The sequence below is a fragment of the Triticum urartu genome, chromosome 2A (assembly GCF_056163025.1).
Source record: "Triticum urartu cultivar PI428250 chromosome 2A, HENAU_Tu73, whole genome shotgun sequence".
NCBI classification, from domain to species: domain Eukaryota; kingdom Viridiplantae; phylum Streptophyta; class Magnoliopsida; order Poales; family Poaceae; genus Triticum; species Triticum urartu.
The window spans coordinates 199,508,006-199,579,443 of NC_141874.1; the positions used below are offsets into that span (position 1 = coordinate 199,508,006).

General features: G+C 46.9%; 3 protein-coding genes, 1 long non-coding RNA gene and 1 pseudogene across 11 annotated transcripts; 1 reads left to right on the forward strand and 4 right to left on the reverse strand.

Annotated features, from left to right (window-relative positions):
• Nucleotides 1-4,590: 4,590 nt before the first annotated feature.
• On the reverse strand, nt 4,591-8,147 carry LOC147984527 (uncharacterized; annotated as a pseudogene).
• Nucleotides 8,148-22,976: 14,829 nt separating this feature from the next.
• On the reverse strand, nt 22,977-34,973 carry LOC125536673 (uncharacterized). The gene is made up of 3 exons (XR_007295166.2): nt 34,619-34,973; nt 28,341-28,429; nt 22,977-23,551 (listed from the first exon to the last, which is right to left on the reverse strand). It is a non-coding gene; the product is annotated as an uncharacterized LOC125536673 (long non-coding RNA).
• On the forward strand, nt 29,345-32,071 carry LOC147984528 (S-locus lectin protein kinase family protein). Its single transcript, XM_087543604.1, has one exon. It carries the CDS (start codon nt 29,413-29,415, stop codon nt 31,882-31,884), a length of 2,472 nt encoding a protein of 823 aa, XP_087399730.1. The 5' UTR covers nt 29,345-29,412; the 3' UTR covers nt 31,885-32,071.
• An 838-nt stretch (nt 34,974-35,811) lies between the features above and the next one.
• LOC125536674 (uncharacterized) lies at nt 35,812-43,535 on the reverse strand. 8 transcript variants are annotated; one of them, XR_015616093.1, is made up of 9 exons: nt 42,736-43,535; nt 40,340-42,589; nt 40,025-40,224; nt 39,044-39,072; nt 38,767-38,921; nt 38,092-38,260; nt 37,269-37,564; nt 36,688-36,863; nt 35,812-36,127 (listed from the first exon to the last, which is right to left on the reverse strand). XR_015616093.1 is itself a non-coding variant. In XM_087543605.1 (9 exons), the coding sequence occupies exons 4-7, from the start codon at nt 40,077-40,079 to the stop codon at nt 37,329-37,331; spliced, it is 489 nt and encodes a 162-aa protein (XP_087399731.1). In that variant the 5' UTR covers nt 40,080-40,224; nt 40,340-42,589; nt 42,736-42,870; nt 42,989-43,535; the 3' UTR covers nt 35,812-36,127; nt 36,688-36,863; nt 37,269-37,328. The 8 variants fall into 8 exon arrangements, 7 of the variants coding, with proteins under 7 accessions (XP_087399731.1, XP_087399735.1, XP_087399738.1 ...); XM_087543605.1 differs by lacking the exon at nt 38,767-38,921 and having other exon boundaries at nt 42,736-42,870; nt 42,989-43,535; XM_087543609.1 differs by lacking the exon at nt 38,767-38,921 and having other exon boundaries at nt 40,340-40,539; nt 42,415-42,589.
• A 316-nt stretch (nt 43,536-43,851) lies between these two features.
• On the reverse strand, nt 43,852-48,554 carry LOC125536675 (putative mixed-linked glucan synthase 8). The gene is made up of 3 exons (XM_048699923.2): nt 48,060-48,554; nt 45,841-46,585; nt 43,852-45,766 (listed from the first exon to the last, which is right to left on the reverse strand). Exons 1-3 carry the CDS (start codon nt 48,293-48,295, stop codon nt 44,111-44,113), a joined length of 2,637 nt encoding a protein of 878 aa, XP_048555880.2. The 5' UTR covers nt 48,296-48,554; the 3' UTR covers nt 43,852-44,110.
• Between the last annotated feature and the right edge of the window lie 22,884 nt (nt 48,555-71,438).

The following is a 71,438-nucleotide window of genomic DNA, read 5'->3' on the forward strand; positions in this document are numbered from 1 at the left end:
ATAAATCACCACTTAGGTACTGTTGTGAACTTATTCTAAATTCATATTGGTTTAATATATACTGTATTCAAACTTCTCTATTGTTCATACCCTCCAATACTACTCATAGATTCATCAAAATAAGCAAACAACACATAGAAAACAGAATCTGTCAAAAACAGAACAGTCTATAGTAATCTGTATCAAACGTATACTTTTGGAACTCATAAAATTCTCAAATAAATTGATGGACCTGAGGAATTTATCTGTAATCATCTGCAAAAATAATTAACTAATTATCACTCTCCAAATAAAAATGGCAGCAATTCTCGTGAGCGCTAAAGTTTCTGTTTTTTACAGCATGATCAACAAGACTTTCCCCAAGTCTTCCCAAAGGTTCTACTTGGCACAAACACTAATTAAAAGCATAAAACCACATATAAACAGAGGCTAGATAAATTATTTATTACTAAACAGGAGCAAAAAGCATGGAATAAAAATAAAATTGGGTTGCCTCCCAACAAGCGCTATCGTTTAACGCCCCTAGCTAGGCATGATGATTTCAACGATGCTCACATAAAAGATAAGAATAGAAACATGAAGAGAGCATCATGAAGAATATGACTAACACATTTAAGTCTAACCCAATTCCTATGCATAGGGATTTTGTGAGCAAACAACTTATGGGAATAATAATCAACTAGCATAGGAAGGCAAAACAAGCATAACTTTGAAACTTTAAGCACATAGAGAGGAAACTTAATATTATTGCCATTCCTACAAGCATATGTTCCTCCCTCATAATAATTTTCAGTAGCATCATGAATGAATTCAACAATATAACCCACACCTAAAGCATTCTTTTCATGATCTACAAGCATAGAAATTTTATTACTCTCCACATAAGCAAATTTCTTCTCTTGAATAGTAGTGGGAGCAAACTCAACAAAATAATTATCATGTGAGGCATAATCCAAATGAAAACTAAAATCATGATGACAAGTTTCATGGATATCATTATTCTTTATAGCATACAAGTCATCACAATAATCATCATAGATAGCAACTTTGTTCTCATAATCAATTGGAACCTCTTCCGGAATAGTGGATTCATCACAAAATAAAGTCATGACCTCTCCAAATCCACTTTCATCAATATAATCATCATAAACAGGAGGCATGCTTTTATCATAATAAATTTTCTCATCAAAACTTGGGGGACAAAAAATATCATCTTCATCGAACATAGCTTCCCCAAGCTTGTGGCTTTGCATATCATTAGCATCATGGATATTCAAGGAATTCATACTAACAACATTGCAATCATGCTCATCATTCAAATATTTAGTGCCAAACATTTTAATGCATTCTTCTTCTAACACTTTGGCACAATTTTCCTTTCCATCATACTCACGAATGATATTAAAAAGATGAAGCGTATGAGGCAAACTTAATTCTATTTTTTGCAATTTTCTTTTATAAACTAAAGTAGTTATAAAGCAAGAAACTAAAAGACTCGATTGCAAGATCTAAAGATATACCTTCAAACGCTCACCTCAGCGGAAACGGCGCCAGAAAAGAGCTTGATGTCTACTACACAACCTTCTTCTTGTAGACGTTGTTGGGCCTCCAAGTGCAGAGGTTTGTAGGACAGTAGCAAATTTCCCTCAAGTGGATGACCTAAGGTTTATCAATCCGTAGGAGGGGTAGGATGAAGATGGTCTCTCTCAAGCAACCCTGCAACCAAATAACAAAGAGTCTCTTGTGTCCCCAACACACCCAATACAATGGTAAATTGTATAGGTGCACTAGTTCGGCGAAGAGATGATGATACAAGTGGTATATGGATGGTAGATAAAGGTTTTTGTAATCTGAAAATATAAAAACAGAAAGGTAACTAATGATAAAAGTGAGCACAAACGGTATTGCAATGCGTTGAAATAAGGCCTAGGGTTCATACTTTCACTAGTGCAAGTTCCCTCAACAATAATAACATAATTGGATCATATAACTATCCCTCAACATGCAACAAAGAGTCACTCCAAAGTCACTAATAGTGGAGAACAAACGAAGAGATTATGGTAGGGTACGAAATCACCTCAAAGTTATTCTTTCCAATCAATCCGTTGGGCTATTCCTATAAGTGTCACATACAGCCCTAGAGTTCGTACTAGATAACACCTTAAGACACAAATCAACCAAAACCCTAATGTCACCTAGATACTCCAATGCCACCTCAAGTATCCGTGGGTATGATTATATGATATGCATCACACAATCTCAGATTCATCTATTCAACCAACACATAGAACCTCAAAGAGTGCCCCAAAGTTTCTACTGAAGAATCACGACGAAAACGTGTGCCAACCCCTATGCATAGGTTCATGGGAGGAACCCGCAAGTTGATCACCAAAACATACATCAAGTGAATCACGTGATATCCCATTATCACCACAGATACGCACGGCAAGACATACATCAAGTGTTCTCAAATCTTTAAAGACTCAATCCGATAAGATAACTTCAAAGGGGAAACTCAATCCATTACAAGAGAGTAGAGGGGGAAGAAACATCATAGGATCCAAATATAATAGCAAAGCTCACGATACATCAAGATCGTGCCAAATCAAGAACACGAGAGAGAGAGAGAGAGATCAAACACATAGCTACTGGTACATACCCTTAGCCCCGAGGGAGAACTACTCCCTCCTCGTCATGGAGAGCACCGGGATGATGAAGATGGCCACCGGAGAGGGATGCCCCCTCCGGCAGGGTGCCGGAACGGGTCTAGATTGGCTTTCGGTGGCTACGGAGGCTTCTGGCGGCGGAACTCCCGATCTATTGTGCTCCCGGATCGTTTTAGGGTATATGGAGATATATAGGCGGTAGAAGTACGTCAGGGGACCCACGAGGGTGGAGGGCGTGCCCAGGGGGTGGGCATGCCCCCCTACCTCGTGGCTTCCTCGAAGCTTCCTTGACATGGACTCCAAGTCTCCCGAGTTGCTTTCCTTCCAGAAGTAAGTTCCGTGAAGTTTCAGGTCAATTGGACTCCGTTTGATTTTCCTTTTCGACGATACTCTAAAACAAGGAAAAACAGAAACTGGCACTGGGCTCTGGGTTAATAGGTTAGTCCCAAAAATAATATAAAAGTGTATAATAAAGCCCATAAACATCCAAAACAGAAGATAATATAGCATGGAGCAATAAAAAATTACAGATACGTTGGAGACGTATCACGGCGTGTCTTTCCCTTGTGCCTTCCTTTCTTGTCGATTTTATCTCAGCTGTTCTGCTTTATTTCCTTGACTTAGGGCTCCGCTCTCTCTCTTGAGAAGTCGGTCGCCGTCTCCGTCATCGGGTCGGGGGAGAGTTCTACCACCACCCGGCGAATCGATCCTGTAGCCGATCTCCGGGAGGCACAGGAACGAAACGCGCGGGAGGTGCGCGAGGAGAGGGAAGCCGCCCGTAGGGAGCAAGCGGAGGTGGACAAGGCGGAGGCCGCCGCGCTGAAGAAGCTGGCAGAGGCTGAGGCCGATGCCGCGGCGAAGAAGCGGGCCGAATAAGTTGCATACCGCCAAGCGCCGTTGTTCGTCATCCCCCTGAACTCTGCGCCGCCGCCTTCAGAGTTCACGGTGCCGACTGGGGGAGCCGGCAACGAACAACTGGTCATGGAGAGAGGAGCTGGCGACGTCGTCATGTCGGAGGTAGCCGTGCCTTCGGTGTCTCTAGTTAACAGATCGCGGGACAAGCATCCGGCCGCCTCGCCGGCACCACCAGCCGGAAATGAGGTGGTGACGGACCCGACTCCTGAGGTCCGCACACCATGGCGCCGCCGAGGCGTGAAGGCGACTTCGGCGCCACGACCGCTGGAAGCCGGTGTTGCGAGCTCGTCAGCCCCAGATGCCGAAGCAACCAGCGCCGCTCTCGCTGAATGGGTGCGTGGAGGCGGGACGAGCGCTTCGAATCAAGCGATCCTGGACGTCCAGGCCAAACTTCGAGCTGAGGCCACCGCTCTTCAGCAGTGCAACAGGGCGTTCCTAGATTCGCGAGCGGCCATTCGGGTATGTTTCTCACTTCTTCGTCTTTGATTCTTGTACTTCTCTGTGGGAGCGCGCCGGCGCACCCACTGGGTGTAGCCCCCGAGTTTCAGGTCGGCTGCTCAGCAGGCGGACCGGAACTTTACTTGGCGGGCTCCGAGTGCTAACTTTTCTTCTATCTTCATTGCAGGACTATCATAATCTTCGTGTGGCCACCTTTAACTCCAACGTCCGAGATCTGGACCGACGGACAGCCAACTTGGTGGAAAGCCGGAGTAAGTCACTGTTTTTATCTCTTTGCGGGGGCGCGATAGCGCACCCGCGGACTGTAGTCCCCGAGATTCGGGACGACTACTGAGCAGTCGGGCCGGATCTCCCCGGCAACTATACTTCTTCTTTGTTGGTTATTGACATCTTTTTTTTCTTTCTCCACTCTTGCCGAGGCCAATGCCGCCTTGCAGCGGCAGCTGGGTGAAGCCAACACCGTGTTGCGTGCCAAGGAGGCAGAGTGCAAAGAGCTGGCCCAGGAGCACGATCGACTGGCCACGCAACTGGCGGAGCAGGCGAAGCTTCTCTAGACGGCCCGGAAGGAGGCAGAGGTGAAGGAGTCCAATCTCCTCGTCGAGTTTGAGACCGAACGCTCCACCTGGACCGACAAGGAGGTGCTGCTGAAGTCCGGCTTCAGCAGGATTGAAGACATGGTTGATGGTAAGTTTTCTTCTTTTTCTTTCTTTGGGTTGCCGGCTGCTGATCGAGCCGGCTTCCAGCTTTTGGTTTCTGACTTCTGATCTGGGCTTCTGAGCATCGATCAGGTAGTAGGAGTCGTTGCCCAAAACTTTCCTAATGATGAATGGGCCTTCCCAAGGTGCCGAGAGCTTGTGCTGGCCGGCTGTTCGCTGGATCAGTCGGACCACAAGGTCTCCCTCCGGAAAGATCTTGGCTTGACATTCCTGTTGTAGTAGCGGCGTAGACTCTGCTAGTAGATGGCGTACCGGCTAAGTGCTAACAGCCGGCCCTCCTCCAATAAATCGACGTCGTCTTCTCGCGCTTCTTTTGCTTCCGCCTTGGTGTACATGGTGATGCGAGGTGAGTCGAACTCAATGTCCGTCGGGATGACGGTTTCAGCACCATAGACGAGGAAGAAAAGCGTGAAGCCGGTTGACTTGTTTGGAGTTGTGCGCAGGCTCCAGAGGACGGCTGGCAGCTCATCAATCCAGCATCCGGCCGACCGCTCCAGGGGCTCGAGCAGTCGGGGCTTGACGCCGGAAAGGATGAGGCCATTTGCTCGCTCAACTTGGCCGTTTGACTGTGGATGGGCAACGGACGCTAGGTCCAGTCCGATGCCCTACGTCGCGCGGAAACGTGCCAAGGCTCCTTTGGCAAAATTTGTGCCATTATCCGTGATGATGCTATGTGGTACTCCGTACCGAGTGGTGATATCTGCAATGAAAGTCACGGCAGTCGGACCATTCAACTTCTTGATTGACTCTGCTTCTATCCACTTGGTGAATTTGTCCACGGCGACAAGCAGATGGGTCATGCCGCCGCGTGCTGTCTTGAATGGTCCCACCATATCCAAGCCCTAAACGGCAAAAGGCCATGCCAAGGGAATGGTATTGAATGCAGAAGCCGGCAGATGTTGCTGCGTGCTGAACTTCTGACACCCCTTGCAATGCTTGACTAGATCCTTGGCATCCTCCAAGGTAGTCGGCCAGAAGAAACCATGGCAGAAAGGGCCACGAGTGATCTGGAAGCCGCGTGGTGGCCGCACTCGCATTGGTGGATGTCTTTGAGGATTGCTTGGCCTTTCTCTGGTTCTACGCAACGCTGGTACACACCAGTGACACTGCGCCTCACAAGTTCTCTGTTGACAATGGTGTATGCTGCTGCCCGACGTTGCACTTGTCGGGCTGAGATCTCATCAGTCGGCAGCTCTTTGTTCACCAGAAAGTTGAGGATGGGCTGCGCCCATGAAGTTGCTGCTATTTCTTTGACTGCCAGAACTGTGACTTGCATGAGGGTGGTTGGGCTGGGAGGCGGCGGGTGATAACCCACAGGTATAGGGGATCACAACAGTTTTCGATAAGTAAGAGTGTCGAACCCCACGAGGAGCTAAAGGTAGAACAAATATTCCCTCAAGTTCTATCAACCACCGATACAACTCTACGCACGCTTGACGTTCGCTTTACCTAGAACAAGTATGAAACTAGAAGTACTTTGTAGGTGTTTTTGGATAGGTTTGCAAGATAATAAAGAGTACGTAAATAAAAAGTAGGGGCTGTTTAGATAAAGAAACAATAAAGTAAATATAGCGAGTGTGGAAAAGTGGTGGTAGGAGTTGCGAAATTGCCCCTAAGCAATTGACTACTTTACTAGACCGATAGCAAGTATTATGTGGGAGAGGCCACTGCTAGCATGTCATCCCTGACTTGGAATTCTATGCACTTATGATTGGAACTATTAGCAAGCATCCACAACTACTAATGTTCATTAAGGTAAAACCCAACCATAGAATTAAGATATATTGGTCCCCCTTCAATCCCGTATGCATCAATTTCTATGCTAGGTTGAAGCTTCTGTCACTCTTGCCCTCCAATACATAGTCCTATCAACATACAACTAACCCTAGGGTGTGATCCACGCGCGCAATCATATAATGGGCACCAAAGGACAGCAACATAACCACAAGCAAATTAAATCAATCATAGCAATTCATCAACCACCGATAGGACAACGAAAATCTACTCAGACATCATAGGATGGCAACACATCATTGGATAATAATATGAAGCATAAAGCACCATGTTCAAGTAGAGGGTATAGCGGGTTGCAGGAGAGTGGACCGTTGTAGATAGAGGGTGGAAGGTGATGGAGATGTTGGTGAAGATGGCGGAGGTGTTGGTGTAGATCGCGGTGATGATGATGGCCCCCGGTGGTACTCCGGTGCCACCGGAAGCGAGGGGGAGAGAGCCCCCCTCCTTCTTCTTCTTCCTTGACCTTCTCCCTAGATGGGAGAAGGGTTTCCCCTCTGGTCCATGGTCTCCATCGCGTGGGAGGGGCGAGAGCCCCTCCGAGATTGGATCTGTCTCTCTGTCTCTCTCTGTTTCTGCGTTCTCAGATTCTTCCCTTTCACCGTTTCTTATATTCCCGGAGATCCATAACTCCGATTGGGCTGAAATTTCAACACGATCTCTATCCGGATATTAGCTTTCTTGCGGCGAAAGAAGGGCACCAACCACCTTACGGGTGGCCCATGAGGGTCAGGGGCGCGCCCCCCTGCCTCATGGCCACCTCGGGCACCGTCTCGCGTGGATTTTTCTTCCCAAAAATCATATATATTCCAAAAAATCTCTGTCAATTTTTATCCCGTTTGGACTCCATTTGATATGGATATTCTGCGAAACAAAAAACATGCAACAAACAGGAACTGGCACTGGGCACTGGATCAATATGTTAGTCCCAAAAATAGTATAAAAAGTTGCCAAAAGTATATGCAAGTTGTAGAATATTGGCATGGAACAATCAAAAATTATAGATACGACGGAGACGTATCAGCGGGTTGGAGTCAGATGCCTCTTGCTGTCTCGATGAAGTCCCCGGGCCGACTGTTGCAGTCCCCGCGCCAACTGCCGAGGTCCGCGAGCCGGCTACCGCAGCCCTAGAGTCGGATTCGTTGGCCTCGGGAGGAGCCGGCACAAAGATGGACTCAGACTCCGGAGAGGGCTTGATCGACGGCTTGAGGAGGCGCTGAAGGGAGACACCAGCTGGTATTGCTTGCCGGGTGGAGCCGATTCGTGCCAAGGCATCTGCTTGCTCATTGTCGGCTCTTGGCACATGAAGGAACTCGCACCCCTCGAAGTATCCACTGAGTTGCTGGATGAAAAAATGGTAGCTTGCCATATTTGCATCCTTGGCGTCCCAGTTACCAGAAGACTGCTGGACTACCAAGTCAGAGTCGACGTAGCATAGGATCCGGCGGATGCCGATTTCCTTGGCCAACCGGAGGCCGTGTATTAGTGCTTCATACTCGGCCACATTGTTGGAGGCAGCAAAATGGATTTGCAACATGTACTTGAGCTTGTCGCCTTTGGGAGAGGTGAGGATGATGCCGGCTCCCAAACCAGTGCGCATCTTTGAAGCATCAAAATGCATCCGCCAATGGGTGGAGTCCGGCGCTGGCGGCAGGTACTGGGTCTCGGCCTAGTCGACGAGGAAATCGGCCAGTGCTTGGGACTTGATGGAAGTGCGAAGCTGGTAGTAGATGGTGTAGGGGGGCAACTCGATGGCCCATTTGGCCACTCGGCCAAAAGCATCTCTGTTGCCAATGATCTCAGCGAGTGAAGCGGTGCAGACAACAGTGATTGGGTGCTCCTGAAAGTATGGCTTCAGCTTCTTGGCGGCGAAATGCATGCCGTAGCACATCTTCTCATAGTGGGGGTAGTTCTGCTTGGAGGCGGACAACACTTCACTTAGGTAATACACCGACTTCTAGACTGGTAATGCCTTGTCGTCTTCCTTGAGCTCCACAACTATGACTGTGCGGACCACCCGGCTGGTGGCGGCGATGTAAAGGTACATGGGCTCTTTAGCAGTCGAAGCCGCCAGGACAGGCGGCGTGGTCAACATCTTCTTCAGCTAGAGAAAAGCGTCATCCGCCTGGTCGTTCCACTCGAAATGAGTGGTCTTCTTCATGAGCTGGTATAGGGGAAGAGCCTTCTTACCCAGCCAACTGATGAGCCGGCTGATGGACGCCAAGCAGTTGGTGAATTTCTGGACGTCTCGCAGTCGGGTGAGCTTCTCCATCCTCTCGATGGCTTTGATTTTCACAGGGTTGCACTCAATGCCGTGTTCTGAGACCAGGAAGCCAAGGAGCTGGCCGGCTGGTACTCTGAACACGCACTTTTCTGGGTTGAGCTTGATTTAAAATCGGCGCAAATTTTCAAAGGTTTCCTTAAGATCTTCGAGGAGTGTGTTGTGCTTCTCCGTCTTCACCATGATATCGTCTACGTAGACGTGGGAATTTCTGCCGAGTTGCTTGAGGAGGCACTTCTGCATGCAACGCTAAAAAGTGGCACCGTCATTTCTTAGGCCGAATGTCATAGTTAGGTAGCAGAAGGCTCCAAATGGTGTGATGAATGCGGTCTTTAGACAGTCTGCCGGGTTCAACTTGATCTGGTGATATCCTGAGTAGGCATCCAAAAAACTCAACAGCTCGCATCCGGCTGTGGAGTCTATCACTTGGTCTATCCGTGGCATAGCAAACAGATCCTTTGGGCGGGCCTTGATGAGGCTGGTGTAGTCAATGCACATGCGCCATTTGTTATTCTCCTTCAGTACAAGGACTGGGTTGGCAAGCCATTCTGGGAAGAAAACTTCCATGATGAAGTCGGCTGCCAACAGACGGGCGATCTCTTCCCCAACGATTCTTCTCTTCTCCTCCGACAGCCGGCGGAGGGGTTGCTTGACTAGCTTGGCATCTTCTCTGACGTGTAGCTTGTGCTCGGCAAAATCCGTCGGAACACCCGGCATGTCTTTGGGAGACCATGCGAAGATGTCCCGATTCTCACAGAGGAAATCAACGAGCTCGCTTTCCTATTTGCTATCAAGGTTTGCGCCAGATGGGCTCTCGGCGGAAATGGTCTTTATCCCCGAAGAGGACATATATCTGGATCTTGCCGGTTGGTGAGTGAGAAAGGCCAGGAACTATGCCGTGGAAGACAGTCCGACTGGGCAGGAGATGCTTGGGTTTGATCTTCAACTTCTCCATGGTGTCACGGTACAGGATGTTGATGCTGCTGCCGCCATCTATCAAGATTCGGGAGAAACGAGTAGCTCGCCTCTCCGTGGCAAAGGTGGCCTCCAACACCAAAGCGTAAGAGCCCGGAGAAGTCATTACTTCTGGGTGATCAGCCCGGCTCCAACTGATTGGCCTCTCTGACCAGTGCATGAACTCTGGAGCTTCAATGGCCACGGCATTCACCTCACGAGACTGTCGGCGTCGGCTGCGCCTGTCATCGGCCACACTGGTGAAAACAACATATGCTCCATGTTCTTCAGGGAATTGATCTTGAACGGCGTCGACTACTGGATGGGCCGCCGGCTACTGAGGAGGCAGAGGCGGCTGGCCAGCAGGCGGTGGTGGTTGCAGCCCTTCGCCCTTGGAGATTAATGTGAGTCAATGACACTTCCGGGTGGTGTGGTTGGACGGCTTTGCGCCGTTGTGGAACTTGCAGGGAGCATCAAGAGTCTGCTCATAGGAGAAGGCCGGTAACCAGTTTGGCTTGCCGCCCTTCTGGCGCTTGGGAAGAGGCTGCCCTTCTGGCTGCCGGTCTTCGACTGAAGCCACCTGTCGGCTGGTGGAAGCCAGCATTGGGGCTTTTCGCTTGTTGTCGCTTTGCTGCTGGCACCAAATGGTATCGCCAGCAGGGGTCCGAGGAGCCTGAGGAGCTACCTTGCCAGATTCATCAACTTGAATCTCCATCTTCATGAAGGAATCGGCCGTGGCGTACTTGTCTGCTATGATTAGCAGCTCATCGAGGGTCGTCGGCTCGTCGCAGAGGAGCCGGTGTTTGAGCAAAGTGCCTTCTCTGCACCCGGCCGTGAAATACTCGATGGCCTGCACCTCGTGCATGCCCTCGCAAGAGTTGCGCAGCTCGGCCCAACGCGTGAGGTAGTCGCGAGTCGATTCGTTGGGGCCTTGGACGCAAAAGGAGAGCTGGCGAGGCTTGGGCGGCCGCTTGTACGTGCTGGTGAAGTTGCGGACGAAGGCCTCAGTGAAATCTACCCAGCTGTTGATGCTGCGGGGCTTCAGGCTATTCAACCATGTCCGGGCGGTGCCCTGGAGCATGAGTGGAACGTACTTCACGGCAACACGCTTGTTGCCATTTGCATTGCTGACGACTGTGGAGTAGTCGACCAGCCAGTCCTCCGGCTTCACGGATCCGATATACTTGGGTCTATCTCTTGGGAGCGTGAACCCTTTGGGGAAGGGCTCATTTCTGATGCGGGGGCCAAAGCAAGGTGGGCCCAGCGCGTCTTCTTCTTATAGCGCCAGGGATCGGTTGAGACGATTGATCCGGTGGCGGGCATCATTCTCTCCGATTCCTTCTCGGGGGCCAAGCCGGCCTCCAAGACTAGGATGATCGACAGGCAGCGGAGACACGCGCTTTTCTCTGTGTTGGGGAGGCTAGTAGCCGCCTGGTCGTTCCACCGCACGAGGACGGCCGTCTTGGTCGCGCTCGATGGTGATGTGCGTCCGGCTGCAGCTGGCAGCCGGCTCCTTGTCTCGTCGCCCGTGGTTGCCATTAGTCGGTGTCTGGGACGTCGTGCCATGCTCCTGGCAGGGAGGCGGTTCATCATTCCGCCGGTTGAGGTCTCCGACGCGGCAGTCAGCTTCTTGCTGCTCGGCAGCCACATCGATGAATTGCTGGATGCGCTCCGTCATGTGGCGACGCTCGTCGCCCTCAAGGTTGTCCAGCTCATCCGTTGTCGCTTGGGCACCTCGTATATTCTCCATAGGCGTGGCGTAGACGGGGCGATCGGCCCCGAACATGCTGGCAATGGCCGCGCCGCGCTGCCAGACCGTACCGATGTGGCTGGGCCCGCCAAGAGCCGGCATGCCACCAACGGCACGGTCCATCTCGCGCTGATAAGCCTCCGAAAGGCGTCTCATGCTGGCTAGCTTCTTGGCGCTCTCGACAAGCTGGACGCGGCGGGCTTCCAGCGTCTCGGCATCGGCGCCTTCTGCGATGGGTGCAGACAGGTCTTGCAGCGTTGCCTGGAGCGGGTCTCGGGCACCGTCACCGGAAACTCCATTGTGGCTGATCACGAGCACCTCTATGACTGTGTTGCCGCCACTGTCGGCGCGGGGGAGGGGATCATCAACGATCACCGCGATGGTAGGGAACGTGTCGAGCAACGCCGTGTCGGAGTCGACGAGCATCGGGTCAGTGGAGCCGACCGACTCCAAGTTGACGGCCGGCTCGTCGGCGACGTGGAGCTGGTCGAGGAAGCTGACGAGGCGGCTCTCGGGGCCGTCGTTGCCCGGGTTAGATGCAGGCTCGTCGGAGAGGAAGATCTCGCCAACAAGGTCGGCGAGGCAGCTCGCCGCACAGGCGACCTCCGCGCCATGCAACGCGTCGGCGCAAACGCCATCCGGCGTGCCTGGCTGGTTGCGCTCAGCAGGGAGGAAGAGGGCTCCCGTTCAGAACAGATCTTCGGATGACGGTGCACCTAGCCCCACGGTGGGCGCCAAATGTCGGGGGTTTGGTGTGACATATATATGCCAAAGGATGGCTAATCATGATGGGGGCTAGTAGGACGTCGCCGGTGCCAAGAAACGGGATGAGGTGTAGACATGCACGCCGGCGAATCTTACCCAGGTTCGGGGCTCTCCTAGGAGATAACACCCCTAATCCTGCTCTGCGGGGTCTCTGCATGATCACTAAGGTGCTAGCAAGTACAATGGTGCTTCTTGAGCTGTATGCTGGAGGTAGAAGAAAGCGGGGCTGGCTCTCCTCTCCCTCTATGGGTGTCTAGGTCTAACAGGTTGGGAACCCTTTGCATGGGTGCCCTAGGGGGTTTATATAGGCCTACCCCGAGGGGTACAATGGTAATCTTGCCGGGTGCAGGACCCAGCTGTTAGTGTCTTCTGTCACCGGCTCCTTCGCCAGCCGCCGGGGCCTGCCGCCTGGTGGGCCCTACCGGCTTATCTGGTACGGAGCCGACACGCCACCTCCGCCGCTTGCAGGTCTGGCTGGCTGCTTGTTAATGTAGCTGTAATGCTAATGGCGCATGCTTGGCGGGGGGCGTGGCTACAGTCCCGCCGTCTGGTGGGAGATCACAGTAGCCACACCGTGTCTCCTCTGGTTGATGGCGCGTGGACTCCGAGGGAAAATGGGCCGCCTGCTGGAGGCCAACCTCCCTCGGGTCCGACTGGTCAGGTGCTGCCGCTCTCTAGGTTCACGCTGCCTGGTAGGGCCCGCCGCTTGCAGGCTGTAACGACAGGCCGTCGTGGGAACAGGGGTCCGCCTGACAGGGGTGACGTCAAGGGTGAGATGGCAACAGTGTCGCGTCGTATGGAGATCTCGGCCGGTACGGGACACTGTGGCCGCGCCCCGCCCTGGATGCGGGGGTGATGGGCCATACTGTAGCCACATCCTGTCTTGTCTTCTTTATGGGGGCGCAGACTTTGAGGGCGTCGTGGGCCGCCTGCCAGGAGCCGGCCTCTCTGGAGGCCGCCTACTGGGAGTCGGCCCATCTTGGAGCCGTCTTCCGGCGCTTTGCCGTCCTCTGACAGCCAGCTACTTGAGACAGCTGGCCGCCAGTAGGCGGCGCTTTATCCTTGACGCTTGTGGGGCGCACCGGCCCCAATGTCTTGAAATACTCAGGGACCCGAGTTAGGCTACCCGTGGCCCATTACTCCGACACTTGGCACAAACACTAATTAAACACAAAACCACATCTAACCAAAGGCTAGATGAAAAATTGATTGCAAAACAGGACCTAAAAAGTAAGAACAAAAATAAAATTGGGTTGCCTCCCAACAAGCGCTATTGTTTAACGCCCCTAGCTAGGCATAAAAAAAAGAATAGATCTAAGTGCTATCATCCTTGGCATGCAATTTTTTAATTACACACTTATGATTATAAATTATCAAACTCATAGGCAATAAATCAAGAAATTCAATCGTGATAGTAGGTTCATTCATAATATCGAGAAAATTGGGCCCAACACTAATTGATTTGAGATCTTCATTGTTTTTACTAGAAGGTTCACCCTTATTTTTAGGAACATAAGCAAGCTTAGCAATCTTAGGAGGAAGATTTGGAGTAGTTTTAACAGAGGAAAAAGTGAGCCCAAGTTTGTAATAATATCTTCTAGTTTGCCAATTCTAGTAGAATCTTGATCTATCTTTTCATTAACTATGGGTTCCTTTTCCTTAAGGTTCTTTAGAGTGTCTCCTACCTTAGATCCATATTGATTAGTCTGATTATGAATCTTTTTATCCAAATTTTCAATCAACTCTACGGTAGCAATTTTATTTTTAATAATATCCAATCTTTGCATTACATGTTCCAAGGTTAAAACAGTTCCATTAACCAAAAGAGCTGGTGGGCCTAGCAAATCTATCATGGCATTGTAAGAGTCGAAAGTATGGCTCCCCAAGAAATTTCCCCCCAGTAATGGTATCTAGAACATCTCTATTCCAAGGAGTAACGCCTACATAATTTTTTTGAAGAAGAACAGAAGTAGATTGCTTTCGATTAGATCTATTTTGAGCATTGCAAATTCTATACCAAGCATCTTTTAAATTCTCTCCTTCCCTTTGTTTCATAACCTCATTATCGGGAGTGCTAACAAGGATGGGAGGACTAGCCATAGAAGCGAGAAAGGTAGAAGAAGAAGAAGACGAACGGAAGAAGGGCAAAGAAAAGGCGAATCTTTTCGAGAATCGTTTTAGAAGTGGGGGAGAGGAAAACAAGAGGCGGCGAATAATGTAATGCGAGGGATGAGAGTTTATGATGGGTACTTGGTATGTCTTGGCTTGGCGTAGATCTCCCCGGCAATGGCGCCAGAAAGCCTTCTTTCTACCTCTTGAGCTTGCGTTGGTTTTTCCCTTGAAGAGGAAAGGGTGGTGCAGCAAAGTAGCGTAAGTATTATCCTCAGTTTTGAGAACTAAGGTATCAATCCAGTAGGAGACAATGCGCAAGCCACCGAATACCTGTACAAACAAACACCAACCTTGCACCCAACGCAATAAAGGGGTTGTCAATCCCTTCACGGTTATTTGCAATGTGAGATCTGATAGAGATGGATAAAGGGTAAAGTAATGTTTTTGGTTTATGGAACGGAAAGTAAAAGATTGCAAAAGAAAGTAAATAGGAAATTAGAATTGTAGATCGGAAACTTATATGATGGAAAATAGACCCGGGGGCCATAGGTTTCATAGAGGCTTCTCTCAAGATAGAAATTATTACAGTGGGTGAACAAATTACTGCCGAGCAATTGATAGAAAAGCGCAAGGTTATGATGACATCTAAGGAAATCATAATGAATATAGGCATCACGTCCGTGTCAAGTATACATAAACGATTCTGCATCTACTACTATTACTCCACACATCGACCGACTCCTGCCTGCATCTAGAGCATTAAGTTCATAATAACAAAGCAACGCATTAAGTAAGATGACATGATGTAGCGGGATTAACTCAAGCAATATGATGAAAACCCCATCTTGTTATCCTCGATGGCAACAATACAATACGTGTCGGTTCCCCTTCTTCACTAGTTTCGAGCACCGCAAGATTGAACCCAAAGCTAAGAACTTCTCCCGTTGCAAGAAAAACCAATCTAGTTGGCCAAACCAAATAGATAGTTCGAAGAGACTTGCAAAGATATCAAATCATGCATAAAATAATTCAGAGGAGATTCAAATAATATTCATATATAAGCTGATCATAAATCCACAATTCATCGGATCTCGGCAAACACACCGCAAAAGAGTATTACATCGAATAGATCTCCAAGAACATCGAAGAGAACATGGTATTGAGAATCAAAGAGAGAGAAGAAGCCATCTAGCTACTAGCTATGGACCCGTAGGTCTGAGGTAAACTGCTCACGCTTCATCAGAGAGGCAATGGTGTTGATGTAGAAGCCCTCCATGATCGAATCCCCCTCCGGCAGGATGCCGGAAAAGGCCCCAAGATGGGATCTCACGGGTACAGAAGGTTGCGGAGGTGGAATAGTGGTTTCGTGGCTCCCCGAAAGTTTTCAGGGTATAAGAGTATATATAGGAGGAAAATCTAGGTCAGGGGGTCACCGAAGGAACCACAAGGTCGGGGGCGCGCCCTCCACCCTTGTGACCGCCTCGTGGCTCTTCTGACTTGCACTGCAAGTCTCCTGGGTGTCTTCTGGTCCAAGAAAAATCATCACGAAAGTTTTATTCCGTTTGGACTCCATTTGGTATTCCTTTTCTACGAAATTCTAAAACAAGGAAAAAACTGAAACTCGCAACCCGACGTGTTAAAGGGGTTGTCAATCCCTTTCAGGTAACGACGCCAGAAATTGGCAAACAGACGTGATAAAAATATGATAGATGGGATAAATATATCTCGAATAAAATAAATTGCAGCAAGGTATTTTTGTATTTTTTGTTTAATAGATCTAAAAATAAAATCAAAGGAAAATAGACCGCAAAGGCAAATATAATGAAGAAGGGACCCGGGGGCTATAGGTTTCACTAGTGGCTTCTCTCGAGAAAAATAGCAAATGGTGGGTAAACAAATTACTGTTGGGCAATTGATAGATGTTCAAATAATCATGACGATATCCATGCAATGATCATTATATAGGCATCACGTCCAAGATTAGTAGACCGACTCCTGCCTGCATCTATTACTATTATTCCACACATCGACCTCTATCCAGCATGCATCTAGTGTATTAAGTTCATGGAGAAATGAAGTAATGCAATAAGAACGATGCCATGATGTAGACAAGAAATCTATTTATATAGAAATAGACCCCATCTTATTATCTTTAATGGCAACGATACATACGTGTCGGTTTCCCTTCTGTCACTAGGATCAAGCACCGTAAGATCGAACCCATCACAAAGCACCTCTTCTCATTGCAAGATAAATAGATCAAGTTGGCCAAACGAAACCCAAATATCGAAGAAGAAATATGAGGCTATAAGAAATCATGCATATAAGAGATCAAAGAAGACTCGGATAACTTTCATGGATAAAAACATAGATCTGATCATAAACTCAAAGTTCGTCGGATCCCAACAAACACACAGCAAAAGAATTACATATTATGGATCTCCAAGAGACCATTGTATTGAGAATCAAAAGAGAGAGAGGAAGCCATCTAGCTACTAACTACGGACCCGTAGGTCTACAAAGAACTACTCACGCATCATCGAAGAGGCACCAATGGGCATGATGAACCCCTCTGTGATGGTGTCTAGATTGGAGTTGATTTTCGTCGACTCCCCTAGGATTTCTGGAATATTGGGGTATTTAGAAAGCAAAGAGTCGGTTCGGGAGGCACCTGAGGTGGGCACTCCAGGCATTCCCTAGTGGGTTGTGCTCCCCTCGGAGCACCTCGCACACGCTTCTCCGGCCCATTGGATGTCTTCTGGTCCAAAAGAATCCACAAAAAGTTTCGCTACGTTTAGACTCCGTTTGGTATTGATTTCCTGCGATGTAAAAAACATGCAGAAAACAGCAACTGGCACTTGGCACTATGTCAATAGGTTAGTATCAAAAAATGATATAAAATGATTATAAAACATCCAAGAATGATAATATAACAGCATGGAACAATAAAAAATTATAAATACATTGGAGACGTATCAACATCCTCAAACTTAATTCATGCTCGTCCTCGAGTAGGTAAATGATAAAAACAAAATTTTTGGTGTGGAATGATGCCTAACATGTCATCTCATATTCTTTTCTTTATAGCATGGACATTTGAACTTTTATATGGTTCAAAGCAATAGTCTAGTTTTGACATTAGACTTGAATACTCAAGCATATCAACAAGCAACCATGTCTTTCAAAATATCAACACTAAAATAAGTTATCCCTAGCCCATCATGCTCAATCATTGATCCATTCATAAAACACACTCGTATATTAGCTACACCCAATGCTCAAGTACGATCATAGTGCCCCCTAATTGGTGTTTTATAAAAAAAGATGGAGACTCAAGTAAAAATAAAAATTACATACAGTAAAAGAAAGGCCCTTTGTAGAGGGAAGTAGGGATTTGTAGAGGTGACAGAGCTCAAAGAGAAAATTGAGAGATAAAGACATTTTGAGAGGCATACTTTTCCCACCAACGAAAACGACTTAGAGCTCCCAACACTTTCCATGCTAAATATATCATATGCGGTTCCCAAACAGAAAATAAAGTTTATTCCTTTTTCCACCATACTTTCACTTTCCATGGCTAACCGTATCCATTGGTGCCCTCCATACCAACACTTTCCAAGGAATTTATTATTTGACAATATAAAGTAAATTCATTTTTCATTTTGGGACTGGGCATCCCTAATACATATGCCTTACTCTCGTGCAATCACAAGTGAATAAAAATTTATCATGAGAATAATACATCTAGTATGGAAGATATTGCCCACCCCCACCGCCTCACAAGCGGTATGAGCACACAGAAGAGAAAATTATTTTGAAAATTAGAGATGGCACATATAAATTTGCTTAGAACGGCAAAAGAATACCGCATATAGGTAGGTACGGTGGACTCATGTGGCAAAACTGGTTTTAAGGATTTTGGATGCACAAGTAGTGATCATACTTAGTGCAAAATGAAGGCTAGCAAAAGATTGAGAAACGACCAACCAAGAAACGAATAATCTCATAAGCGAGCATTGAGCATAATTAACACCGAATAATGCACCACAAGTAGGATGTAATTTCATTGCATGACTATTGACTTTCATGCTTGCATAGGGAATAACAAATCTTAACACCAATATTCTTACTAAAGCATAATTACTCATCAACATGACTCACATATCATATCATGATATCTCAAAACTATTACAAAGAATCAAGTTTATTTTGTCCAGTGATCTTCATGAAAGTTTTTATTATATCCTTCTTGGATATCTATCACTTTGGGACTAATTTTCATGTGTTGCTTTTCATAAGCTCAAACAAATAAAAGTGAAGATCATGAGCATAATTTTTCTTTCTCTCAAATTAATTTAAGTGAAGCGAGAGAGAATTTATTCAAAAAAAATTACTAACTCTCAAATAAATCTAAGTGAAGCAAGAGAGCATTTCTTCAAAAAATACTAAAGCACACCGTGATCAAAAAGATATAAGTGAAGCACTAGAGCAATTCCATAGCTCATAAAAATTAAGTGAAACATAAAGAGTAATTCTAACAAGTCATGACATAATTTTGGCTCTCTCAAATAGGTGTGTCCAGCAAAGATTCAAGACTTAAAACAAAAGGCAAAACAAGCAAAGACTCATATCATACAAGACGCTCCAAGCAAAACTCAAAATATGTGACAAATAAAAATATAGCTTCGAGTAAAATACTGATAGTCGTTAGAAGAAAGAGGGGATGCAACTCGAGGCATCGCCAAGCTTAGTTGCTTGCTTCTCTTTGGATAATAGCTTGGGATTCCATGGGCATCCCCAAGCTTAGGCTCTTCTTACTCCTTATTCCTTCATCCATCGTAACATCACCCAAAACTTGAAAACTTCAATCACACAAAACTCAACAAAACCTTCGTGAGATCCGTTAGTACTAGAAAACAAATCACTACTATAAGTGTTGTTGCAAACCAATTCATATTTTATTCTTGAACTATATCTACTGTATTCCAACATTTCTATTGCAAAAACTCTTCAAAGAAACCATAGAATTATCAAAACAAGCACACAACACAAAGAAAATAGAATCTGTCAAAAACAGAACAGTCTGTAGCAATTTGGGTATTTCGAATACTTATGTAACTCCAAAAATTCTGGAAACTTAGGACGACATGAGTAATTTGTATATTAATATTCTGCAAAAAGAATTGGTATTTTATCACGCTTCTTTTAAAAATGATAATTATTTTCATGCGCGCGAAATTTTCTCTTTTTCAGCAAGATCAAACAACTATCACCCAAAAAGATCCTAGATGCTTTACTTGGCACAAATACTAATTAAAACACAAAAAAAACACAACCATAACAGTAGCATAATTGTGCAAACACTCAAGAACATAAAGCAAAAAGCAAAAATAATTTTTATTTATTGGGTTGCCTCCCAACAATCACTATTGTTTCACGCCCCTAGCTAGGCATAAAGCAAGAATCTAAGTTTTGTCATCTTTGTTCCTAGATCCATAAGATGCCCTAATGATTGATTCATATGGTGGCCTAATTCTTGTTCTAGGGAAGTGTTCCATTCTCTTCTTTAGTGGAAATTGGAATTTAATATTGTCTTCTTTCATATCAATCACGGCATCAATAGTGCGTAAAAACGGTCTAACAAGAATAATTGGACAAGACGGATTGCAATCAATATCAAGAACAATAAAATCTATGGGCACATAATTCCTATTTGCAAGAATAAGAACATAATTAATTCTTCCCATAGGCTTTTTAATAGTAGAATCCGCCAAGTGCAAATTTAAAGAACACTCTTCAATATCGGTAAGACCAAGCACATCACATAAAGATTTCGGAATTGTAGAAACACTAGCACCCAAGTCACATAAAGCAAAGCATTCATAATTTTTAATCTTGACTTTGATAGTAGGTTCTCATTCATGTAATTGTCTAGGAATTGAAACTCTAATTCCAACTTTTCTTCTAAAGCTTTCATCATAGCATCAACAATATGTTTAGTAAAAGCTTTACTTTGTTCATAAGCATGGGGTGAGTTTATCATGGATTGCAACAAAGAAATACAATCGATAAAAAAGCAACTATCATAATTAAAGTCTTTGTAATCCAAAAGAGTGGGCACGTCACTAGTTAAAGTTTTGACCTCTTCAATCCCACTTTTATCAATTTTCTCAATAAGATTTCCACCCTCAAAACTATCGGGACGCCTTCTAGCTAAAGTTGACTCTTCTTCAATCCCTTTTTCATCAATCTTAATTTTACTAAACAAGGAATCAATAGAAGAAATATCAATCATTTTAAAATCTTCATCGCTTTTATGAAAGCAATCACTAGAAAACGTTTTTTCTAAAAATTCTCTTCTAGTTCTAAGCATAGCAGTTCTTTTCTTACTTTCATCCATAGAAACATAAATAGCTTTAATTGATTCCTCAACCTTGGGCACAAAAAATTTCATCTTGAGATTTCCTACACCATGAGAAATTCTATCAACACTTCTAGACAAATCATCAATCTTATTCAACTTTTCTTCCATTGTGGCATTGAACACTTTTTGAGTGTTGATAAATTCTTTAATATTATTCTCAAGATCAGAGGTGTTCCTATTATTATTATAAGAAGGATTTCCATAGGAATTACCATAATTATTAGAGGAATTACTAGTAAAAGGCCTAGGATTAAAATTACCTCTATAAGCATTATTATTGAAATTGTTTCGCGAGATAAAATTCACATCTACAGCATCACTATTTTGCTCAACCAAAGTAGACAAAGGTATATCATTGAAATCAATAGGAGCACTTTTACTAGTAGCTAATTTCATAAGAGCATCAACTTTTTCACTCAAAGAAAAAATTTCTTCAACCGAATTAATTTTTCTACTAGTAGGAGCTCTTTCGGTATGTCATTGTGCATAATTTGCCATAATATTATCAAGCAATTTGGTAGCTTCACCCAAAGTAATTTTCATAAAATTACGACCCGCGGCGGAATCTAAAAGATTACGAGAAATAAAATTCAACCCCGCATAAAAATTTTGTATGATCATCCAAAGATTTAACCCATGAGTTGAGTAATTCCTTAGCATCATTTTCATCCTTTTCCAAGATTGTGCAAAATACTCATGTTCAAGTTGCTTGAAATTTAGGTTCTAAGGGGAATAATTTTTATGGACGGAAAATACTTAATGATAAAAGCATATTTGCACTTATTCCAAGAATCAATACTATTGCGAGGCAAAGAAGAAAACCATTTTTTTGCAGAATCATGCAAAGAAAACGGAAATAATTTCATATTCACAACATCATTGTCCACATCTTTTTTATTTTGCATATTGCATAATTCTACGAATGTGTTAAGATGGGATGCGACATCCTCATTAGGAGTACCAGAAAATTGATTTTTCATAACAAGATTCAGCAAAGCAGTATTAATATCACAAAACTCCGCATTAGTGGCGGGAGGAGCAATCGGAGTGCCAATAAAATCATTATTGTTGGTATTGAAGAAATCACACAACTTGGTGTTCTCATGAGTCATTGTGACTACGCAACAAGATTGCACTCAAAAACAGATCCGGCAAAAAAACGGTGAACGAAAAAAAGGGCAAATAAACGACAAATTTTGTGAAGGTGGGGAGAGAAAAACAAGAGGCAAATGGCAAATAATGTAAATTGCGAGGAGATGGGATTTGTGATTAGGAACCTGGTGGATGTTGATGATCTTCCCCAGCAACGGCGCCCGAAATTCCTTTTGATGTCTGCTAAAACTACGTCGGTATTTCCCCAAAGAGGAAGGGATGATGCAGCACATCGACGGTAGGTATTTTCCTCAGTGATGAGACCAAGGTTATCGAACTAGTAGGAAAACCAAGCAACACTATGTAAACACCACCTGCACACACATAACAAAAACACGCAACCTGACGTGTTAAAGGGGTTGTCAATCCCTTTCAGGCAACGACACTAGAAATTAGCAAACGGACATGATAAAAATATGATAGATGGGATAAATAGACCTCGAATAAAATAAGTTGCAGCAAGATATTTTTGTATTTTTAGTTTAATGGATCTAAAAATAAAAGCAAAGGAAAATAGATCGCAAAGGCAAATATAATGAAGAAGAGACCCGGAGGGCGTAGGTTTCACTAGTGGTCTCTCTCTAGAAAAATAGCAAACGGTGGGTAAACAAATTACTGTTGGGAAATTGATAGAACTTCAAATAATCATGACGATATCCAGGCAATTATCATTATATAGGCATCACGTCCAAGATTAGTAGACCGACTCCTGCATGCATCTACTACTATTACTCCACACATCGACCGCTATCCACCATGCATCTAGTGTATTAAGTTCATGGAGAAACGAAATAATACAACAAGAACGATGACATGATATAGACAAAATCTATTTATGTAGAAATAGACCCCATCTTTTTATCCTTAATGGCAACGATACATACGTGTCGGTTCCCCTTCTGTCACTGGGATCAAGCACCGTAAGATCGAACCCATCACAAAGCACCTCTTCCCATTGCAAGATAACTAGATCCAGTTGGCTAAACAAAACCCAAATATCAGAGAAGAAATATGAGGCTATAAGAAATCATTCATATAAGAGATCAAAGAAGACTCAAATAAGTTTCATGGATAAAAACATAGATCTGATCATAAACTCAAAGTTCGTCAGATCCCAACAAATACCGCAAAAGAATTACATCTTATGGATCTCCAAGAGACCATTGTATTGAGAGTCAAAAGAGAGAGAGGAAACCATCTAGCTACTAACTACGAACCCGTAGGTCTACAAAGAACTACTCACGCATCATCGGAGAAGCATCAATGGGCATGATGAACCCCTCTGTGATGATGTCTAGATTGGATTAGGTGGTTCTGGACTCTGCGACGGCTGGAATTGATTTTCGTCGACTCCCATAGAGTTTCTGGAATATTGGGTATTTATAGAGCAAAGAGTCGGTTCGGGAGGCACCCGAGGTGGGCACTCCAAGCGCGCCCTGGTGGGTTGTGCTCCCCTCGGAGCACCCCCTCCCCCCCAGGCGCTTCTCCGGCCCATTAGATGTCTTCTGGTCCAAAAAAATCTACAAAAAATTTCGCTGCGTTTGGACTCTGTTTGATATTGATTTTCTGCGGTGTAAAAAACATACAGAAAACAGCAACTGGCACTTAGCACTATGTCAATAGATTAGTACCAAAAAATGATACTCCCTCTGTTCCATAATGTAGTGCCTATAGATTTTTTGAGAAGTCAAACTTTACAAACTTTGACCAAGTTTGTAGAGAAAAATATTTATATTTACAATACCAAAAATATATAATGTGAAACTACATCTTATGATGAATCTAGTGATATATGTTTCGCACTCTAGATGTAAATATTTTTCTCCACAAACTTGGTCAAAGTTTGTGAGGTTTGACTTTTTAAAAAATCTATAGGCACTACATTATGGAACGGAGGGAGTATAAAATGATTATAAAACATTCAAGAATGATAATATAACAGCATGGAACAATAAAAAAATATAGATATGTTGGAGACGTATCAGGCTTCAACAACATCTTCAACAGGGGCAGCCGGAGCTGCCCTAGGGTTCTCTCTCCTCCACGGACGGGACAACGTCCACGTCATGGGTCGGGGGGGTCTATCACTCTAGTCGCCAACTCCCCCAGGTGCAACAATGTTAGCAGCCCGTGAGGCTGGGGGAGCAGCCCACACAGTCGGCCCAACAAATGGGGTCGGTTGGGCGGAAGGCGGGCCCTGCTGGTGGACTTGCCAAAACTCGGTCTCTGCTTCCCGCGTAGTCTCACATCCCTCGGCCGCATGCCTAGAGGGGATGGATCCACCGACTCACCCACGCGATCACAATGTCCTAGTTGGAGAGCCCGACAGCCAACAGAGTGGCCACCCATTTCTCCAACATCATGGCTTGCACGACCTCTGCTCGGGTGAACTTCATGCCCTGAGAGGGGTTCCACACGACCGGGTTAGAGGAGTACGATGGGAGGGCCACATCGCCGACTGGAGTTGATGGCTCCTCGTAGTAGAACCATGTGGAGGTCCACCCGTTCAGCGAGTCGGGCCACCTCATCTCGAAGTAGCTCGACATCCGCTTGGCTTGGATGCCGAGTGCCCCGCATGTCTGGTAGATGTCCTTCGACACCGTCTACGGCTTGATGTAGAAGAAGTGCTTGAACAGGGCCCACTCTGGCGAAATGTCAAGAAAGGCCTCGCACAACGTCCCGAAGCTAGAGAGGTGGGCGATGGTGTTCGACAGAATGGTGGAGCTGCACGTGGAAGAAATCCAACACCTCCCGGAGGAAGGGGTGGATCGGGAGGCCCAATCCCCGGTCCAGATAGGACGTGAGGATCACCCGCTCGTTCCCACAGGGGGGACGGCTCCTGCTCGCGCGTGTCTGGCACTCACAAGCCGGTCTCCGGCAGCCGATGGTCTCATGTGTTCACTCAGAGAACACCCTCCGTCACGATTGAGGGAAGCCAATCCTTGCGCTCCTTGTCCTCGGCAGTAGCTGCGTCGGTCGCGAAGAGCTCTCCGCCCGCAGAGAAAGATGCACTGCCTGCGGCCTTGGCCTTCTCGAGCTTTTGGGTGGAGGAAGACATGGCGATCCAAGGGTTCAAGAGGAGGAAGAAGGAGAAACTGCCCTGGTGGTTGCGGAAGATGTGGGGGACGGGAAAAAACCCTCCCACATACGGTTGGGTATTTATACCCAAGTCGGTGATGAACCACTGCGAGAAAACCACGCGACACGCGTATAAAAAGGAGGCCGATGCGTCAATTCGGCGTGGAAATCCAGATGGTCAACATTTAAAACCCACTACACCGCGAGGCGTCACTCAGGCATTCTGTCAGTCGAAGAATGGAACCCAAAGAGTCTTCCCACGCGAGTGGTCAGACGAAGGTTTGTCAGACATGCAAAAGATCCCGATGTGATAATTCGTGAAGACCCACAATGATGACTGCTGACCATTGACCTACCAGCCGGCTAACGATCTACCTTCCAATCGGCTGAGAAATGCAAACCAACTCGACCAACAGGATCCATCCCAGGTCGAACGACCTGTGCCCAAGGCACGATGACTATCCGAGTGCCCACCACCCGAAGGAAACCGAATGAATCAACACTCGTTTCAGATCCGTTCTGTGTAAGAGCAAGGGGCGCCCGTGATATCCTCTGAGGCACAAGTCGGCTTCCCTTCCGAGGGAACCGAATATCTGGCTGCACAGACTTGGTTTTGCAAAAAAGGCTTTCGACGGGCATTCTTCTTGTAGGATATTTACTGGTGACACTTGACCCGATCAAGCCTAGATTCCTCGGACAGCCACTTGGAATTTGATGATACGCCCGCAAGCGGGCCCATAGTCGGGCCACGAGTTGTCCTCTCCAGAAGAGATCAAAAAATGGGTATCACTGAGTCTTCTCCCCAATTGTTCACTTCTTCGCCCTTCCTAGGCATGAACAAACTGAGTCCGCACCAAGTCCCAACAGTCGAATACCAGCACTCGGCCAAAGACGAAAGGAGCAGTCAGCAGCCTACCTAGGATACCTCTCGACCACGTGACAGTTACCCAACAATGGTATAATCTAGTAAACATGACAGTTACCAGTAGTAAATACCATGAAACAGTCGCCAGACCTGAATAGCATTAATATCAGTCCATTATGTACCCCTACCTGGTGCACTCTATATAAGCTAGGAGGAAAGCCACATCTTGAGGGTTGAAGATCCACACTTTGTACCTTACGCCAAGAGCTAAGAGCACCACATGAGTAGAGTATTACCTCCACCGCAGAGGGCCTGAACCTGTATAATTCCTTGAGCGTACTCCCAACCACACTGTTCGCTAGATACGATTGCCTCTACATTCATACCCCCTAGTATTGTCAGGATTATATCCACGACAACCCCTATATGTCCTTTGCGGGAGTCCAGACACCTTTTGCCATCCAATGCTATCCCTCGAAACGTCCGCAAGCTGGTCCGAACTTCTAAATTCCGGCGAACTAGAAGCAGACTGGGAGGAGGGGGGGTGGTCCGGCCATCCGTCTATTCCAACCAAAAGCCATCATATTCAACATCATCCCTCCTCTCTCTCCTCAATTGTGACATGTACATGCATAGTGTTCACAGACTGATCCGGAACAATCCACAGACAGATAGTGTGTCCATTTAGGGACAGCATCGGAGATGCCCTTAGTTTGTTTTGTTTTGATTGTGGACTTAGTGGTCTACGCTGAAGCGGGACTGCGGGTGGCCAATGAGCCCATGGCTTTAGCGGCTCGTGCTCAGTGTGCTCCGTCACTACTAGGATATTGCGCCTTGCATTCATGCTTTAGTGGACACGCGAACGATCAATCGCCGCACGGTCGAGGAAGGGTTAGAGGATGGGCGATGGTTGCTTGACATCAGCAGCGAGGTAAACTTTGGAGGCCACATGCAGCTTTTGCATCTCAACCTTGCGATCATCACGATCAATCGCGATCCCACCAGAGACGATTCTTTCTCATGGCCGGCAGACCCGTCCGGATCTTATACCGCCAAGTCCACCTATTTTCGGCTCTGCCAAGGTGCCGAGAGGGCTCCATACGCCACTTGCATTTGGAAAAGTTGGGCACTTTTGAAGTGCAAATTTTTTGCGTGATTGGCAGTGCAACACCGGATCTGGACATATGACAGAAGAGCAAGGCACGACCTTCAGGATGCTCTGTCACGTGCCTTCAAGAGGAGGACAATGCGGAGCACATTCTCATTCAGTGTGGCTATGCCAGGGAGGCGTGGCACTACATATTCGAGACGCTGAGCTTGCAGGGTAATATCCCGGTGCCGGAGGACACCTTACTAGATTGGTGGTTGACTACGAGAACTAACTTCAGGAAAGGTTTCAAGCGCGGCTTCGACACAGTGACTATTGCGACCACCTGGGCTCTATGAAAGCAACGCAACGCCAGAGTATTTCACCGGATCAATCAACAAAAGACGGCGTCAGACCTGGCCCTCGCCATCATTGCAGAGCTTAAAGAATGGAGGTTGGCGGGATTGGATGGAGGAGGTTATGGCATGTTTTGTGAGAGTGTAGACATAGGCTAGCTAGTGGGTGTGCTAGGGTGTGCGTTCTCTTTGGAAGCTAGCTTCCATTCATGTAATTCTTGTAAATTGACGTTTGCTCTCTTCTTCTATAAAATTAAGGTACGCCTTTGACATACTCTAAAAAAAAATACTCGTAACGTATTCCTCTTGTCACCCCTATATACGGCTGTAGTCTCAACTCAGAAGTCGGAAAATATCACGAATGCCCTGGCTCCTCTCCTCTCCCTCGCGTGCTGATGTCTCCTCCATTTCGTTTCTATCCGTCTGCCACCTTTAGTCGCTACTTAATGCTGGGCCCGTATCATAAAAGCTCTTGAATGGCCGAGCAGAACAGGACACTACCTAAAACATGATTTACCCAGGAATCAGGCAAAAAAGAGAGGCTATATCTAGCCTTGTTATTACCAGTCAAACACGGCCATCACGTTCCTTTCCCCGACAGGTCATTTTGCCCCGAGTTCGGGCGCCATGTAACCAAAAAATACTCCCTTCTTTCCGGTTTATAAAGCTTAATTTAAAAATCTCACTAACCAAGATAGATGATGAGTGGTGGAATATTTTTTATAGTTTACAAAAGCACCTAATTAATGCTCTTGTTTTTTTTAAAAAATTATGTTTACGAATGCATTAATTGCAATGCATGCATTCATAAAGTGCATGCATTGGTCAGTTTTCTCTTAATACTTGCATGCAATGATTTAATGCACCTTGAAGTTTGAACATGTAATGGGGAACAACCAAATTAAGCCTTATAAAATGGAAAAACTAAAATCTTGAGATAAACCCTATAAACCGGAAAGGAGGGAGTACCTCTCGAGTCTCGACACATATGCGGACTGGGTCTGCGCATATCCGTCTCTGCGCTCCAGTTACCGAGGTGCGTGTATAAACCCTACAAGCTGGAAAGAAGGAAAAGGTGATCAGAGACGTATCAGTGGACGCCATTTACGCCTTCAGTGGAGACCGCGATCACGATGATTATTAACATGACTTTGAAAAATCGCAACCTTGAACTGACTGCACTGTAAATCGAACAGACCAGAGACAATTCAAAATTCTGGTATTCACCCCGACCAGGTAGATACCCGTTCTAGAAGAGAGACAGAGATAGAAGAACAGCAGCAAAGCTGCAAACATCTGCCTGGCCATCTGGAACCAGAGGAGAAGTCCATTAGAGGTTGAATTCTGGAAGTAAACTTTGAGTATTCGCAAGATGACAAGTCAGTCTTAAAATATTTGCGGCCAAAGATCGGCCATCGTTTAAATATTCCAAGTCAAAGCCGGAAAACCACTTTCCTGGCTTCACACCATTTTTCTCCCTTTTTTTAGTCGTCGACAGTCAGCATCACGGCAAGAGTCAGATATTGGCATTTTCTGTTCACTAATATTAATCAATGAAGAGAAAATAGTACTCTATGACACAATAAGCCCTATGGCACAAAACAGTACTTCATCCAGTGGAATAACATAACAATAATTAAAGAAGCGAAAGTGACATGACATCACTAACATCATAGCTATGCTACATCGGATTGCAACTGCAACTGAAGTGAGGTGACACAACATAAATCAAGCAAGGAAAAGAAAACACCATTAACCATTTGTCATAAATTTCAACACCAGATTTTAGTACTCCTACTATTCTGTTAATTCATCTATACTATTCAGCAGCATCAGCAGGGCGTTGGGCGTGTGGCTCTCAATCAGCCTTTGCTGCTGCTGTACCAGGTCAAAGAGGGCTGCTTATTTAATCAACCCTGTAGCTCACCAGGCTGAGAAACCTCTGTGTCCAACTCCAACCACAGCCACGAGTGACTCCAAAGTTCAGGCTCCCATCCTCGCTCAAGCCCCTGCTATTCTTCCAAGCTCCCATCCATGATCCATGGATCCCTTCTTCCTCCTCCTCCTCCTATTCGGTCAAATCCTGCTCTGCACAGCCGGCGACACCATCAACTCCGCCACACCCTTGTCCGGGTCACAGAAGATCGTATCCCAGGGCAACAAGTTCGCCGTGGGCTTCTACTCCCCATCGCAGAGTAACACCACCTCTTCCACCTCCAGCAATTACTACATAGCCATATGGTACAACAACATACGACTGCTGACCACAGTGTGGAACACCAACATGACGGTGTCTGACCCGGCCACCGCCTCCTTGGAAATCGCCAGCGACGGCAACCTTGTCCTCCTTGATCAAGCCAAGAACCGGCAGCTATGGTCAACTGATGTAAGTATAGCCTCCAACTCCACCATGGCCATCATCAGGGACAGCGGTAGCCTCGATCTTATCGATGTCTCCAATTCATCGATAGTTTACTGGCGAAGCATAGACCATCCCACAAACACCTGGCTTCCGGGGGGCAAGCTCGGGCTGAACAAGACCACGGGTCTGAGCCAGAGGCTTATTCCTTGGAAGAACAACGCAGACCCATCTCCTGGGTTGTTCTCTCTGGAGCTAGATCCCAATGGCACAAAACAGTACTTCATCCAGTGGAATGAATCCATAAACTACTGGACCAGTGGCCCCTGGAATGGCAATATCTTCAGCCTCGTGCCAGAGATGACGGCTAATTTCAGATACGACTTCCAATTCGTCGACAATGCCACAGAAAGCTATTTCTACTACTCGATGAAGGATGATGCAGTCATCTCGCGGTTCATCATGGACGTGACCGGACAGATCAAGCAGCTGACATGGGTGGAATTCTCACAGCAGTGGATCTTGTTCTGGTCACAGCCGCGAACACAGTGTGAGGTGTATGCACTCTGTGGGGCATATGGCAGCTGCAGTGAGGCTGCGCTGCCATACTGCAACTGCGTCAAGGGGTTCAGCCAGAAGGTCCAGAGTGATTGGGATCTTCAGGATTACAGTGGCGGGTGCAGGAGGAACGTACCATTGCAGTGCCAGATCAACTCGAGCTCCGGACAGACCAAGCCTGATAAGTTCTTTCCCATGGCAAGCGTGAGGCTACCTGACAATGCTCGGGGTGCAGTGGGCGCCAGCTTGAAAGAATGTGAGCAGGTTTGTCTGAAAAGCTGTTCATGCGATGCTTACACTTACAATACAACTGGCTGTTTTATTTGGTCTGGGGACCTGGTGAACCTCCAAGAACAGTACAGTGGAAATGGAGTTGGCACACTCTTCCTCAGACTTGCAGCATCCGAGCTGCAAGACCCAAAAAAGAGCAAGGCTGTGATCATTGGTGCAGTTGCTGGCGGGGTTGCTGCAATTCTGATAATCCTTGCGATTGTGTTTTTCTTCCTATATCAGAAATTTCGGCGAGAAAGGACTCTTCGGATATCAAAGACTGGTGGGGGCACATTGATTGCTTTCAGGTACAGTGATCTGCAGCATGTCACCAGAAACTTCTCAGAGAAGCTGGGGGGAGGTGCCTTCGGTTCGGTGTTCAAGGGGAAGCTCCCAGATTCAACGCCCATTGCTGTGAAGAGGCTCGATGGTTTTCATCAAGGGGAGAAGCAATTCCGTGCTGAGGTAAGCACAATTGGGACAACCCAGCATGTTAATTTGGTCCGCCTTCTTGGGTTCTGTTCTGAAGGGTCAAGGAGGCTGCTTGTGTATGAGTACATGCAAAAGGGCTCCCTGGAAGTGCAACTCTTCCCTGGTGAGACAACTGCATTGAGCTGGGCCATTAGGTACCAAATTGCACTTGGAACAGCAAGGGGCCTAAACTACCTGCATGAAAAATGTAGGGATTGCATCATACACTGTGATGTCAAGCCAGATAACATTCTCTTGGATGATTCCTTTGTACCAAAAGTATCCGACTTTGGCCTAGCAAAGCTCTTAGGCCGGGACTTCAGCCGTGTTTTAACGACGATGAGAGGAACAAGGGGTTACCTTGCACCTGAATGGATCAGTGGCGTGCCCATAACCGCGAAGGCAGATGTATTCAGCTATGGCATGATGCTCCTTGAAATCATATCAGGCAGGAGGAATTCTGACCATGGAGAGGAGGGCAGGTCCACTTTCTTCCCAACCTTGGCTGCAAGCAAGCTCCATGAAGGGGATGTGCAGACCTTGTTGGACCCTAGGCTGAAAGGAGATGCAAATCCTGACGAGCTCACAAGAGCTTGTAAGGTTGCTTGTTGGTGCATCCAAGATGATGAAAGCACTAGACCCACGACGGGTCAGATCGTCCAAATCCTAGAGGGGTTTCTGGATGTGAATATGCCTCCCGTTCCCAGGTCACTGAGAGCTCTTGGTGAAAGCCCTGATGTCATAAACTTCTTCTCAGATCTGTCTTCAAGCCAGACTTCCCTGACGCAAAACAGCACAACAACTTCTCAGACACACAGTGCTACTTCAGGCAATTCACATTTCCAAAGTTCGTAATCAGGGAACCCTGCAATTTATGAGGGCAAGGCCTTTATATGTTTGAAAAGTGCCATGAGTAACTGGAGTTGTATATATATGTAGAAACTAGTAAACTCAGATTATTTATGTCGTCCTATGTATCAATAAACACTGTAGGCTCACAGCAGAATTGAATAGCCAAAATAAAAACGAGATTTCTGTTGCATGCTATCTTGCGGAATGGAAACTACTTTACTATTTAGACAAAAACAAACAACATTTTTTTCATGGCAAGTGTCTGCCTTTTCACAAACGCGTGTCTTGGAAAAAGGCGGTCATGGCATAATTTTGCTTGTGCTATTTGGCAGAAGCACAGCCATAATTTCATAAAGGAAAGTCCAGTCAACTGAGGAAGTTAGCAACAGATACAACTGTTGTCTGGGAAGTGGGAAGACAAGTCAATTCAAATGATAAAACTGGTAATATGGACGGAAGAAATCAATGGCCGTGTTGCCTCTCCCGGGGATATTTTTTGAACTAACCCTCTCCAGGAGGTAACGCCCTTGAGTATAAACTTGCAGAATACCACATGGCACTGGCTTGGCTGGATTGACATGAACCTCTATTAGGACAGCAACTGGCTCGTTTGGAGCCCAAGAAAGTAAACTGGCTAACCCTCTATTGCTTTCAGTTAATAAAGAACAAGAGACTACTTTTTTAGAGCTTCCACTGAGCCAGGTACAGATACCAGAAAGGTCAGGATTGATATTCGCTTTACTGCCTATAATCTCACTAAACAATCAAATCTCATTCCGTTCCATTTTTAGTCAAATAGTGAAAGATATTACATAGCAGTTCTGTGCCAAAGGATGGCCCTTTCGCAAGATACGTTCATCAGTTTCTGCTCATATATTACTTATTTCCACTTCCACAATTAAATCTGCTGTGACTAATACAATCTCCGGACTCCAGCCCCTTTCTGATCATACAACTGTTACATCAAATGGCAGAATTCGATCAGGATTTCTTCTATCCAGGTAAGTTATCCTGGTATTTGGTTCAGAACCACTTAATAGAATACTTTGGTGTGTATTCAACCCAAAAATCTATTGGTTTGGGTGGTCAATTGAGACAATCCTGTACTAAGTGCCTTATCTCCAGAGCTCAAATTGTTGGATTTGGTCTCTCAGGTCAAAACAGACCAACAGAAAAGGGGTAGTTGCAACTGGTTTCGATCCCTAGCCCATCAACGTCTCATATATAACGAAAAGTTTTAAATAACAGACTATGGCAAATAGCGGCAGCCTCAATAGCGCACAAAGCCGCTAAATTGCACAAGATGCCGTTTAGCATGATGCCCCTCCAAATGCTATAGTGTCGAGCTAGCACACTGTTTAAAACTTTGATCTAAAACTGAGTACATGAGGTGCGGTTTCAGTACTACTAGGCGCGAGGAGGAGGAGGAGGTTAGCCTTGATGGGCAGGTGGTGCCTCAGAAGGACACCTTTCGATATTTGGGGTCAGTGCTGCAGAAGGATGAGGGTATTGATGAAGATGTGAACCATCGCATCAAAGCCGGATAGATGAAGTGGCGCCAAGCTTCTGGCATTCTCTGTGACAAGAGAGTGCCACAAAAGCTAAAAGGCAAGTTCTACAGGACAACGGTTCGACCCGCAATGTTGTATGGCGCTAAGTGTTGGCCGACTAAAAGGCGACATGTTCAACAGTTAGGTGTGGCGGAGATGCGCATGTTGAGATGAATGTGTGGCCACACGAGGAAGGATCGAATCCGGAATGATGATATACGAGATAGAGTTGGGGTAGCACCAATTGAAGAGAAGCTTGTCCAACATCGTCTGAGATGGTTTCTTCATATTCAGCGCAGGCCTTCAGAAGCTCCAGTGCATAGCGGACGGCTAAAGTGTGCGGATAATGTCAAGAGAGGTCGAGATAGACCGAATTTGACATGGGAGGAGTCCGTAAGAAAAGATATGAAGAATTGGAGTATCATCAAAGAACTAGCTATGGACAGGGGTGCGTGGAAGCTTGCTATCCATGTGCTAGAACCATAAGTTGGTCGCGAGATCTTATGGGTTTCACCTCTAGCCTACCCCAACTTGTTTGGGACTAAAGGCTTTGTTGTTTTTGTTGTTGTTGTTGTATGAGGGGTGTCGGTCAGCCCAGACGTTTAAGGCCGGTTTGAGATGCCCATCTGGGTCGGCTACTTTTGACCAGCCAGTGACCGAGCCGTTAGACCAGGCGTTTGGAGGGCTACAGTTATATTCCTAGAAACAGTGACATAACTACAATTGTTGTAAGGACAACTGCACAAGTAGAATTAGGGTGGCACTCGAGCCTCAAACATCAGAGAACTAATGCACTCTGTGCACTAACGACCACCTAAAAATAAAACAAAATTACTAAATTGCAATATACAGTTAATGACTTTGTGAGGCATCTATTTTAATTTTGCTTGGTGCAGTCACCCCTAATTCATATGGTAAAAAAGAAAACAGCTAATTTGCGACCCCTCATTCAGTTCCTAGATCCGCTAGATCAACTCACCTTGGCACTTGCAAAGTTGCAATTCATCAGATGCAAGCAGATTGCACTGCAATTTGGGATGGACATGCCCACATCCGTACACACGTTCCCAATCCCATTGCCCCACACCAAATCGAACACGAGGAGGTCACCAGTCAATACAGGGTAGGCAAAGGCAACGTCTACGCGACATAGAACGGGAGTATGGGACTGACGGAGGATGGCGAACCTGGGGCTGGAGCCGCGAGAGGAAGACGGCGGAGGAGGCGACGAACTGGCAAGCCCCGCAATCCAAGGTGCGCTAATGCTGCCCTGGGCGGCGCGAATGCCGCCACCCCTCTGAATTCGATCATCTGATCTGATGTGGGTAAAACTGCTGGGACAAATTGGCAGGGTAGCATCGGAGGCGCGACGGGAGAGGACGGCGGAGAGCCGGAGACCGTCGCCGTCGCCGTGGCTCGTGGAGGCCGTGCAGTTGAAACAAACCTGGGCCGTCCTTTAATGCCGGCCCGTGGGCATGGATCTGTCACGGAAAAATCAAGTCGGTTCGGCGTAGCCCTTTTATTCGCGGGCCGACCCGGCACGATCCAGGCTCGGCTCGGCACAGCCCGATACGTGGCCCAAGTCAGCCCTGCTAGCACTATTTGAGGTAACTGGCAAAAGAGATCGTGCGTTCCAAACGGAAGAAAAAGAATAACTTTGTCTATGTGCCTAGCTCAATAATGTGAATTAAAAGAATAAATTATTTGAATGGTGAAAAAAATGTTGAATAATGTATGAAAATGCACGGAATAAACATTAATACAAGCATTTGATTTTATGAAAAAAAGGAAAATGTATCTGTTTGCCTCCAATCGGTAGGGCTGTCAACAATGCTCGGGCTCAATGAACTGTTTCGTGTTCGATTAACTATATGCTCAAGTTTGGGTTCAACCTGCTTGCGTCGTTCGGTGGCTTGGCCAAAAATCACACTTTCAAGGTCAATGCAAGATGGCCACTTTGACTGGTTGATATGTTAAATAGGGAACATGTAATTCCCAATAGATCATGATGCATTGTGCTCGAAATTTGTACTATTGCTTCATTGGTTGCCTATTTGTGACTAGTAGAGTGCCCGTGCGTTGCCACGGGCCTTAAAAAATCAAAAACGTTTTGTCAATATTATTATCAGTATTCGATATTGGGTTATTCATTACATTACTATGCCTTCCTACTCATTGCAGGTTAGTTGTTACTAATTGCATATCGAATTTCACATGTATAGAAAAGATAGCTGATAACATACAAAAATATTGAGATCCACTTTACTTACAATGTAATTCGGTAACATATAGGATCAGATCTAATGCACAAAACACAAAAACATAGAACTCTTTATTATGCATTACAAATGATAGGTGGCACATGGATGCCCTTCTATGCTTAAGATTAATCATCTCATGAAAGCATGTCTGTTGTTATTATCCATTAATTAAATATATGACACATGTAGGATTTTGTTCCCTTATTCCAAGATTCTACAATCAGAATTCCCTAGCAAACTTTTACACATGAAATTTGGCACTTGAAACCGTACAGGTTACTACATATACCTCCTACCATTTACAAACCATGGAAACACAAAATATTTCAACACTTTCCCATCTACTATTCATAGCTTGGACATGCCCCATCTACTTTTCTTGGCTCAAAAGGACTGAGGCCCCTCCAACTGCACTCAACTTCTAGGATATCTCTTCTTTGAAGGCCATGAAAACAATCATCCGGTAAGATCGTTTGTGATCATAAATGGCATTTATAATTACTTGATATTTTCATATGCATTATCTAAATAGTAAAGTTTATAAATGCAGTACTTTAAAAGAACTAATGCTACTGGTATCCATAGCTAGAATACATAAATACAAATAATTAGAGGCATGAAACTCTAACATTAGATAGACCCATGTAAATTGCATACATGTAACCCTTACAAACTCCGTGTCTAATATATTTTGTAGTAGGCTTTTAACCTATTCAGCAAGTCAAACTCTGGGAATGAAATTATGTCTTGGGTCTCGCTTAACCTATTCAGCAAGCTACCATCGACCATATTGCAGTCCATATGAAAAAGAGACAAACATCATATTCTGCTGAAAAACAACAATGTGAAGTTTATGGATATATGATATTCTCATTGCCATTAATGTCACTAAATTTATTGATCCATAAAAACCATGTAAGTGCAAAAGAAAAAGAATCTGAGTTGAGGGGAACAAGGAAGGGTCAAACGAAAGAATGAATGGATCGCGCACATACCGTTCATAAGTTCTTCTCTGGATGGAAATGGAAACCAATATGTGCCGCTGCAGCATCCTTCTTGTCGGCTCCGAGGAACCCCATTTGGCCATTTCCTCCGGTACCGCCCGCAACATCTTCTATAACATCTCCGCTTCCACCACTGACATCTTCTCCGCCAGCTCATTCACGAAGCCCTATCCACCATGTTTCACTTCATATTACATTATTCTCATGTATCACACATACTACAATTCAACCATGCATATAGTCAGCGGGCAACAAGGTACAAATATGTTCTTCTTTCATCAGTTGTTATGTTTGTCTACCTCAGGCCTGTAGAAAATACGGTTTTGTTAGCCTGCACTACTACACTGATCTTTTGAAATGATAAATTTTAGAACTATGTCAAGAGTACTAAATTGTAGAAAAAAAGATGAACAACTTCAACTTTAGCTTCACAGAAATTTCCTCAATAAGTAGGAATAAAACAACGGATCTCAGCTACTTTTCATAAGCCATGAAAATATGTAGAAACTTTATTTCTTCAACCGAAATAACACAACGGTACATTGAAATGGAAAAAGAACCACATAAATTACCTTCCTCGTGTAGTAGAGAAAGACCATCAATGAATAGTCTCAATAAATCTTCTGGATGTTTCAGTCTTCGGACGTAATATTTAGTTCAGAGATGAAATCCCCGTGTAGGAAGGTATGTTGTGTACGCCGGCAATGTCGCCGGAGAGGCATGCCCCAGGAGTGGCACTGCAGATGCACACCTTCCGCCCCCGTCCCTCGCCACGCAACAGAGAAGCGCCACTGCAGCTCGCCCGCCACCGGCAGGGAACAACAAGGTGCGGCGCCGCAGACCATGCCTTGTACCCCCGTCCCTTGCCCTGCAAGGCAGCCCGTCATCAGGATCGACACCATCTTTAATGTAATCTTTTCCAATACAAACCGCATCTTTAAAATACAGCAACGCAACACATTTACAGACCAAAGTACTATAAAGTGATATTTTCAGATTAAAAGTTTGGCTTTGCTAATTTCAGTATGTACATAGAACAAAGCCTTTAACAGAAAAACATCAATGGATTTAAGATGGTGACAAGATTCTGGATAGTTGGCCTCACTGGATATAAGAGGAGTTCGGTTGTGCTCGATGCGGATATGATAGTAAGATAGCGAATAAATCACAATTTTATTTCAGGTATGAATTATTAGGAATTGGATGCCACCTTAGAATTAACATATTGCATTTATATTTGTAACATCTAATTGCAGGTTGGTCATCAAGTGGCTCAAGCTGTATGGTGTAGTTACAGATATACAAAGATCACGATAATGAGTAAACATACAGTCTGCATTTATTCTGAAAGCCATGCCTCTGGACATAACAAATTGAGTCTCGTGGAAAACATACCATAATGCTCGATAATCAGTATACATGAATTTTCATAGCTTTGAGTTCGTCTCCAGGATAAGCTTTGCCACGTCCAGTTCACATGTAAGCTGAGCAGCCCATCGACACGCCCAGAGTTCAGCAAATTCAGGGTCCATGGTGAAGGAGAAAAAATGGCATGTGCCCCCGCCTGGGAAAAATGTTATTAAAACCAATCAGTAGTTAAATGATTAGGATAGTGGTGGTACTGACCATGTGTGAGTGCATGTGTGTATGGATGATGTGCTTACTGTTATCCATATTTCTTTAAACTTCTATCAATACACAGAAATTCAAATACAAACCCATCAAAAAATCTGGAGTTCGTGGGCTATTCTCATTCCCTGCCGGTCGGTTTTTCACGGGGAGTACTAATGCACAGTTCCTAATATCTCAACGTTCCAACCTTGTAGACATGAACCTTATTGTTAACTTCTCCCCCAATTCCAAGTTAATTGAAATCCAAAGCAAAACAAAATTATGTACAATGCCTAGCTTTGCTACTTAAGACCTATATAGAATAGTAGACAAAATATTTGATTTAGAATAGTTCAGAATTACAAGATCTTACACAAAGTAAATATAATTCTTTGTGTAGTCAAACTATTTGATTCAAAATTACAAGATCTTAGCTAGGCATTTAATTACAGAACCAACCTGGTTGTGTTGACTATTACTCCCTCCGTACGAAAGTATAAGATATTTTTGCAGTTCAATTGAACTGAGAAAAACGTCTTATATTTTGGTACAGAGGAGTATATCTGATCACTTTTGCAACCAAGATCTTCCTGATATACTTTTGCAACCAAGATCTGCCAGATATAAGCAGGCACACTTTAAACCAGATTCGCACACCAAATGAAACAACCATTTCTCCCTTTTTCATTCTTCTAGAAATCCAGCAATGGAATTATGATATAAACTGCTCTGTTACCTTTAGATGTAGGGTCCTCCTTGAATTAACTACAAAAAACGACAAGAGAAAATAATTAGATTTTTAGTACGTGTCATCTCCAAACCTACATAAAGAATGAAAATTATTAATTGTACCCAAGAAAAATGTGTGAACATCCTGAATAGTAAACTAAGTAGTAATTAACTATAAATCTAACACCTGGAAGGGTCCTGTTATATAAAAAGTTGCACTCTTATAAAATGAGAACAGATGGGAGCGGGTTTCACATTACATATTTCAGTGGCACGATAATTGTGCAGCGAACTGAAACTCTAAGTAGGTAACTGGGCAAAGAGTGCATGAAATAAGAAAGGCACATGGCCTTCATTAGTATTCATTGCATATGCAAGATCCAACATTAGTCAAGTATTTGCATTACGAATTAGGAAGGGTGGTGAGAATCATGTTTATACCTACGCACAAACATGCTTGTAGAAAGATAATATCCCTATAATCGTGGTTATCTTTAGTTGAACAGAATGAACATGCATGTAAGCATTTAACAGGTAAGGTTAAATCACTATGTGTTCTCAGATTCCTCCATTCACTAAAGCATATCCAACGCATCATTACCATGAAACAGAAGGAAAGAAACACTAAACTTTACATCAAGCATGAAAATGAATAAAACCAGTGGGAGGGGGACGAATAAAAAATCGACGAAAAAAACCGACGAAACTGGGAGGTGGGATCGTTACTGCGGGGGAATTGGGAGGTGGGAGGCAGGACGAGAAAAAACCAGGGGAGGGGGACATATATTGTTTTCTCAGATGCTCCGACTAACTTAGGCTGTCGGCAGATTATCAGAAGTCTGTGAAGTATCATATCGTCAAACCTGGGTAAATATCTAACTATGGAGCTCCCACTTTTATAAACAAATGTGAAACTGCTGCAGTTCCCACTTACGTAACGAGGATCATAAGATAAATGTCCACAGGGGACGGGACAAGAGACACCAACCTTGGAAGGGCACCATTTTTCTGCAAGCGCAATGGATATCCAACCATTGCCACATCCCAGCTGTGCGACAATCTTATTCCTGAAAATGGAATCTGGATCTGGATGATGATTTATGCCCTCGTAGAGAGTGATGGACCTATCTCCGGGGCCGAAAATGCTAGGTATGTCCATCATTATTAGCTTCCTTCTTTGCTGGGATCCTAAAAGCATTCGATAAATTCTTATGCAACCAGAACCAAAATCACAAATATTGAAAGTTCACACATGAATAATGACACCTGACCTGAGATAGCGGACGGGACAAGAGATACCAACCTTGGAAGGGCACCATTTTTCTGCAAGCGCAATGGATATCCAACCATTGCCACATCCCAGCTGTGCGACGGTCTTATTCCTGAAAATGGAATCTGGATCTGGATGATGATTTATGCCCTCGTAGAGAGTGATGGACCTATCTCCGGGGCCGAAAATGCTAGGTATGTCCATCATTATTAGCTTCCTTCTTTGCTGGGATCCTAAAAGCATTCGATAAATTCTTATGCAACCAGAACCAAAATCACAAATATTGAAAGTTCACACATGAATAATGATGCTTAGAGGCCATGGAAACTATTGTGAAACAACAACCCGTACTACACACGCATGTAATAAAAAACTCCTCTAAATAAATCGCTTGATCAATGCCCTACTGTATTCTGATCTCATATGAATTTTCCTTGACCCTTTCTGATTATGGATTTTTAGAAGCTATCTCAGGTCAGGTGCTTAGGACAAGAAACCTCGAGCCTGCTTTTGGTTCACTTTGTCATCCGCGTTTTTTTACCTAGTAATAATAGATGTTTTTCCTTTGTTCCCTATTGAGAAATGCATATGCATAATGAATTCCATTAGAGGGCTGTTAGGAATCAGATGCCCTAAGAAAGTGATGCTCACAGAAAGTAAAATTTTGAAGCAAACCTAACAGCTGAACCGCGGCCGAGTAAAATATGTCAAGACATATTCCAAATTTACGCAAACCAATTTCAAAGTTCAGTAACAAACAAGTACTACTACCAATTGCAGACCAGGGTTTATACATATATGTGTAGTTTGCTAGCTATAATAATCTGAAAATTTAGTGCCTTGTAACAAAGCAGCCCTGCCCACCTCCTATCATTTAACACCCTTTATATTTCCCCCTCAAGCCATTAACTAAGCAGCTGGCCTAGCACGTAAAAGGCCATCAGACCAGAACTGCAATTCCCCCGATTGATCAATGGGTTCCAGAGTGAGCAACAATTTTTTTCTCTATAGCTCGAGCATACGCACATGGCTGGGTACCCCTCAAAAGAAAAATGTGCGTGTCTAGTGGAGTTTTTTATTTTACTCCTTACACCCCAATTCAGGATCCTACATATGCCGCTGCCTCCATAGAGCAGAGGGAAACATCGGCAATAAGCCAATATCCCCAGCTGAAGCAGAACCAACCAGATAGATCAAAGTCTTGTGCAATACTGAAGAAACCCTTTGCCCCTTCGCTCTTTCAGGAGAACACCAAAAACGGAAGAGATGCCACAGTAGATGTGGATTTTCTACCAAAACTAATGTACAGAAACATAAAACATTCCAATAAAAAAGGGACTACAACATTAACCAACCGACTTATCACCTAAAATAGTCTACCCTTTCCTAGTGTGGCCAAAAGATTTAAATACACCCGCAAAGTAGCCGCTGAGCTACAAAGTTCAGACTATTCAAACCGAAAGAAAGTGTATGCTATTTGTTGAACCAATTACAAATTTACAAGCTCTTTCAGTGAGGTGGAATGACAAATCAGAACATAAGAAAAGTCTACGACTGTACTACCTCATAAAATACATCTTTTATTATTGGGAAAGGACTATTGTCTTTAAATCTGAGTTCATTAAATAGAAATCTGAGTACTTAATAAGATGGCAGAAATGTATCTAGCCTATAATAGACACGAGGGGTAAAATAACATTTGAAAACCTCAGCCCATTGGCCCACAGGTTATGTGCTATGCCCTCCAATAGGTAGAAACAGATAATTACATGACGAGTTAAGTTAAACTATAAATGACACAATTTATGAACAAAACAAGATGACTTCTGATTGAAAATATGTAAACTGGACAAATTGATTTTACAATTTGAGAGTTTAGCTATGCCCAGAACAAATAAATACGGGAACAATATCAAACTGAATACACTATGCTTTTGCCCTGCATTAGGAAACTTAATCTGTTTAAATTCAGCTAATGTAATTTATTACAAATGAAACTTGACACACATGCATGTACCATATGGCTACGAATAACAGTGACTTTTCTAAAAGAAAGAGCAGGGAATTAAAATAACCATACACCCTTTTTTCGGGAGATAACCATAGACCTTAGTTTGCTCTGGTTTCACCGAACCCCGTCCTTTGACTGCAAGAAAGTAGGAATAAGCGGGAGGCCCTGCACCTGTTCAACAGGCAAAGAGGCCTCACCTCTCATCACATCCCACAGTGAACAGCCATGGGACAACTTGTGGACATACAGGTCGCCGACCTTGACCTTCAACCCTGCAACACAAGAACACCAATCAGGGTGAGTGAGGACGAGGATGGCAGGTCAGGGACGGGAAGGAGAAGAGGGCAAGGATGGCCACCAGCACCTTCAGTTATTGAAATCACGAGATAGATGCGTTGGGAGGAGTAGAGAGGCGAACCAGAAGTGAAGCGGCAGAGATGACCTTGTGCGGCTTACAAATCTTGAGCTATAAATGGCATGGCGATGCAGCCGTCAGCCCCTTTTCAGTGCTCGGCCGAAGAAAACGGCTGTGTCACGTTGCAGGCGCCCTGATCTACATGATCAATGCAGTGACGGCGTCCAGGTTATGTCGACGTGCCTACACGGTCGAGGGAGGCGACACAGGAGGAAGGGGAGGCATCGTCGGGCAGTGGGGAGGATGGGGGGCCGACCTTGTAGAACGACGTCGTGGATGCGGAGGTTGAAGGCGTGGAAGCATTCCTCCTGCCCGGCGGCGGGGTCGTCGGCGAGGCGGCGACGGATGGCGCCTTGCCCCGGCGCGCGTGGCGGGGGCCTGGAGGCGCTCGAGCACGGCCCTGGCTGCGCCGTAAGCGTCGTCGCCAGACACCGCGCACGACGCCAGGAAGGCCTCCACGCCGCCGTTCCTGCTGCTGACGTCCTCGCGCGCCTCCATCCCCGGCTAGGTGGGGATCGATTGTTCGGGCGGCGGCGGAGGAGGAGGAGCCCGGACGCGAGGGAAGATTGTGGCTACGAAGAAAAGATGAGGAATCGGCGGCGCCGGCGGCAAGGAAGGCTGGCGGCGACCGGTTATGGGGGCGAGAGGTGGCCGGCGATGGGGGAGGGAGGCAGCCAACGCACTGGCGGCGGCGGATGCTAGTGCAGGAGGGAGGGTGAGATGCGTGAATCGGGGAAGCAGGGGCGGCGGCGGCGGAGGAGCAAGAGATGGGGGCAGCGCCGCATCGGGAGGAGAGGGAAAGAGAGCGGTCGCACGAGGGGTGGATCGAGCGGAGGGTTTTTCCTTCGCAGATTTTTTTAGGACGAAAAAAAATCAGTGGAGGTAGGACGAAAATTGACCAGCGGAGACAACCAACTGCTCCATTAGAAGTAAGATTAGTAAAACAACTACGATATGGGGTAGCCTATCAGCGAGTTTCTTCCTCCCCTCCGGCTGTTTGTCCCTTTAACCAAAATCGACTGACCCGAATTCGAAATGTAGTCGACTGACATGTAACTATTGTGTGTGAAAACACATCTAAACTTATGTTCCTACATCAATGAAAAATGTTCATTTTTTCAAAAATTAAAATTATATAACTCACATGACATGAGGAAATTTCTATTATTATTCTTTCCCCTTTTACCAAAAACAAAAACATAACTTGAGATAACTGCGATTACACAAGAAGCTCATTCAGCTAGAGCTCTTACAACACTAATGAATTGTTGAACAAAAAATCAACGGTAAACTAGCTCAGGTAGCTAGCCCCATCACCCAGCAGGTAGTGATCGATCGACCGAATTCTGAACGACCTGCTTCAATAGAACGACACCAGCTAAACCCGCCGGCTTGGCAGAGAAACGGCACCGCCGATCGACCAATGTCCCAGCTGGAAGTACAGCAGGTTGCCAGCGAGCGCCGCCTGGACGGCGACATACACCGCCGCAATGGCAGCGAACGCGGCCACAAACATGGCGAAGAGGACATAGGGCCTCTTGCCCCAGCGCCCAATAACCCCGAGCGCGAACGGGTAGAACATGAGCAGGATCCACACGTTGAACATGAGCCCGCTGGCCGCCTCGACGACCTGCCCGGCCGACCAGCCCCAGGTGATCGCCTTCCCCACCGCCGCCCCGATGGCAACCACATTCACGGCGATCACCACCAGTGTGGGTATCAGCAGCGGCGCCCACTGCACGTTGTACAGCTCGGCGAACCTCTCCCTCGCGCCGGTGGCCAGCTGCTTCGCCGTCATCTTGAAGGACATGCCTTTAAGGCCGAGGGACCTGAGCACGACGTGCAGCACCGCCGTCGGGTACACGCCCGTCGCGCAGATCATGTAGAACTGCTCGTTGCGGAACCAGTCGAGCAACGTGAGCCCCGCCCACACGATCTCCACCATGCCGATCACCTCGTTCGAGACGATGATGACGAGCACGTACATCACGTACGTCGGGTAGGGCTTCTGGATGTAGAACCGGCCGTTGAAGACCCACATCAGCGGCAAGAGGTGGTAGCAGACGACGAAGAGCGCCGAGAGCGGGTAGAAGGTCATGTTGGTGTAGGCGACGCGCTGCATGGGGTGGAGCCGACGGCCGGCGAGGAGCGGGCAGAAGCGGGAGAAGAACACCTCCAATGAGCCCCCCGACCAGCGCAGGATCTGGTACATGCGCTCCGTCATGTTGATCGGGGCCGTGCCGCAGAACCCGGGGGGCTCCATGTCGCAGTACATGGACCGCCACCCCGTCCGATGCAGCCGGAAGCCGGTCACCGCGTCCTCGGTCGCCATGTCGTACACCCACCCGACGCCATCGCCCCACTCCGTCCCGTCCTCGTACGCGCACGTCATGACGTCGGCGAGCTCCGTCGTTGCCGGCTCGTCAAGCGACACCGGCGACATGACGGACCGTTCCTGGTTCGCGGCCACCGGTATGGAGTTGATGAACGTCATCGACTTGCCGAATTTGTTGGGGTTCTCTAGCACCTTGACGTCGTCCGGGCGCCAGCGAGGCGGGTCGGCGCCGTAGAGCGCGACGCGGCGGAACATGCTGCCGGTGCCGACGTAGGAGGGCCCCTGGATGCCGTTCATGCCAAGCATGGTGGCGTCGAAGAACATGCGGTTGTGGTTGGCGTAGCGGTCCGTGGGGTCGACGTCGTCGAAGCGCTGCGGGAACTGGACGAAGGCGACGTTGTCGCCGTCGCGCCGGTCCATCATGAAGCACATGGCGGCGCGGAAGGCCTGGGAGTTGTTGATGTAGTGGTCGCAGTCGAAGTTGATGATGAAGGGCGCGTTGGAGAGCAGGGCGGAGACGCGCAGCTGCACGTTCAGCGCACCCGCCTTCTTCTGGTGGTCATAGCCCGGGCGCTTCTCCCGGGACACGTACACCAGCATCGGCAGCCGCACGTCGACGGCGCTGAAATCCAGAGGATTGTCGTCGGAGCTTGCCGGCGCGCCGAGCTGAGGCTCGCCGCTTGGCTGGGACAACATAACCTGTTGAACAATCATGTCAGCTGCAAGAAAATCATCACATTTGGTTTGTTCCCCCATTCAAATTTGTATTGTACCTGGATAATTCCAGCGTGATCGCCTTTCCGGTGACCCTCAGCCGGCTCAGTCCATGTGCCAGGCCACTGTGTCCCGTCCGCCATCCAAGTCGCCTTCGCTCCTCCTCCGCCTTTGGCATCTTCACGGCCGTGCGCCTCTGACCGTTGCGGGATGACAGTGAACAGTGCGTCCAGGCGCGTCTTGAACTCCTCATACTCCCTCCGCAAACGCCTATGGTCATCGAGGAACTCCTCGGGCAGATTCCCCTTGTACGGGCGGACCTTCATCCCGAAGTAGCTCTCCGGCGCCCTTGGTTCGACGTGATGCTTCCGGCAGAACGGAACCCACAGCGCGGCGAACTTGGCGGTCTCGACCAGCCCGTCGTAGTGGAGCAGCGATCCGCCGTCGTCCGAGAGGTACGTGGCGTACTTGTCGACCGGGTAGTCGGTGGCGAGGATGGAGAGGATGGAGTTCATGGTGTGGAGCATGGGCTCCTCCACGGGGTCGACGGTGCTGATGAACACGTCCAGGACGGGGAGGTTGGAGCCGCCGTCGGGCAGGTCGAACTGCTGTCTCAGGAGGGGGATCGTGGGGATGCATATGGTGGGGTTGAGCTTCGGGACCTGGTTTAGCCACCAGCTCAGGCCGAACCAGAAATCTCCGACGACCGAGATCCACCACAGCCACATTGCGTCGGAATCTGGGTGCTGCACACGCCATGCGAAAAACACGATGACCGCCGTAAGTCTAGCCAAGTTCAAGAACCTGAAAGCTCAAAACAAAAAAAGTTCAAGAACTTGTCACGTAGGAGTATAAATACAAAACGGATATTAGGATCTGCTAAAATTTTCTACTTAAAAAAAAAAATAAATGTGCACATGCATGCTACTCTCTCTGTTCCGGTCCTAAAAATTTATCTTTATACAGATTTCAACAAGTGACTACATACGAAGCAAAATGAGTGAATATACACTCTAAAATATGTCTATATACATCTATATACATCCGTATATAGTAGTCCATTTGAAATCTTTAAAAAGACAAATATTTAAGAACGGAGGGAGTATATTTTTAAAAAAAAATATAACTACTCCCTCCAATCCATATTACTTATTACTCAAACGGATGTATCTAGCATTCGGAGCAGCAAGTTATTAAAATATATTGACTGTCTGCATCAGTTTACACTTTTGTAGCAACTGACTATCATTATTTTTTAAAAAAAAACTTTAATATATTCATCAACTGTCAAGGTAATACACAGAAAATCAAAAGTAAAAATTACATACAAGCCAGTAGACCATCTACCTCCCTGAGCTACCACACCCCCGCCCCTGAGCATTCCAATACGCCACTACAAGCTCCCCGTTGCCGAGCACCGCCACCTCATCGAGCCGTCTTGGCCATTGACCTCGAGTTCGTGGCAGTCACGCCACCGAAGTACCACGACATGAGCTTCGACCATGGGACAAATGGGTGGCGGAGATTCGTAACCCGGACGCATATGCGAAAGTGTGGCTTGGCACATTCGCCACGGCGGAGGAGGTAGCGCACGCCTATGGCGCCGCTGCGTTCCGCTTCTTTGGGAGTTGGGTGAAGCACAACTTACCGCCGATGCCCCCTCGACAACCATCATCATGCCTTCTATTTGGGTCACCTCCTGAGCCAAGGAGAAGGAGCATCGTGCAGCCAAGGCAGAGCCCACGGACGAGCGCGCATATGTCCCCTTCGTGGCCGCGCTCCTCAAGGAGTACCCACAGATCCTCGTCGAGAACCACATGTTCTTCTAGTCCATGGAGGACATGAGCATGATCGAACGCGATCGTCGCGAGATTGCCTGCCTCGAGGCGGAGCGTGAGGAGATGTTCGATGAGCTCGCCAAGGAGGACGATGAGATGTCGTGGAGTTGTCCCATCGCGAACGACCATGGGGCTGGCCCCTCGACTAGGGGTGGGGTGGGGTGATAATAGACTGTTTAATTATGCTATGCATGATGCTAATGGTACCATTGTTTAATTATGCAATGAATTTTTTTTGCTGGAAACGCAATGCAATGAAATGGAATTACGTACAAAAAATTATTCGAAAAATGGACCTGATGGACAAAATTTTATTTGCCCAAAAAAATGAACAATAAGATGGGGACTTTTCTTCTCAACCCACCCAAGATATTTTTTTGCTTTCATAACAACTCATATACCGATGCAAAAAGGAAACAGACTGTAGAGCGTAACATTACCTGTAGGTGTTCACAAGGAAGCCCCTTACTTTGAACGTGCGGTACAAGAGCGGCCGGCCGTCCTCGCCGCCGCACTCCCGCGACGCCGCCATCTCCTTCTCGTCGGCGGGCACCCAGTGCTTCGCCTTGGCCCCGAACACATGCTTGGCCCCGTCGCTGTCGTCGTTGGTCGCAAGCAGCGGTTCGGCGAGGCCCGCATTGCCGCCACGACCACCGCCTGTCGCCGGCGAAACCATTGGCTGGCACTGCCTATCTACTCGAGGAAGCTTCTATGCGTGAAAGCTCGAGGAAGCACAGTGTGTGTGTGTTGGCGCACGACGGCTATGCGAGGTGCGACCGCTATATAGAGACATTGTACGAGGTGAAACTAAGCCCATGCCAGCCAGTGGCCACCGACACAGGGTACGCAGTGCCTAAGCTTCGCCATGCCCTGGGAGCTGGGAGGGGAGCCTAGGGGGAGACGAGAGTCGCGTGAAACTCATGAGGGGTACTGGCTGGCCGGGCCACTGGACCAATGCAGCGGGAGCCGTACGCGTGGCTAATCGACGCCATTCCCTGCTAGGAAACAACCTCGATTGAGGAAAACGTGAGCTACGGGACAAACGCCGTGTACGCATCTGACCAAGACGCTTGCTTTTGGACAGCAAGGTGTGGGGGTATTGACGTCTTGTTTGCACTTCTGTTTTAACCCGAAATAGGAAGGGAAACGTTTGGAGACGCGCGCCGGCCGAACCTTTCGGCCGGTCGCCCGCTCACGCGCACACCTGCTTCGTGGGGGTCCCACAAGAGATGAGCTAGCCCGACTTATCCTTCTCCTGTCCATTTACTTTTTCCCAGCGACACATGCATCTTCCCCGCTGCCGTCCACCCCCGTCTACCCCTACCCCGCCGCAGCCCAATTTCGCCGGTGAGGTTGTGGTCCACCCCACGGCCGGCGACTTGTGGCGTTGGAGACGACATGCACGGGGTCGGGGGGGGGGGGGGTGCATCTGGTATCCACTGGTGCCGGAGACGAAGAGCCAGGGGCGCCGTACCAAGCCGTGCCGACGAGTCTCCATGGATGACCACGGTGAAGGTTGCGATGCCAGCGAGCGGATAACGATGTTGGAACTAGCATTTTGTTTTGCTTCAACCGGCCAAATCCAAAGCTGGAACCACTATTCTTTTTTGCTGCAACCAATAAGCGAGTTGGAAACACAACTGATTTTTGCTACAACTAGATCATTTTTTTGCTACAACCAGTGGCGCTATTTGCTACAATCTTCGGCGTGTAGTTTTGTGGCCCATGACAACAAATAACTGCAACCGAGAGATGAGGAAAGTTGCAATCCACACTGTGAAAAGCTACGACCGGCAACAAAAACAGCTACTACTGTCAGAGTAATGTGCTGCAACCAACGACAGCGAACTTGTGGCTGGCGACGGCAGATGCAAAAAAGCTTCAAACGGTGTGCGAAAAAGCTTCAACCGACAAAGGAGTATGCTTCAAGCATGAAAAAGCTTCAAATGGGTGTGGAAGAAAAACTTTGAACCTTGAAAAAAGTTTCAACCGGCAATGAAAAAGCTTCATTTTGGCAACCGTCGTTGTTTTTAGCTACTACGGCGATGTTTTTTGCTACATTCATTCAATGTCGTTTTACTGGTGGCCGTCGTTCGCGCAATCCTGTGCTTCCAACACAAAAATGATGTTGCAACTGTAGACTTGTTTTGCTACTACTGGCGCAGTGTTTTGCTACATCCATCAAGCAGAAGATGCGACCTCGCGACGGCGACGAGGGCGTTTTTGCTGCAACCATATTTGGTTGTTGCTATTACCGGCGATCTTTTTTGCTACATCCATCAAAAAGGAGCTGCGACCTAGCGACGGCGGCGACGGTGTTTTTTTGCTGCAACCGTTGTCAGGTTTTACTATGACCGGATAAGTTTTTTATTACATCCGTTCAATGGCGTGATTGGCTGGTGGGAGTCATGACGCAATTCCGTTCAGCGAGTATCAACGGCGAGGGGCGGCGGCGGAGCTACAACCGGAGCCGATGAGAGCTGCAACCGCAGGTGCAGGTGTTGCATGGGTCGAGGCAGCGACGAGGAGGACCGGCGAGAGTGGGAACCAACGACGAGGACGGCCGGGGAGGGTGCGGATCGGTGACGAGGAAGGCCACCGGAGGGGAGATGAGGCACCGGAGGAGAGCTGCGCGAGACGGCGGAGATGCGGGGATCTGCGCGAGCGTGAGATGCGCGAGGAGGAGGAAGATCGGGGACGAATCGTTTTTTTTTTTGCTAGATCGAACGGCCAGAACAAGTGGCATCCTGCGGCTAGGGTGCGACCGGCCCAAACTTTGGGCCGGTGCGCCGGCGCAGATTACCGCCCAAATAGGAAAGGGACACGTTTCTACCCGGTGCGCCGGCCGAAACTTGCGCCGGTTGCACGCAGGCCTTGTGATCAAGTGGGATCGTGCGTTCCCAGGCCTCGGTCTTTCCCCTTTTCCCGTACGAACCGTTTTTTCACCTACCCCTTTCTTCTACCTCACGATGCGCACTAAAAGCTGCCATAACCGCTCAGTTCCTCCATCTTCAGGCTCACATGCAGCACACCAGCGTGAACGAGGCCTTGCTCATAGGGCGAGCCATGGCAGGGAGGAGAAGACATCGACAACTAGCTCCTCCTCCCTCCCTTTTTCCCTCTCTCAGCCCCGCACCCTCAACGACCCTTGTCAGAGCTGAAATCAAATGCTACAAATGGCTTCTTTTTTGCTGGAACCATTAAAATGACGACAGTGCGCCGCGCATGAGCTACAAACGGCAGTCGATGGAGCTGCAACCGGTGTTACAGAATGCTACAACCGCCCTTTTGTTTTGCTGGGACCAGAGAGAGAGAGAGAGAGAGCGGGGGTCACAAATGATGCAGGAGGAGCTGCAAACAGTACCGCAAAATGCTACAACCGCTAATCAAAAAGCTTCAAACGAGATGAAAAAAGCTTCAACCAGATATATGAAAAGCTGCGAGCAGTCATTGCCATGGCGGAATGCTACAACCGTTGACATAAAATGCTACAACCCTTGATGAAAAAAGCTTCAACCGAAACGATAGAGAAAACATTAACCAAGACTACTACAAAGAAAAATAGTTGCAACCGTTGATAGAAAAGTTTCAACCGTAAATGAAAAAAGCTACAACCATTGAAAGAGAAAGCTACAACCATACACTGCATAATCAGAAAAGTTGCATCCGTTGTAGAGAAAGCTTCAATCATATGCGCGAAAAGCTTCAATGATGAAAGCTTCAAACGGCAATGAAAAAGCTTCAACTGCCAGTAGAAAAAGCTTCAAGCGGTAATAACAAAAAAGCTTCAACCAGGGGAGCCGGGCGAACGACTGGTGGCGATGAGGACGGCGAACGGCGACCGGGGGCGGCAAGGATGGCGACCGGAGGCGAGGACAGCGACTAGGCGACAACAAGGACGGAGATCGGCAAGCGGGGGTAAGGACGGCGACCTGGCGGCAACAAAGACGGCAACCGGCGACTGGGGCGAGGGCCGCGTGTAACGCCCTCGATGCGGCTATATCTCCCACGTGTCGAAGCATGACTTAGAGGCATAACCGCATTGAAAGCAATGTCGCAAGTGAGGTAATCTTCGCAAACAACCCATGTAATACAATAAGGGAAAATATACATAGTTGGCTTACACTCACCACATCACACAAGGCATAAATAAGTCATTACATTCATCCAAATACACTCAAGGTACGACTACGGAACCAAAATGAAGATAAACCCCCAAATGCAACATAGTCCCCCATCGCCCCAACTGGGCATCACTACTGATCATCTGGGAAAGACACGTAGTATCGTCCTGAGTCCTCATCGAACAGCCACTTGAGCTCAGTTGAATCACCTGGAGCGGTATCATCGGTCCCTACATCTGGTTTTGGAAGGAATCTGTGAGTCACGGGGACTCAGCAATCTCACACCCTCGCGATCAAGACTATTTAAGCTTATAGGTAAGGGTAAAAGTATGAGGTAGAGCTGCAGCAAGCGACTAGCATATATGGTGGCTAATATGCGCAAATGAGAGCGAGAAGAGAAGGCAAAAACACGGTCGAACAACTATGATCAAGAAGCGATCCTAGAACAACCTGCGTCAAGCATTACTCCAACACTGTGTTCACCTCCCGGACTCCGCCGAGAAGAGACCATCACGGTTACACACGCGGTTGATGCATTTTAATTAAGTTAAGTTTCAGGTTTTCTACAACCGGACATTAACAAATTCCCATCTGCCCATAACCACGGGCACGGCTTTTGAAAGATCAAATCCCTTCAGGGGAGTCCCAACTTAGCCCATCACAAGCTCTCACGGCCAACTAAGGATATTCCTTCTCCCAAGACAATCCGATCAGACTCGGAATCCCGGTTACAAGACATCTCGACAATGGTAAAACAAGTCCAGCAACACCGCCCGAATGTGCCGACAAATCCCGATAGGAGCTGCACATATCTCGTTCTCAGGGCACACTCGGATAGGTCAAGCTACGAGTAAAACCAACCCTTGAGTTGCCCTGAGGTGGCCCCGCAGGCTGCCCAGTTCGGACCAACACTCAGAGGAGCACTGGCCCAGGGGAGGTTTAAATAAAGATGACCCTCGGGCTCCGGAAACCCAAGGGAAAAAGAGGCTAGGTGGCAAATGGTAAAACCAAGGTTGGGCATTGCCGGAGGAGTTTTATTCAAGGCGAACTGTCAAGGGGTTCCCATTATAACCCAACCGTGTAAGGAACGCAAAATCCGGGAACATAACACTGATATGACGGAAACTAGGGCAGCAAGAGTGGAACAAAACACCAGGCATAAGGCCGAGCCTTCCACCCTTTACCAAGTATATAGGTGCATTAAGATAAACAAGATAATATGATGATATCCCAACAATAAACATGTTCCAACAAGGAACAAACTCCAATCTTCACCTGCAACTAGCAACGCTATAAGAGGGGCTGAGCAAAGCGGTAACATAGCCAAACAATGGTTTGCTAGGACATGGTGGGTTAGAGGTTTGACATGGAAATTTGAGAGGCATGATAAGCAAGTGGTAGGTATCGTAGCATAGGCATAGCAAAAGAGCGAGCATCTAGCAAGCAAAGATAGAAGTGATTTCGAGGGTATGGTCATCTTGCCTGCAAAGTTCTCAGAGTCGACTTGATCCTCGTAAGCGTACTCAACGGGCTCCTCGATCACGTACTCGTCTCCCGGCTCTACCCAAGCAAGAACAACAAACAAAAAGGAACACAATCAACCACGTGCAATGCTCAAGCAACATGATGCAAATATGGTATGATATGCGGGATGCGATATGTGATGCATATGCATGATTTGGAAATGAATGATTGGACCTGGCCTCAACTTGGAAAACCAAGAGTGCCACTGGAAAGGTGAGTTGATTTCGGTTGAAATCGGTATGAAGATCACCGGAATCAGATGCACGGTTTGGAAATGACAAGCAAAACAAATATGGCACCGGTCTACAATAAACAAGTAGCCTCCTAAATGCATCAAGAACAACATGCTACAGCACTCCAACATGACAACACAATACATGGCAGGGATCCACTCATGATACTTGACAAAATATGAACACTGAGCTATGGCTAATTCACTCATTAACAGGTTCAAACAAGCATGGCAAAAGTGCAAAAGATAACAGGTTTCAGACTTAGTGAAATTAATAGCATGTCAGGAATTTAACATCAGGAAGCAATCTTTAGAGCATGAAAACTACATGCTACAGGAACTTATCATGGCAAAGCAAGGCATAGCATGAAGCTACTCAAAGCATACAACAAAAGTCCCTTAGTGACCATGAACCAAAAGGGATTAGAAAATACAATTGCAAGCATGTGAACATAGCAAAAACATAAACAGATTCAGACTTAGTGAAAAACTGGAGCATGGCAAAACAAATAACGAGTAGGCATGTTTACGAGCTCGATGCACTCCCTACGAGGCATTGCATGACAACTAAGCATACACCCAGTAAATAGACATGGCATAGAAGCTAGACATGGTAAGAACAACAACATATCATGCATGGATCAACAACAACAAGCTCGGCAAAATTGTTAACATGTTAACAATCTGCCAGGAATATTTTATAGCAAAAATAGAGCTCGATTGACTCAAGCTAGGGTGCTCCAGAATTGCAAAAAAAGACATGGATGGATATAGCACAATATTATCTACAAAACATCCTTACTGATCATGCTCAAAAGAGGCACGGATCACTAGGAAACAACATGAACATATGACATAAAAATAATGATAGGGCAAGGACTTAGTGAAATTCTAAGTCCCTGAAATCAACATCATTGAGTAAGCTACTTTGCATGCTTGTGCTAGTCACCACAAAATCACAAAAATACATGGCATACACCCCTATAAAGATGGCATGGCATACTTCAAAACACATGTAGAGCTCAGGATCATAGCATGCACACATTAATCATGGCAAAAATGACAAAAGTGCATTTGCTGAAACAGATCTGAAACTAACATCACATAGCCTTCTTCCAACAGCATTTCGGGCATCAAGATGAGCTCAAATGAGAATGATGATATGAGATGAAATAATGTACTCGTCAAGACGAACATTTTGATATGCTACACGCACGAATCGAAGCCACGATGAGGGAGTTATGATGCGTCAAAGTATGCAAAAAGTTAGGGTTTCGGGGGAAAAAAGTCAACCGATATGAATTGGATCCAGATCTAGATCTCACAGTACTGTAGCAGGTACTGTAGCAATTCGCCGGATCGAGGTCGCCGGAGAGAGACGAGGCGATCGGAGGAGCTTGGGGGCGCCGGAGAGGAGCGGGGCGGCGGACGCTCGTCGGGAGGCGGCGCTGGGAACGAGGGCGGCCGGCCGTGGCGAGGCTCGCTGGCGGCGATGGCGGGTGGCGGCGTTGGAGGCGGAGGCCGACGCGGTGGCGACGGGGTTCGTCGTCGGCGCGGGAGGAGGCAGTGGCGCGCGGGCGGAGAGGAGAGGCGGCGGGGCGCAGTGCCGCGCGGGCCGGGGAGGGCCGGATGCGGGCTACGGCGGGCCGCGGCGGCGATGTGGGCGCGCCTGCCATGTGGCGCTCGGGGATTGGCTGCGGTCGCCGGCGCGGGCGTGTCCGGCCGAAACGGACACGTCCAGCGGCGCGGAGGACGAATTTTTAGGGTTTGGGGGGAGAAGACCCGGGATTTGGGAGGAGGGGCTATTTATAGAGGTAGGAGGAGCTAGGAAGCTTCAAATGAGGTGCGGTTTTCGGCCACGTGATCGTGATCGAACGATCTAGATGATGGAGGAGGTTTAGGTGGGTTTTGGGACAATTTGGAGGGGTGTTGGTCTACAACACACACGAGGCCTTTTCGGTCCCTCGGTTAACCGTTGGAGTATCAAACGAAGTTCAAATGGCACGAAACTTGACAGGCGGTCTACCGGTAGTAAACCAAGGCCTCATGACAAGTCTCGGTCCAATCCGAAAACGTTTAACACCCGCACACAAAAAAGGTAGAAAGGGACACCGGAAGACATAGGAGCACCGGAATGCAAAACGGACAACGGGGAAAATGCTCGGATGCATGAGACGAACACGTATGCAAATGCAATGCACATGATGACATGATATGAGATGCATGACAAAGACAAAACACACGGAGACAAAAACCCGACAACGAGGAAATAACATAACTTAGTGCCGGAAACGGCAAGAGTTGGAGTACAAATAAGGTAGGTTACATCCGCGGAGTTACACCGCGAGCCGGCGATGAGGACGGAGACCGGCGACGAGGACGGCCACCAGAGGGGACTGGAGGCGCGGCGACGAGGACATCGAGAGGAGCTGCAGATCTAACTCGAGGTAGAAGAAGCCCATGACGAATCATTTTTTAGCCTAGCATCCAGTGGCCACGCGGGCTCGCATCCAAGGACTGGGGCAGGACCGGCCAAAACTTTCAGCCGGTGCGCCAGCGCCTAGCATCACCCAATAGGAACAGTATCTATTTCATCCGGCTGATCTTTTGTCATCGTAATCCCCCTCCATCGAGCGACGCGTGTCCCCATGTGGACCCGCCCACCGCTCGCCCCATCCCAGGCTTATCGCTTCACGCATCAAGCCAGTCCACACATTTTCTCGCATCGCTCCCTGTCCTCCATTCCTTTTTCTCCTCCACTGCTGCCGCTGCAAGCTATGCTACCACACAGCCACCGCCGTTTCAAAGCAACACCGGAGTGATTTGGTGCTGCAATCAACAGCAGTACGACGCGACGACATCTCAGGCGGCGACACCGTTGCTGCATCCCCTCGCCGCAACAAGCAAACAAGCTGCTGCAATTGCAACTCTGGATGGGTTTGCGTGCTACGAACGACGCGGGGATATAATCCGGAGGCGGCAAGGATATCTCCGGCGCTCCGGCTCCACAACATCATGGGGGGGTCTCCTGTGATGCGCTGGAGCATCATCGCCGCGCCGGTGCTGCATACGGTGGCGGCAACGTCGACGACTGTTGCATACTGAAAGTGCGTTATATCGACTAGAGGGGGGTCAATAGGCGATTTTTATGAGAATCTTCAAAACGTGGAAGTTTCGAAGACAAACGATAGAAATAAACCTATTACCATGCAGCGGAAGGTAGACTACACTAGGCAAACCATAGTCAAGTATTCAGTGAAGTGAAAGCACAATGACTAATAGTAGCAAGGTAGTAAGGATCAGGTAGGAAGATATTATGAAGCCAATCAGAACAAAGCAGTCACTCAGTGAAGACAAAAGATAATGCAATCATACAATGACTTCACAAGGGCCAACAGTAAGTAAAGGGAAGGAAAGGATGAAACCAGTGACTCGTTGAAGACAATGATTTGTTGGAACAGTTCCAGTTGCCGTGACAACTGTACGTCTGGTTAGGGCGGCTAGGTATTTAAACCTGAGGACACACAGTCCCGGACACCCAGTCCTGAACACGCAGCTCAGGACACCCAGTCCTCACCGTATTCCCCTTGAGCTAAGGTCACACAGACCTCGCTCAATCACTCTGGTAAGTCTTCAAGGTAGACTCCCAAACCTTCACAGACTTCGTTCACCGGCGATCCACAATGACTCTTGGATGCTCAGAACGCGACGCCTAACCGGTTGGAGGATTCACAGTCCTCAAGTGTAATAAGTCTTCAGATCACACAGACAGGAAGACTTAAGTGATGCCTAACACTCTTTGGCTCTGGGTGTTTAGGGCTTTATCCTCGCAAGGAATTCTCTCTCAAAGGCTTCGAGGTGGGTTGCTCTCAAATGACAAAAGCCATACTCTAACTCTGAGCAGCTAACCGTTTATGGTTGTAGGGGGTGGGCTATTTATAGCCACTAGGCAACCCGACCTGATTTGTCCGAAATGATCCTGGGTCACTAAGGAACTGACACGTGTTCAACGGTCAGATTTCAAACACACATGGCAACTTTACTTGGGCTACAAGCAAAGCTAACTTGTCCGACTCTGGACAAGATTCGCTCTCATAGTCTTCACTCGAATACATAGGTTTTGGTTAAGCATCACTTCAGTTATTCTGACTGGTTCTCTTGGACCCCACTTAACAGTACGGTGGTTCCTATGACTCAACAAAGAAGAAAAAGAACAACGAAAGATCTAAATCTTCGCGCTCCATAGTTTTCATGCGATGTATTCTCTTGTCATAGTCTTCAATGTGAATGTCTTCACACACCACCTTTGACATCAATGTCTTCATACATTTTTAGGGGTCATCTCTGGTAGGAAAACCGAATCAATGAGGGACTTCTACCTGTGTTATCCTGCAATTCTCACAAACACATTAGTCCCTCAACTAGGTTTGTCGTCAATACTCCAAAACCAACTAGGGGTGGCACTAGATGCACTTACAATCTCCCCCTTTTTGGTGATTGATGACAAACTAGTTGAAGTTTTCAACGGGGAATATAATATGTGAAATTTGTAAAGGATAAGGAATTGTCTTCATAAGTTGCAAGGGCTCCCCCTGAAGATGTGCATATAAGTAATTTGCTTTTGGAATGCAAATGCACATGGCAGGTTGTACTTGTGGAGATCCTCTTCAACTTATGATGACAATTCATCATACATGTAAAGGTATGTGAAGATAATGACATGCATAATGGAAAATGGACGTCTGCAAATGATCTAAGTGCGGAATTTATCGTCGCACATGCGGAATTTATCATCGCATCGCAAAATAGCAAATAAGTAGCAGACGACCATTGAGTTTAAGTGTTACAACTCAAAGAATCAAATGTATCAAAACAAGAGTTGTAAACACTAGGCAAAACATAAAGTAACCGCCCATATTGACCCGCTTGAAGACTATCAAACTCATATGCTTCTCCCCCTTTTGTCAGTGAGGACCAAAAAGGTTTGAAGACATAGAGCATCTACTCGTTCCCACGAAGAGTAGGTGAAGCAGCAGGGTCATCGGTGGTGTTTGGCGGTGCAGAAGAACTTGGGGCAGTGTCGAAGCATGCTGAAGGAGGGGGCGGTGAAGTAGCATCGTCTTCGTCCTCGATCACTCTGGCATGCACAGTTGCCACAGAGGAAGAGAACTCAAAGTCTTCAAGAGATGGAGTTTGTCGCAGCACTGCCCTTCGGGGAGGTGTGGAGTCAAACTTGAAGCGTTCAGAGAAGCCATCCTCTTGAAGATCATCTTCAGAGCACATAAGCGTCAGCCCTTTCCATGTGCGTCGAGAGGTTTCATGGGCAACAAAGGCATTCTTGGTGGCAAGATTGCGAATGCGGTTGACATCCACCAAGAGGCTGTGCATTTGGCGCTTCAGCCAGTCATGATGCATATCCTGTTTCTGATGAAGAGCCACCAGAAGCTCTCGGTCATTGAGAACACGAGATCGCTTCTTGGGTCGTTGGGCAATAGTGCTTTCGGTGGCTTCAGTAAGGGCATGATGAGGTGCACGTGTAGTTCCAGCCAGAGGATAAACACGAGTGACTGCTTCAACTCCTTCAATGTTCTGAGAGAAACTTTGATGCTCCGCATTCTGAAGACTAAGAGGTTCCTTGGCAGGCTCAGGATAAATGGCTTCAACGGACATATCCACATCAGGCAGAAAGATCCGATGATTGCGAGCAGATGGCTGATATGAGATAGCGGAGTGGAGTTTCATCAGCCGCATTATCCATGGAGCGTAGAACTTCAAGCCAAAAGGATCAGAGCCTGATGCAGCAAGTTGGCGGATGAAGAAGTCTTGTGCATTGAAGCATTTGCCATGAAGAATATAGAAGACCAAAGTCTTCATTGCACCTTCCAGCTTGGCATGCGGAGAATGTCCTTTGATGGGCCAGAGAGTTTGCCTTATGATGTGGTAGATAGTTCTTGGCAGATACTCAAGGTCTTCAACAAAGAACTCCTTAGGATATGCAGCATCTTGGGGCAAGGGCTTCATCATACTGAGCATCTGACTCATGTTCGGTTCAGGTTTCTGAAAGATGTTCTCCATAGCTTCACTGTGAAGCTGTCAGCCAGGTTCATAGAGATCTCCAGGAGTGGGCAGACCAGTGAGCTCAATGATATCAAAGGCTTTGGCTTCATGATGAACATTTCCTGTCATCCACTCCAGGACCCAAATCTTTGGATCTCTGTTGTAACCACGGATGTGAAGTGTGGCATAAAATTGGAGCAGCAACTCTTCATTCCAGTGCTCTTGGTCGGTGACAAACGGCAACAATCCAACCTCTTTGAAGCAATCCAGAGCTTCTTCCAGACAGGACATACCAGCTATTGCTTCGGTGTCAAGACGCATATGTGGGAAGATGCGACCTTGATTGTACAGAATGCAGGAGTAATAGCTTCGCTGCGGGTAGCTCCAGAACCGATCAGAAGATATTCTTTCCCTTGAGTAGGGGTTCTTGGAGCTATTGAAGAAAGTGTTGTCTGCTTTGAAGCCGTTGACATTGAAGGATCCAGGTGCTGTTGCAGGACCTGGAAACCTGGGCAGCCTTGGCATTGGCTTCTGTACCTGAGGCCTATGCTCAATATGATAGTCAAACTGAGGACCAGCAGCAGGCGCAGGAACAGAAGCAGTAGCATCATTGGCTTCGCTGACTTCTGGTTCTTGGGTTGGTGCAGGCTCCACATTTGCTTCAGCCATGACAACGTCAGTGGCTTCATTGGTGTTGGTGGTGGCAGCCTCAAGATTTTCTACCTCCACTTGATGAGCTGGAGGGTCGGGCACAAACACGTTCTCCTCGAGAACAGCTTCTTCAGTAGTTGGGGGAGTAGGAACACGTTCTTCTTCTTGGGTGTCATCGGCTGATGCATCCGGAATGTCTTCAGCAGTTTTAGCTTCAGACTCGGAGACTTGAGGCCTTGGTCCTTTGCGAAGCCTGCGTAACGCTGGCGACGCCTTTGGAGATGGAGTTGGCTGGGCCTCAAAGTCATCTTCTTCTTCTTGCCGGGGTGGTGTGACTTGTGGTTGCTGTGGGTGATCAGCCCATGTTGTATCCTGAGCAATTGGCGTCAAAGGACGACCAATGCTGATGAGTTCACTATGCGTAAGCACAGGCGATGATACATGTTGGTGCTTGATCTGAGGAAGGACTACATTATCTTCAACATTGTCATGGTGACCAATGTCTTCAGCAGCGGTGGGATCAGCTGCTGGAATGTCTTCAGCTTCATAAGCCTCTATGGAAGCAGGCTCATGGACAGTTAGTTGGCGCTCTTGATGTTCAGCGTCAGGGCGAACCATGGAGATGGGTTCAACAATTAAGGGCTCTGTGGGAGCAGCCTGTTCCTTCTTGGTCTTCCGCTTCTTCTTGGAGGGAGCAGCAGCAGAGGCTTCAAGATGTTTCCTCTTTCTGGCTTCAGCCTCAGCAGTCCTTGTCTTCTTCAGTTCTGAAGTGGTAGACCTGGCTTTTGGCTTCGAGCCAGTCATGCTGGTTGGGAAGACAATGGGATGTGCTTCCTGCCTTGGTGCGTTGGGTTCGGCCATAGCAGGCTTCTTCTTCTTCTTCTACTTTGCAGCCATCATGGGGTCAATGCCAGGACGCCCAAGGGCCTTGCACTTCTCAGCCTCATTGTAGACTTGCACACACTTGTCAGCTAGGCTCTTCATGCGTTCACGAGAACCTTGAGCTTCCGCACGTTTCTTAAGAAAGGCTTCCTTGAGCTCGTGCAGCATGATCTTGAAGTTCTTGACCTCTTGCACGCTGAGCGTGGCCATATGCGTCTTGAACTGAGCTTTCTCAAAGTCAATCTTCTGCTTCAGTTCGACGATGCGCTGAGCTAGAGCTAGCTCTGAAGCAATGGTGCCATGGAAGGCGACACTGAGACCAACGGGAAGTTACAGGTCTTCAAAGCTGAGGTTGGGCATTTCAAACCACTCATCGATGAAGTCATGGATGATCGCCACGTCAAAGAGAGGCAAATTGTTGAAGATTTCTGCTTCTTCTTTGCTCTTGATCAGTTGCTCAAGAGCGTCATCTGCCAGATCTTCATCACTGGACAGATCAATGGCATCGTTGCACAGAATGGCAGTAGTAGTTAGTTCTTGGCTGGTGTGTGGCAGAGGCATCTTGACTTTCTGGGGCTTGGAGATGCGTGACAGATCTTCAGACTGCACACTGTCTTCAGGAGGTGCAGTAGCCAGTGGCTTCGCCCGTGAGATTTTTGGTGGAGCAGCTGATTTTGAAGACTTAGCCTTCTTTGGCTTCTGCGGCTTTGGAGTAGGGGCTGGGGCTTCATCAGTGTTAGCATCATCATTAGAATGATCCACTTTGGCACCTTGAACTGAGATGTGAGTGATGAGGCCATCAAGGTTGTAGAAAGGACCAATGACATTGGGTTCTGCATCACGTGTGCCGTCAGCCCGGGGAGCAGAAGGACCAGGGTTGAAGTCTAGTCCCAATGACTTCTTATTTTCCTTGGCCGATGCCTTTGCATGCTGGAAGTTGCGATTGAAGAGATTATCGTCACGACACCATAGCAGTGATGATGGGTCGGCATCTTCAGGCTGAGGTCCACGGACCATACACGGATAGAAACCCTGAGCAATAGCTTCAGCTCTGTTCTTGGGTGGAAGGCCTCGGAAGAGAATATCACCCCAAGGACTTTTGATAGCACTCTTCTCAGCATATTCCTTGGTCACGAATCTGTATATGTACCACTGTTCTGCCCAATATCTTCGAATCCACTGGATTCGGGTCTTGCGCTGATTATAATCCTCTTCAGGATCTGTCTTGTAAAGCTCTGAGAGGTCATCAGGCAAATCTCTTGATGTTCCCCCACGACGCTGTCTGCCTCCCTTCCTTGCAGATTTCTCTGTAGCCATGAACTTTAAACTGAATGGCTTCAACACGTTCAAAGGCTTCAGAGGCTTTCGCTTGCTGGACAAACAGGAACTGGCTTCGGGAGAATTTATATGATGCTGTAAGAATTCTGCAAATGAATGCAGACTATGAGAACCAAGGGATTCTCCCACGGACATATACCTGTGACAGCATTAAGGTGCGAGGGAAGGGGAAGAGGTCATATGCATTCTCAGAAGATTTTGAAGATAAATCAGTTTAGAAGACATTGACCTCATCGTGCGAAGACATTCACTCATAGATAAGGAGTTGGTTCGAGATTTGTATGAATCCAGAGATCAGTACAAGTGAGGAATCTAACTACTTTGTGAAGCATAAGTGAACATACTAGGCATAATATGAGATGCAGTATGAAGTGGATCCAACATGTGTGAACAGAAACTGCTTGTGGTAGAAAGTGACGAATCTGTAGGATCAAAGGGGCCATAAAAAGGAAGTTTTATTTACCACACAAGGAACTGCTAGACGGAGTGGAAGAGGAGGCCGAGCAGTTCGATCGTCTGTGCCCTAACTTGGCGACGGAGGACACCTACGGCGACGGCGGAGAGGACGATGTCCGTGGTCGGCGTGACGACGGCGTCGAAGAGGTTGCGGCAACTAAGCGCTTCGTTGCCGGCATCGTCGAGGGCTAGCGGTGGCGCTAGGGTTCGTGCGAGAGTGGAAGAAGGGATAATGACTGAGGTGAGGCGTGTATTTATAGGGACAGGGACGGCTCAGTGTTATTACACAGGTGCCCCTGGCGATTCACATCTGAGGAACACGTGGTCATCATGCAGCATATCGGAGGTTGTTCCACGTCCCGCGCACGCTTGGATTGTCAGGTGGTCGTTCCCACTTCTCCGGGTTTCAGGTGAAGGAATGAGCATTGAAAACGGACTTAATGTTTGTCTTTGTATCTTCTGCTGACAAGGACGCAGAGAAGACATTCGACAGTTTCAATAGAATGCATATGATTTGGAGAGATAGAGTTTGAGATAGAAAGCATAGAGATGTTAGGGTCCGATCACATTCACTTAGTTCAAAAGATTCAACAAGAAGACATAGCTATAAGTGAATGCTGTAGAGGACAGAACACTAGTATATATATATATATATATAATCAACATAGTGAAGATAATCATGAAGACATGTTGAAATTTAAGCCAAACCAAATGTGAAGACATAGCAAATGTAACGCCATGGGTAAAACACTTCAAACAGAAGAATTTGATGGTTGCGTTACCCACCGTATAGGAAATATTAGACCTAGATACGGCGCACAATTATCATGGCGCTCCGAAGTCAAATTCTACATTAATGTATTCACACTTAGAATGTATGTCTTCATTGATTGAAGATATACTTTACTTCGTGTGTTGCACATCTAAGTCATCAATATGCATAAGTGTTAGGATGTGTGCCTGATCACAGGACATTTGAGGATTCCAAGATATTTAGCTCACACCGTAACTTGCAAAATCTCTTCTCATCCAAGGGCTTGGTGAAGATATCTGCCAATTGCTCTTCAGTGTTGACGTGTATGATATCAATATCTTCCTTCACAACATGATCTCTGAGAAAGTGATGACGAATTTCATGTGCTTTGTCTTCGAGTGCTGAACTGGGTTGTTGGCAATCTTGATGGCGCTTTCGTTGTCGCAGTAGAGTGGCACTTGCTTCAGATGAATGCCATAGTCTTTGAGTGTTTGCTTCATCCACAGAAGCTGAGCGCGGCAAGATCCAGCAGCAATGTATTCAGATTCAGCAGTGGAGAGAGATACACAGTTCTGCTTCTTTGAAGACCAACATACAAGTGATCGTCCCAGAAAATGACATGTGCCTAATGTAGACTTGCGATCCACCTTGTCACCAGCATAATCAGCATCCGAGAATCCAACCAGATCAAACTCTGAGCCCTTTGGATATCATAATCCTAGAGTTGGGGTGTGAGCCAAATATCGAAGAATTCGCTTCACAGCTAGGTGATGCAATTCCTTTGGTGCCGCTTGGAATCGAGCACACATGCAAACACTAAGCATGATATCTGGCCTAGATGCACATAGATAAAGTAAAGATCCAATCATGGAGCGGTATACCTTTTGATCAAACTCTTTACCATTGTCGTCAGGACCCAGATGATGTTTTGCTGGCATTGGCGTCGTGAAGCCTTTGCAGTCTTGCATACCGAACTTCTTTAGGCAATCTTTGAGATACTTCTCTTGAGATATAAAGATGCCGTTGCGTTGCTGTCGTATTTGAAGACCAAGGAAGAACTTCAGCTCTCCCATCATGGACATCTGATATTTCTCTTGCATCATATATCCAAACTCTTCACTGTATTTCTGATTGGTGCAGCCGAAGATAATGTCATCCACATATATTTGGCACACAAACAGTTCACCATCATATGTCTTCGTGAAGAGAGTGGGGTCGAGGGAACCAGGTTTGAAGCCTTTGCTCTTCAGGAAGTATTTGAGTGTGTCATACCAAGCCCAAGGGGCTTGTTTGAGGCCATACAATGCCTTGTTGAGCTTGTATACCATGTCAGGATGTTTTGGATTTTCAAAGCCAGGCGGTTGTGCAACATATACTTCTTCTTCAATCTTGCCATTGAGAAAAGCGCTCTTCACATCCATTTGATATAGAAGTATGTTATGATGGTTTGCATAGGCCAGCAGTATGCGTATGGCTTCAAGTCGAGCCACAGGAGCAAATGTTTCATCGAAGTCAATCCCTTCAACTTGAGTATATCCTTGAGCAACGAGACGAGCTTTGTTTCTGACAACTTGACCATGCTCATCTTGCTTGTTGCGGTATATCCATTTGGTGCCTATTATATTGTGCTTCCGAGGATCAGGACGCTTAACCAGTTCCCATACATTATTCAGCTCAAACTGTTGAAGCTCTTCTTACATAGCTTGAATCCATTCAGGTTCCAAGAAGGCTTCTTCGACTTTCTTGGGTTCTATTATAGAGACGAATGCGAAATGCCCACAGAAATTTGCTATCTATGTTGCCCTTGAACAAGTGAGCGGATCGGGTGCATTGATGCTATCAATTATTCTCTCAATCTGCACTTCATTGGCAACACGAGGATGTACAGGCGAAGATTTTGCTCTTGCTGATCATTGTTATTGTTAGAGGGATTGTCTTCAGGCTGAGCATTTTCTTCAGGTTGATCAGGTGCGAAGATGATAAGTTCCTCTTCAGGTTGAGCTTCAGAGGGTATGATTTCTCCAGTTCCCATAAGTTTGATTGATTCACCGGATGGAACTTCATCTAGCACATTTGGCAGGTGCTCTCTTTGTGAGCCGTTAGTCTCATCGAACCGCACATCCACTGTTTCAACCACTTTATAATGAAAGAGATTGAAGACTCTGTAGGAGTGCGAATCCTTTCCATATCCAAGCATAAAACCCTCATGTGCTTTTGGTGCAAATTTTGAAGTGTGATGTGGATCCTTGATCCAGCACCTGGCGCCAAATACTCTGAAGTAACTGACATTTGGCTTCTTGCCAGCAAGGAGCTCATAAGATGTCTTGTTCAGAAGCTTGTGAAGATAAACACGGTTGATTGTATGGCATGCAGTATCAATGGCTTCAGGCCAGAATTTTCTTGGAGTCTTGTATTCATCAAGCATTGTTCGAGCCATCTCAATGAGTGTTCTGTTCTTGCGTTCGACGACGCCATTCTGCTGTGGCGTGTACAGAGCTAAGAATTCATGTGTGATGCCCAAAGTATCAAGATATGTATCAAGGCCAGTGTTCTTGAATTCAGTGCCATTGTCACTTCTGATGTGCTTTATCTCGGCGCCATAGTTGTTCATTGCTCGATTGGCGAAGCGTCTAAAGACATCCTGCACTTCAGTCTTGTAGAGGATTATATGCACCCAAGTATATCTAGAATAATCATCAACAATGACAAAGCCATAGAGACAAGCAGTAGTTGTAAGAGTTGAGTAATGAGTGGGACCGAAAAGATCCATGTGGAGCAGTTCGAAGGGTCGAGTCGTTGTCATGATTGTCTTCGAGGGATGCTTGGCCCTTGTCATCTTTCCTGCTTCACATGCACCGCATAAGTGATCTTTCTTGAACTTGACGCCCACGATGCCTATGACATGCTTCTTCTTTGCAAGGGTGTGCAGGTTCCTCATGCCAGCATGCCCTAGCCTCCGATGCCAGAGCCAGCATTCTGAAGCTTTTGCTAGAAGACATACGGCAAGCTATGGTCCTGCTGAGAAATCTACCACGTACAAATCATCTTTTCGATACCCTTCAAACACTAGAGACTTGTCAGATTCCATTAGAACAAGGCAACAATATTTTCCAAACATCACAATCATGTTTAAATCACAAAGCATTGAGACAGACATTAAGTTGAAGCCAAGGGATTCAACAAGCATGACTTTATCCATATGTTGATCCTTTGAGATTGCAACTCTACCTAGACCCAATACCTTGCTTTTACCAGTGTCAGCAAATGTGATGTGACTTTTGTCAGATGGACGTAAAGTTGAGTCCATGAGAAGACTTCGCTTGCCAGTCATGTGATTGGTACACCCACTATCAATAATTCATTCTGAAGCTTCTGGTGTCGTACCCTACAGTGCATTTAGGGGGATAGGCTTCACGAAGAGAGTTGTGAAGCAAAAACATTTGACGAACTAGTGGATTATTAAAGCTTAGATCGAGATTAGGACTGACAGGGCAGGTAGCAAGCGACTCAGGAACAAAGTACATAATAAGACCATTTGGGCATTTGATCTTGCGCCCTACAAGATGTTTAAGGTCCCCAGCAATAGCGTCAGACGATTTTGGTTTTCGTCTGGAGACCTTTCCCTGCAAAAGAGAGTTAAGCTTTCTTAGCCACCCACATCTTCAGGGGTGGCTTCAAAGCAATGAGTCTAAGTGCAGCATCTGAGAACTTTGCCTTTGAAGCCCTAGCAAAAAGTCTTGCAGGTGGACAATAGTACTCATAAGAATAAGCATAATAGTTCTTGGTCTTATGAACATGGCGGTTTGATGAAACCCGCTCATATTCACAGGCCTGAGTATGGTTTCCCTGCAAAACATTTGCGTTAGTGCGACTCAAGTGAGTCCTCTGTCTGTATGAAGCCTTTGGATGGTATGAAGCCTGTGGTCTGGGGTTTGTCTTCTTCACCTATGGTGTCATGATGACATTAACAGGAAGATTCTCCAAACACCTTTTGGGCACCCAGATCTTCTTCATAGTCGGTCCATTCCTGCAGTTAGTACCAATATACCTGGCAAACACTTCACCATTCTGATTCTTAAACAGTTTATAGTTTGCATCAAAGGATTCATCAATAACAATGGGGTTAGCACAAGTGAAGCCAGATAGAGTGGATGGATCTGCTGAAGGTTCCTTTGCAGCAACCCATGTGGTTTTGGGGTACTGCTCAGGTTTCCAGTAAGAGCCATCAGTATTCATTTTCCTTACGAACCCAACACCCTCTTTCCTAGGGTTTCGGTTCAGGATCTGCCTTTTAAGGACATCACATAGTGTCTGATGCCCTTTGAGACTTTTGTACATCCCTGTTTCAAGCAATGTCTTCAACCTAGCATTCTCATCAGCAATAGTAGTGGTATCCTCAGCAGAGGGGTTAGTTCCCACATCAACAGTTGAAGATATTGCAACGGTAGCAGCAGTAGAACATTCAGCAACAGAAGTAGTATTATCACGCTCAATGCATTTAAGACATGGTGGTTCAAATCCTTCCTGAGCTGAACTAATCTGTTCGGCGCGAAGTGACTTCTTCACAAGCATAGCAAGCTCCTTTCCAATGTCTTCAGGATCATCAGAACTGCTGTCAGATTCTTCTTCAGATGAGGAGACAGCTTTTGCCTTCAAGGCACAAGTTCGCCCATAGTTGGGACCGTAGATATCTCTTTTCTCAGAAAACTGAAACTCGTGTGTGTTGAGCCTCTCAAGTATGTCAGACGGATCGAGTGTCTTGAAATCAGGACGTTCTTGAATCATCAGGGCTAGGGTGTCAAACGAACTGTCAAGTGATCTCAGGAGCGTCTTGACGACTTCATGCTTGGTGATCTCAGTAGCGCCGAGGGCTTGAAGCTCATTTGTGATGTCGAGTCGATCAAATGTGAGCTGGACATTCTCATTGTCATTTCTCTTGAAGCGGTTGAAGAGGTTGCGAAGGACACTGATTCTCTGATCTCTCTGGGTTGAGACGCCTTCGTTGACCTTGGAGAGCCAGTCCCAAACTAGCTTAGATGTTTCCAAAGCACTCACGCGGCCATACTGTCCTTTGGTCAGATGACCACAGATGATATTCTTGGCAGTAGAGTCCAGTTGAACGAACTTCTTGACATCAGCAACAGTGACACCTTCTCCAGCCTTGGGAACACCGTTCTTGACGACATACCATAGGTCGACGTCAATGGCTTCAAGATGCATGCGCATCTTATTCTTTTAGTAGGGATATTCAGTTCCATCGAAGACGGGGCACGCAGCGGAGACTTTAATTATCCCTGCAGTCGACATAGCTAAAACTCCAGGTGGTTAAACCGAATCACACAGAACAAGGGAGTACCTCGCTCTGATACCAATTGAAAGTGCGTTATATCGACTAGAGGGGGGTGAATAGGCGATTTTTATGAGAATCTTCAAAACGTGGAAGTTTCGAAGACAAACGATAGAAATAAACCTATTACCATGCAGCGGAAGGTAGACTACACTAGGCAAACCATAGTCAAGTATTCAGTGAAGTGAAAGCACAATGACTAATAGTAGCAAGGTAGTAAGGATCAGGTAGGAAGATATTATGAAGCCAATCAGAACAAGCAGTCACTCAGTGAAGACAAAAGATAATGCAATCATACAATGACTTCACAAGGACCAACAGTAAGTAAAGGGAAGGAAAGGATGAAACCAGTGACTCGTTGAAGACAATGATTTGTTAAACCAGTTCCAGTTGCTGTGACAACTGTACATCTGGTTAGGGAGGCTAGGTATTTAAACCTGAGATCACACAGTTCCGGACACCCAGTCCTGAACACGCAGCTCAGGACACCCAGTCCTCACCGTATTCCCCTTGAGCTAAAGTCACACAGACCTCGCTCAATCACTCTGGTAAGTCTTCAAGGTAGACTCCCAAACCTTCACAGACTTCGTTCACCGGCGATCCACAATGACTCTTGGATGCTCAGAACGCGGCGCCTAACCGGCTGGAGGATTCACAGTCCTCAAGTGTAATAAGTCTTCAGATCACACAGACAGGAAGACTTAAGTGATGCCTAACACTCTTTGGCTCTGGGTGTTTAGGGCTTTATCCTCGCAAGGAATTCTCTCTCAAAGGCTTCGAGGTGGGTTGCTCTCAAACGACAAAATCCGTACTCTAACTCTAAGCAGCTAACCGTTTATGGTTGTAGGGGGTGGGCTATTTATAGCCACTAGGAAACCTGACCTGATTTGTCCGAAATGACCCTGGGTCACTAAGGAACTAACACGTGTTCCAACGGTCAGATTTCAAACACACACGGCAACTTTACTTGGGCTACAAGCAAAGCTAACTTGTCCGACTCTGGACAAGATTCGCTCTCATAGTCTTCACTCGAATACATAGGTTTTGGTTAAGCATCACTTCATTCATTCTGACTGGTTCTCTTGGACCCCACTTAACAGTACGGTGGTTCCTATGACTCAACAAAGAAGAAAAAGAACAACGAAAGATCTAAATCTTCGCGCTCCATAGTCTTCATGCGATGTATTCTCTTGTCATAGTCTTCAATGTGAATGTCTTCACACACCACCTTTGACATCAATTTCTTCATACATTTTTAGGGGTCATCTCTGGTAGGAAAACCGAATCAATGAGGGACTTCTACCTGTGTTATCCTGCAATTCTCACAAACACATTAGTCCCTCAACTAGGTTTGTCGTCAATACTCCAAAACCAACTAGGGGTGGCACTAGATGAACTTACACATACGGTGGCCAGCGTGGAGCAGAGCCAGTGCTATAATGGAGCATCACGGGGGGTCGCCTGTGGCTGTGATGCAATGGAGCATCATCAGTGCCGCCGCCCGCCGGTATGGTCGTCGGTGTTGTGATGCAGCACCACCGAGGCCTTGGAGGTGCTGCGATGGAGCTTCATCCTCGATGTCAGCTGTCAGGGCTGCTGCAGCCGGGAGCAGGACCAAGCGAGCGGCAAGGGTTGTCGCCAGCGGAAGGAGAGACAAGGTCAGGGGGGAGGGGGTCCTCCTGGATGTCTGGCGAGAGGAGGAAGATGGGTTGTGACTTTACGATCGAACGGTCACGTGCTCCTAATCGGACGGTTCCAAAGGCGGATGATAATCTGAAAACATCATCCGAATGATTTGTCCCGAAATAATGTGGAATAATTGTTAATAATTAATTCGAATTGGAGCAATGTCTAATTTTTAGCATTTCGGAGCAATGTCTTCAGAGCATCTCTAGCCACGCCCCCAACAGCCCCCCAGGCCACTTTTTCGGCAACGGTGCCAAAAAAACATCCCAGTCGCGCCCGCAGAACGTCGAAAAGCGCCAGTTCGGCCTGTTTTTGGGCCCGGCGGTCGCATGACGAACCCGGCGCACTGGGGGCGATCGGGGGCTCCGACGCAAGGGAAAAGCGCGGCTGGCCCACCCCGTCAGGTGAAAAGTCAAGTCTTTCTTCCCCGATTTGCCTCCCACCCCCCGCGCCCTCGGCCTTCACTAGCTGTATTCGGGAGCCGCCCGCCGCCCTTCACCGCTAGATAGCCAATCCCCGCTGGAAAAATAGTAGAGGTTCGCCGAGGCAGCCCATCCACCAGCAGTTGGGCGTTTCCGGCCACCGTTTCCGGCCGCGGATGGGCAGTTTAGCGGCGGGTACACGCCCGCCAGCGCGCAAGGTGTTCGGCGATTTGCCTGCCTCGGCGAGATGGACTCGGATGACGAGGAAGTGCTCGCCGCATTGCTGGAGGAGGAAGCCGAGGCCGATGTCCAGGAGGAAGAGCATCTCATGGTGCTCGCTACCCTC

Bases quoted from the DNA above. Each gene is read 5' to 3' on its own strand.
- LOC125536675 (XM_048699923.2), bottom strand. From the start codon at position 48,295: ATGGTTTCGCCGGCGACAGGCGGTGGTCGTGGCGGCAATGCGGGCCTC. The intron at 46,586-48,059 runs GTAATGTTACGC...TTGAGCTTTCAG, and splicing joins TTCCTTGTGAACACCTACAG to GTTCTTGAACTTGGCTAGAC. The intron at 45,767-45,840 runs GTACAATACAAA...ATTGTTCAACAG, and splicing joins ATCACGCTGGAATTATCCAG to GTTATGTTGTCCCAGCCAAG.
- LOC147984528 (XM_087543604.1), top strand. From the start codon at position 29,413: ATGGATCCCTTCTTCCTCCTCCTCCTCCTATTCGGTCAAATCCTGCTC.
- LOC125536674 (XM_087543605.1), bottom strand. From the start codon at position 40,079: ATGTGGCAATGGTTGGATATCCATTGCGCTTGCAGAAAAATGGTGCCC. The intron at 39,073-40,024 runs GTTGGTGTCTCT...CGTTTTTTGTAG, and splicing joins AAAAATGGTGCCCTTCCAAG to TTAATTCAAGGAGGACCCTA. The intron at 37,565-38,091 runs GTATGTTTTCCA...GCTGCCTTGCAG, and splicing joins ACTGATTATCGAGCATTATG to GGCAAGGGACGGGGGTACAA.